The sequence below is a fragment of the Mustela lutreola genome, chromosome 10 (assembly GCF_030435805.1).
Source record: "Mustela lutreola isolate mMusLut2 chromosome 10, mMusLut2.pri, whole genome shotgun sequence".
In the NCBI taxonomy this organism is placed as follows: Eukaryota; Metazoa; Chordata; class Mammalia; order Carnivora; family Mustelidae; genus Mustela; species Mustela lutreola.
In genome coordinates, this window is record NC_081299.1 from 76707857 (window position 1) to 76779945 (window position 72089).

Genomic DNA, 72089 nt, shown 5'->3' on the forward strand with positions numbered 1-72089 from the left:
GCCTCCAACCTTCCCTATCAAGTCAGAGCTTCGCATGTTCCCCCTCTCCCTGACATTGTAGTTCCATTCTGTATTCGAGACCCTCCATCTGACAGCTACAGCAGACAGAGGTCTGGGCTTTGAGGAACATATGTGGATGCTTGCTAGACAGCAGAGGTGGGATGAATTTGCCTTCCTCCCTGCCGGGATTTTCTCTGTTCCTCATTTCCCTTATCCCATTCTGGTTCCGTTACTGACAATGTTGCACAGAACCTTGCTACTCAGTGTCATCCAAAGAGCAGCCACTTTGGCCTGTTAGAAATAGAGCCTCTCTAGCTTAAAACTTACTTGAATCATAACTTGCATTGTACAAGAGCCCCAGCTGAGCTACTTGTACACAGAAGTGTGAAAAGCATGATTATAACAGTGGTTTTAAAATCTGGGAGAGTTGAGAGAGATTCTACCTGAGGGAGTTGACCTAGGTCGCTCCTCAGGCAGAATGAATCACAATCTCTAGAAATGGGTTCTTGGTACCCACAATTTTTAAATGTGTGGTTTTAAAAATGAGGACCAATATGATAATCAGGCTTGGAAACTACCACTTTAGGAGAAAATCTAGATGTAGTCCAGACATCTAGGACTCAGAATCACCAACTAGCACCAAATTGTACCAACTGAGGGGAAAAAAAAATTCTGTTGAGCCCCAAATGATTATGGAGGCCTTCAGAAGACACCCAAACTCCTTGGGGCCCTGGGAATGCTCTTTGCAAAACTTGGCAAAATATTTTTCTCTATAAAGTAGGGATATTAAAATATCTAAAGAAGTTACTGAACACACACAACCTCTCTCTTCCAATGAAACAAAGTTCTTTAAACTCTTGCTAATGTTGATGAACTAGATACAGTTATTGACCTTTACCTGGAATGTTCTCCCCCTAGATACCGACATGGCTCACTGTGGCACTCCTCTAGTTGTCCGCACAAACGTCATCTCATCCCGATTAGGCTTTCCAACTTCCTCATGTAAAATAGCACAGCTTGCCACCATCATCATCACCACTTTTTATCCTTTTACTCCTCTTCTTATTCTTCCTCATAGCATTTATCCTTGTCTTGACATTTCAGATATTTAATAACTGTCTGTCTCCTCCAACTAAATTTTCAGATCCACAAGAAAGAGACTTTGTGTCTTTCCCTTCACCATTATATCCCCATTGCTAGAACAGGGCCAAGCAAGCATACAGTTGGCATCAGTAAATATGAGGTGATTGAGTTAATAAATGCACTTTGATGCTAATATCCCTTTACTCTTCAAGTATTCCTGATTAAAAGCTAATGAGTCTTTTCAATACCCTACCTATAGTCTTCTAGTATGAAGCCTTTCTGACAGACTTCTGCCCTAGAGAGAACTAATGATCCTCTCCTTTGTCTTGTATAATCTTTCCTCTTATTATGAGTCAGTGTTATCTTTCTCAACTTCTCAAGAGACTATAAGCTCTTCAAGAGTGGCAACCACTTTCTTTTTAACATTTTAAGTAATTCCTACCCCCAACACAGGGCTCGAACTCAGGACCCTGAGATCAAAATCACATGCTCTACCAACCGAACCAGACAGGCCCCCCGCACAGGAGCCATTTCTAACTCGTCTTTGTGCCACTGGTCCTACTGTTTGTTGAGTGAAAAATGAGTGAATTTTTCCACCATGAAATAGGAGCTCATACACATATTCAACAAAATGGTCTGATTCCAGAGTTGTCTTTGAGGAAGAAGGGAGGGAAAAACCCATACAGAACAAAACAGATCTTCAAAAGCTGCTGGCTTCCATTCCTGCATTCACAAGCCTATATCACATCTCTCTATCAAGATCAAAATGAAAGCCCATTGCCTTAATCGTGAAGATTGATGTAAGTAAGCTTAGAGCAGGACAGAGACCTGACACTGCCGAGGGGACAGCCAAGTCCAGAATCATAGAGAAGCCAGTGGAATGGTTTACAAAGCATTAGTACAGCCTCTGAGTCTCCAGTATAAGGGGCCAACTGCATCAATCTTTCAGCAGATCTACTGCTCCATCTGCTAGGAGACGCAGGCAAAGTCCATTTATTTCCAAGTGCCCGAGCTGCTGTACTAAATAACAAAGAAAAGAAAAAGAAAGGGGAACAAAGAGCAGACCCTCTTTGCCTGCCGTGCTCCTCACCCCGACAGCCGTCGCGTTCTTACCTGGGACTCTGTCAGGCCCAGGAAGGCTGCTCTCTGCAGGGCGGCAAGTTGGGGCAAGACGGAACACTATACCCTCACCTTGAACATGCCTGACTATCAATTCGAAACCTTCTATGTCAACACTTGGAAGGACTGATGAAAATCTACTTTAAATTTGACTTTATCAAATCTTCTCATTTAAAAAAAAAAAAACTAGAATTCTCTTTCCTTTTTAAGAACACGGTGCTTTTAGAATCTTGAAAAAAAAAGTCCTTTACCTTCTTAATAAAAGGTTTCTACTTGAACTGTTTCTGTCTCACAGAAGATGAAACCAGTTTCATTTTTTTTCATGGAGCCAATATTTCCTGAACTCTGGTGCTGGATACCACTTTAAGCACAACATGGGGTTCCTTTTAGGTGGGGGAGGTACAGTCTAAAGCAGGGAAGTAAAGGTCTGCCAATGCCACTGTCATGGATAACTTACTGCCGACAAAAATTAAAGAAAGAAATGCACATTGTTTCATCATTAATTCCAAGATGCACCCAATTAGTGGGCTTCTGCTATTTATACCCTTGCCATATATAAACCTTTTCCATCTGGTCATCACTAAACGTGTCCCAAGTGCAAGTCACAAACCAGCCTTGAGTCAGAGCAGGGAGATACACCCTCTGCCCGGACTGCTTGCGAACGAGCTGATGAACATTCAGTGGCTGCTCCCCATTTAATTAGTTCTGATGGGCTATTGATGTACCACAACTGTTTGTCCTAATAATGAGCTCCAAAATTAGAACGGCTGCAACCCATTTAGACAGCTGCCACAGAAAATAAGCATTTGAAAATGCTCTTGGTCAAGGCAGTGGGGTAGAAATGGCTGTGGTTCAACAGCAAATGCACATGATTATGTCACAGGAGTTTTATTTTTCCATTTCAAGCGTAGTTAGCATACCAGCAGTGATGACCGCAAGAACCGTTACTAGCTGTAGACTTAAGACTGCTGCTTCCTATCAGTAGAGCAAGGATAAGCATGCAGCCTGAAGTGTGCTAACCGTGGAATCGATATAGCAACAGGCACTGAACAATTTAGGTCAGTTCCTTGCAATGTTTAATTAGACTAATATATCTGTTTGCAATTAATAGCAGATGTGACAAGCTAATGTGTCCATGTACAGACAAATTAACCTCTGCCCATCAGCTGCTAGGATCTGTGAGAAAGCTGCCATGTTTTGCTTCTATCCATCCAAGTCTAAATAAAACTGCAAGATAATTATAAACATGGATGTTATTAGAATATATACTTCCCATTAAGCACTGTCCACAAGAAATCCTTTTTTTTTCAGGCAGGCTTTTAACTACAACAGGAATGAACATCTGTGTTCCCCTTTATTTTATAAAATAGGAGTATGTTTTTATTTACCTGCTAACAGAAATGATTCTGTAATGTTTCAAATGTGTGAAAGAGGCCTGTCTGCTCCTAATGCAGTTAAGGCTTATGTCACTGAAACTGGCTCCTCAAAACAGAGATTTCTACACTGTAGCTGGAAGTAATGCCTACGTCCCTATTTTGAGTACTTGCAGTGATTCTGAAGGGGGATTCTTTAGGGAACAAGACAAATTTTAACAGGGTAAGGCTTTGAAAGACAGGAATTCTGGGTGCTGATTTTGTTCGGTGGGGAAGAAGGTCGGGGATAGCACTCAACGGCCTGTCATGGCGACTTCTCCCAGTCTGCCTACCCTTAACCCATGGGGGAAATCCCAGATTGTCCCAGAGCAGAGGCATCTAGCTTTCCGGACAAAGAGAAGGATGAGGTCCTGATTCTTGGTTCCTGAATGGCTGGCAAGGGGCTCAAAGCAGCTGAAGGACTTGCAAATTACCATCACTCATGGGCTTCTAGGCTGGAACGGTAGAAGCTCTTAAAAAGACGCAACTTCAAGAAGTCCAACTTCCCCTCCCAGCCAGTGAGCTGCAGCTGGCTTCCAAAATCTTCCTGGCCTCTCTCCTGCTCCTGCTGGCTCTCACTGAGCCAGCCACCCTCAAATCTAGTAGGAAACTGGGGATGCGTGGGAAATGCCCTGTTACGTGTCCACAGAATCCAACAACATACTCTTACACTCCACCATACAGAGTTCATGTGGGCAAGTCTTGAAAAGCAACCACACAGAGGCACTTACTTACAAGGTGATTTTGGTGTGAGGAAGCGCCACAAGTCACAACTCCTGACAAGGAAAAAAGCCCAGCTTTGAAACATCAAAAACTTCAGAGGGATATGGGAAATGAGTAAATGCAAAAAGGATAAAGCCCCTGGGATGATTTAGTCTCAAGAAGTGAAAGAAATGGGTTACTTAATGTCTCTTTAAATATAGACAGGATTATTATTCAGCAGCTGTATCCAGATGTATGAACACTTGTCTACTGAGGATAGGACAGGAAACAATGGGCTTTAGGTAGGGAAAGAAAGGATAGATATATATATATAAAGAGGGGGGCTTCCTGACATTATGGTTATAAAGCATTGTAATGGGATAGTAGAGGGACTGTCAGATCCACTCCCGCACAGAATTTTAAGAACACGACAGACACCTCTTGGTAAAAATGGTTTAGATAAAACCTCCCTGGAGGCTGGAGGATGGATCAGATAACTTCTCTGGGGCCCTTTCAGCCCTGTGTGTTTATCATTTTAAAACTGGACAGCAACACTTTTTCAGATAAGCCTTACCTGGTAAACTAGAAGCTGTTTCACTACACGACCCCCCTCGAATCTGATCTTCTCTGTTTCTACCTTGCTTTGCCCATGCCTACTTGACACTTGCTCTGGATATTGTGCTGGCTGTTGCAGTATGCTATCAGGCTGACAGACTCTATCACAGATGGATGGCATGTTTGCAAGGACAGAGGAAAGATGGTTTCTTAAGCACAACGTACAAAGGCAGTGTAAGCTCCCTGCACCTGGAAAAAGAATCGCTAACAAAGCAGACCCTATTTTAACAATTTTTTTTTTTTTTACTGTGACTTAAATCTCATTTGAGACCAAAATATTTTGCTTGCATGGGGGAAACCTTCCATTCTATCACACGTGGTTGGATTTTCCTCAGACCTGGTGTTCCTTTGAAGTCACACAGCCATTCACTTATAGCATCACTCTGAGTGGCTTGTGCTGGAGACCGGGTGGCCAGCCTAGTCCTCTATAGCACATGGCGAACTTGAGAGCATGTGAATGATGCTTCACAATGTGAAGGGCTCTTCTGAAACCCTGCACTTTTCCAGTTCCAGATGGTTGCCTGTCTTCTATGACTCAGAGTTTAACAAAAGCATGTTGGCTTCCCACGACATATCCTAACAGGAGAAGGTTGAAAATTAAAAGTCTGAGATTTATGAGGTCAAGGAATTAGTTTAGGTCACCTGAGAATTACCCAGTTAAAGTCATTTGAAAAATAATTCCATATCTAAACTGACTGCCATCAGGAGAAACTCCACTGTTTTTTGTTGTTGTTGTTGTTTTTGTTTTTTTGTTTTAAGATTTTATTTATTTGTTTGACAGACAGAGATCGCAGGCAGGCAGAGAGAGAGAGGAGGGGACACAGGCTCCCTGCTGAGCAGAAAGCCCGATGCGGGGCTTGACCATAGGACTCTGAGACCATGACCTGGGCCAAAGGCAGAGGCTTAGGCCACTGAGCCACCAAGGTGCCCCAAAACTCCACTATTTTAAGTAGAACAAAACCACCAGCTTTAACTAAAGTCACCCGCATGTAAGATGCAGAGTATCTCCAGGGAGAGCAATGTCTGCACAATAAACCAGTTCATTAAGAAGTCACACTTCGGGACACCTGGGTGGCTCAGTGGGTTAAGCCGCTGCCTTCGGCTCGGGTCATGATCTCAGGGTCCTGGGATCGAGTCCCACATCGGGCTCTCCGCTCAGCAGGGAGCCTGCTTCCCTCTCTCTCTCTCTCTGCCTGTCTCTCCACCTACTTGTGATCTCTCTCTGTCAAATAAATAAATAAAATCTAAAAAAAAAAAAAGAAGTCACACTTCGACTTCTGCAGTTGGTCAAAATCTTAGCTCTATACATTCATGCATGCAAGAAATGTCACTATGTGTATTATTTTGACTAAATTTATTTGGAGGCCCTATTTGGCATGGTGTGAGAAACAAAATCTCAGGTTTTTTCGAGTCTTCCCCGTATCTCCCCGGGAGGTGAGAATTTCCAAGATACTGGTGGGATATCAAAGCATTAGTTGAAAGCCTCTGGTCCACGGTAGCATTGGTATGTATGCTATCGTGCACCAACATGCCTATTGTCCCATCTGGTCTCTGGTCACCCATCTTTGCATGTCACCAGTGCATTCTGCTTTTCCCCACTGCAAAACTTCAGGTGTCTGCTGTCTCCTAACTACTTCTCTCCTCCACAGAGTGAGTGAGGGTCATCACTATACTGCTCTCGTTTAGGCCAGGCACTCAGAATTGTTTCTGGTCCCTTTGGGTAGCTGGGACCATCTACCTAATTTCTGGGGCCCAGTGCAAAATGAAAATGCTGGGCACCTTGTTCAAAAATTAAGAATTTTAGTAGGAGAGCATTAAACCAAGGGCAAGGCGCTAGCTATGTGACTACACAGGTCACTCAAGAAGCCAGCCCTGTGTGCAGACATCCTATTCCTTTTGCTACACACCAGGCTGGGTGTTAGGGCCATCTGTTCTAAATAATTCCAGCATCCCTGGAGATTCTGCCTTCACCAGCACTTGCTACAGGGTGGAAGTGGCTGGTGCACACGACACACAGCTCCTCTCCTCAGCCGCCTTCCTTCTCTTCCCCATCTTTCCCTCCACACAAACCACCCTGCAGATGTCCTGAAGCCTTGGCTCTTCTCTATCTTTCTGAACCTATTTTTTAGGGTGGGTAAGGGACCAGATCTACTCATGGACTGAAATCTTCAGAGCTTGGACTTTTGAAACTAAATCCAATGAGCAGGCTATTTTTTTTTTTAAAGATTTTATTTATTTACTTGACAGACAGAGATCACAAGTAGGCAGAAAGGCAGGCAGAGAGAGAGAGGGGGAAGCAGGCTCCCTGCTGAGCGGAGAGCCCAATGCGGGGCTCGATCCCAGAACCCTGGGATCATGACCTGAGCCGAAGGCAGAGGCTTTAACCCACTGAGCCACCCAGGCGCCCCAATGAGCAGGCAATCTTAACTCCAAGGCCTTTCCTTCAATATTACAACTACCTTTTGCTATAGAACCTGTTTTGAAACACAAAAGCTCTGTTTTTCATTCCCTTTGACTTCTACCACGCTAGCCTTTGCTGGGGTGAACAGCCCTCCAGATACTCCTGCCGCCGAAGGAATGAGGACAGAGCCGACAGGGAACAGGGAAGGGTGGAAAAGCAACTCTGGGGCCGCAGTTTACCGATAATGGAAGTTAGATACACTGAGCAAGGTCACACAACTAAACAGCAGAGCTGGGATGTCAGCTTTGTGGCTTGTCTCCCAGAGTCTGATACTTGATTATAATGCTATACTGCCTCTTATAGTAAGCATGAATGCATCGCAGCTCTGGTATTTATGATGATAAAGCAGCAACAATTGGGTTCCTTGCATTTCCCAGAAACAAAAGCATACACAGACCAACAAACATCTTTAAGGTACAAAAAAGGAAATTTCGTTTAGTTTGACACTTACTAGCTTGTCCCCAGTCTTTATGTTAGATGTTACAACCGTAACAGAAAGTAGTCAAAAAGAGGACCTAACATGATTGTCTCATTTCTTCTTTAACAGGGGTAGGCAGGCCACAGAGAAAAACAGAAAGCAGAGATAGGCCAACACATTCCAATAAGGTCCTGCACTTTCTTTTTTTTTTTTCCTTTTCCAGTTACTCAGCTACATTTATATATGTGTACCAGTCATCTTCAGGCTCTGTGGTCTTTCGAAGCCACCAAGCTTGTGGTATACTCTTCCAATAGGAAGGTGACATTCAAAGGGTGATTTCTGAATGTAAGCCTCTCCTCAGGTCACCTCGAGGTCATCGTGAAAGAACATAAGCTCTTCTGGCTTAATCATGTCCTACTGTGTGTATGAAAGAAACACACAGCTTCTTTGAGCCTCAGTGGCTAATAGCTCCCACATAAGACATCAAATACAAGCACCTGGGTCAACATCAGAACTTGTAGGTATTCAGAACCTACGATTTGCCTTTCTTCTTCCCATTTCTTAGATTCAGACATTAATCCAACCGATGCACATTTTAGCTAACACTCAGACGTTGCTTTTTAATGTGTCAAACACTATGCAAAGCACTTGACGTCTATTCACTCATTTAATCCTCATAACAATCCCTTGAAGTAGGGACTATTAGCCAACTCACTGTACAGATGGAGAGACTGAAACACAAGAGGTTAAGGAACCTGCGCAACCTCACACACTTACAGAAGAACCCATGCACCCTGGCTCCAGAATCTACTCACCTTGAATAAATCATTTTGTTTGACATGTAGCCTTTCATTCTTAGATGTTTTATTATTCTTATTCTTAAAGCAGGGCACACTACTAGATAAAAATACAGAGAATGTTTTAGTAATCTTAAAGTAGGTTGTCCTTCCTAAGCAAGACAAAGAAGCTGTAACACACAAAGTAAAAGATGAACTACATAAAAATTTCAAACTTTTAGGATTTCCTTAAGGATATAGGGCAAATGACCAACTGGGAGATAACACTTGCATCACATACAATGGACAAAGAGTTAAAATCTGTAACATGTAAATATTTCCATAAATTTATTAGAAAGTGAGGACAATTCAATGAAAAATTGGTGAATAATATAAAAAGGCAAGCCGCACACAAACAGAAATGACCAGTGTATATGAAAAATAGGCTCGAACAAACCCATAACCTATAAGGAAATCAAAGCAGTCATCAAAAAATCTCCCAATAATCAAGAGCCCAGGGCCAGACAGCTTCCCAGGGGAATTCTACCAAACATTTAAAGAGGAATCAATGCCTATTCTCCTGAAACTGTTCCAAAAAATAGAAATGGAAGGAAAACTTCCAAACTCATTTTATGAGGCCAGCATTACCTTAATCCCCAAACCAGACAAAGACCCCATCAAAAAAGAGAATTACAGACCAACATCCTTGATGAACACAGATGCGAAAATTCTCACCAAAAATACTAGCCAATAGGATCCAACAGTACATTAAAGGAATTATTCACCACGACCAAGTGGGATTTATTCCAGGGCTGCAAGATCAGTTCAACATCCGCAATTCAGTCAATGTGATACAACACATTAAGAAAGAACAAGAACAGGGGCGCCTGGGTGGCTCAGTGGGTTAAAGCCTCTGCCTTCGGCTCAGGTCATGGTCCCAGGGTCCTGGGATCGAGCCCCACATCGGGCTCTCTGCTCAGTGGGAAGCCTGCTTCCTCCTCTCTCTGCCTGCCTCTCTGCCTCCTTGGGATCTCTGTCTGTCAAATAAATAAATAAAATCTTAAAAAAAAAAAAAAAGAAAGAAAGAAGAACAAGAGCCATGTGATAGTCTTGACAGATGCTAAAAAAGCATTTGACAAAGTACAGCATCCATTCTTGATCAAAACTCTCCAAAGTGTAGGGACAGAGGGCACATACCTCAATATCATCAAAGCCATCCATGAAAAACCCACAGCGAATCATTCTCAATGGAGAAAAACTGAGAGCTTTTCCCCTAAGGACAGGAACACAGCAGGGATGTCCATTAACACTACTGCTATTCAACATAGTACTAGAAGTCCTAGCCTCAGCAATCAGACAATAAAAAGAAATTAAAGGCATCCAAATCAGCAAAGAAGAAGTCCAACTATCACTCTTTGGAGATGATATGATACTTTATGTGGAAAACCCAAAAGACTCCACTCCAAATCTGCTAGAACTTATACAGGAATTTAGTCAAGTGTCAGGATATAAAGTCAATGTACAGAAATCAGTTGCATTTCTATACACCAACAATAATACAGAAGAAAGAGTAATTAAGGAGTCAATCCCATTTACAACTGCACCCAAAACCATAAGATACCTAGAAATAAACCTAACCAAAGAGGCAAAGAATCTACACTCAGAAAACTATAAAGTACTCATGAAAGAAATTGAGGAAGACACAAAGAAATGGAAAATGTTCCATGTGCATAGATTAGAACAACAAATATTGTGAAAATGTTTATGCTACCTAAAGCAATCTACACATTTAATGCAATCCCTATCAAAATACCATCGATTTTTCCAAAGAAATGGAACAAATAATCCTAAAATTTATATGGAACAGAAAGGACCTCGAATAGCCAGAGGAATATTGAAAAAGAAAGCCAAAGTTGGTGGCATCACAATTCCAGACTTCAAGCTCTATTACAAAACTGTCATCATCAAGACAGTATGGTACTGGCACAAAAACAGACACGTAGATCAATGGAACAGAATACAGAGTCCAGAAATAGACCCTCAACTCTATGGTCAACTAAACTTCGACAAAGCAGGAAAGAATGTCCAATGGAAAAAAGACAGTCTCTTCAACAAATGGTGTTGGGAAAATTGGACAGCCACATGCAGAAAAATGAAACTGGACCATTTCCTTACACCACACACAAAACAGACTAAAAATGGATGAAAGACCTCAATGTGAGAAAGGAATCCATCAAAATCCTTGAGGAGAACACAAGTAGCAACCTCTTTGACCTCAGCCACAGCAACTTCTTCCTAAAAACATTGCCAAAGACGAGAGAAGCAAGGGCAAAAATGAACTACTGGGACTTCATCAAGATCAAAAGCTTTTGCACAGCAAAGGAAACAATCAACAAAACCAAAAGACAACTGACAGAATGGGAGAAGATATTTGCAAACAACATATCAGATAAACAGGTAGTATCCAAAATCTATAAAGAACTTATCAAACTCAACACACAAAGAACAAATAATCCAATCAAGAAATGGGCAGGAGGACATGAACAGACATTTCTGCAAAGAAGACATCCAGATGGCCAACAGACACATGAAAAAGTGCTCACATCACCCGGCATCAGGGAAATATAAATCAAAACCACAGTGAAATGCCACTTCACACCAGTCAAAATGGCAAAGATTAACAAGTCAGGAAATGACAGATGCTGGCAAGGATGCGGAGAAAGGGGAACCCTCCTACACTGTTGGCGGGAATGCAAGCTGGTGTAGCCACTCTGGAAAACAGCATGGGGGTTCCTCAAAAAGTTGAAAATAGAGCTACCTACAACCCAGCATTCGCACCACTGGGTATTCACCCTAAAGATACAAATGTAGTGATTCGAAGGGGCACTGCATCCGAATGTTTCTAGCAGCAATGTCCACAATAGCCAAACTATGGGAAGAACCATCAACAGATGAATGGATAAAGAAGAGGTGATTTTATATAATATATTAATATATATATATATATATATATATATATATATATATATATTAGTGGAATACTATGCAGCCATCAAAAGAAATGAAACCTTGCCATTTGCAATGACGTGGATAGAAGTAAAGGGTATTATGCTGAGCAAAATAAGTCAATCAGAGAAAGATAATTATCATATAATCTCCCTGATATGAAGAATTTGAGAGGCAAAGTCGGGGGCTTGGGGGGTAGGGAAGGAAAAAATGAAACAAGATGGGATTGGGAGAGAGACAAACCATAAGAGACTCTTAATCTTACAAAACAGAGGGTTGCTGGGGCTAGGGGGTTAGGGAGAGGGTGTTTGGGTGGGCTAGGGGGTTAGGGAGAGGGTGGTTGGGTTATGGACATTGGGGAGGGTATGTGTTATGGTGAGTGTTGTGATGTGTGTAAGCCTGACAATTCACAGACCTGTACCCCTGGGGCTAAAAATACATTATATGTTAATAAAAATATTTTTAAAAAAAGAAAATATGCTTGATCTCATTAATCAAGAAATAATAATTAAAACAATAACGAGATACCTCTTTTTGTCTATTGGACCGCCAAAAAGAGAGAAAAAATAATATGTGGAGTAGCAAATATGTGGGCAAAACAGAATTTTCATGATATTATATAAGTATAAATTTAAATAGCATTTTTGGAAATGTGGCAGTACCTACCAAAATTTAAAATACGTACACTCTTTCTCTGACTTATTTCACTTAGCATGATCCTCTAGCTCCATCCACATTGTTGCACATGGCAAGATTTCATTCTTTTTATGGCTGAGTAATATTCCACTGTGTGTATAGACCACCTTTTCTATATTCACTAATCTGTAGATGGACATCTGGGGTCATTCCATAATTTGGCTATTGTCGATAATGCTGCTATAAACATCAGTGTACATGTATCCCTTGAGTTAGCATCTTTTGTATCCTTTGGGTAAATATCTAAAAGTTCAAGAGAAAAACAAATAGCATATGACTTCATTCATATGTGGAACTGAAGAAACTCAACATGAACATAGGGGGAAAAGAAAAAAAAAGAGAGAGAGGCAAACCAGAAAACAGACTCTTAACTATAGAGAATGAATGGATGGCTTCCAGAGGGGAGGTGCGCAGGGTTAAAGTGGTTGATGAAAATTAAGGAGGGCAATGTGGCCATTGCTGCTATGAACATTGGGGTACATCACCCAGTTGTATATAAGTGATGAATCATGAAATTCTATACCTGAAACTAATATTACACTGTATGTTAACTAGAATTCAAATAAAAACTTGAAAAAAAAAATTATATACCTTTCAACTTAGCTATCGACCCCTAGAAGTCTAACCTATGGAGTACAGAGCATGTATACAAAGTTATATGTTTAGGATATTCACTGTAATGTTATTGATTACAGTAAAAAAAAATGTAAACTGAAATTGAACAAAAGGGATTGACAAAGATACATCTCTGCAATTAAATAATACAAAGGAAATGGAACCTTAGGCACTGACATGGAAATATCTCCAAGAACGTTGTTAAGGAAAAAGAGCTTTCTGTGGAGTGAAATGAATAATGTAATTCCCATTTATAAAAACCAAAACTGAGCATACACACACACACACACACACACAGTATATGAAATTACAGTATCTGTATTATTTCAAATATGCCTTGGGTCCTTTTGGGTCCAAAAGGATGCACACTAGTAATTATTACAAAATAAATTATGCTCATGTCTGTCTCACAGGAAGAGCACATGGATGTGAATTTACTGAATTCTTCCTCCGTAAAGGAACTCCCTCTCAGCACAGTGCTGGCTAGTACCACAACAGACTTTGATTTTCACACTGTAACATTTTATATTGTCTGAATTTATAATAAATAAATATACATTCATTATTTATACAATTTCAATATTTTAGGGAATCAAATACAAAACAAAAATTAAAAAATTAAAATAAAATAAAAAAACAAAAATATTGGGGAAAAATGTGCTATGGTGGCTAAAAATGCCTGCCAAAAATATTGGGTCTTAATCCCTGGAACCTGTACATTTTACTTTATTGTAAAAGGGGTCTTTGTCAATGGGATTAAGGGTTTGGGCAAGAGGAGATTATCAAGAAATCACACACATCCTTTTAAGAAGGAAACAGATTTAACTGCACAGAAGGAGGAAGGTGAGAGAGAGGAGAGATTTGAAGATGCTGGTGTTGAAGGATGGAGTGGCAAAGCCACAAACCAAGGAATGCTGGCAGCCACCAGAAGCTGGAAGAATAAACACACTCACCCTATAGGTCCCCAGGGAGCCCAGTCCTGCCAACACCTTGATATTTGGCCCAGTGGTACTAATTTCACACTTCTGGCCTCCAGAACTATGACATAATTTCTGCCGTTTTAATCCACCCAACTTGTGTTTAATCCACCCAACTATTTTGTAAAAGTATCCACAGGAAACTAATACATGTACATTCTAGAAAATTTAGAAAAAATGCATAAACACGCACAGAAAAAAAACAAAAAACAAGAACAAAAAACCAACCACTTGTAATCCCACTGCCAGGGAGTAACTTAACATGTTTTGAGCTTCTTTCTAATCTTTCACTTTTAAAATGTGAATATATACATAATCGCTTTTGTATAACCTATTAGTGGAGTTTCTGGGTCATATGGTCAGTGTGTGCTTAATTTTTAAACAAAGTACCAAAGAGATTTCCAAAGCACTTGTACCATTTTACATTCCCACAGACAGTTCCAGTCCATGAAGAGGTGTACAATCAATCTTTTTAATATTAACTCAGTTTAATAAGTGTGAATTGGTATCTCATCACAGTTTCAATTTGGATTTCTTTTTATGTGTTTTTTGGCCATTTTTATATTTTCTCTGAAATGTCTACTTAAATATCTTGCTCAGTTTTGATTGTAGTATTTGTCTTATTATCGAGCTGGAAGATTTTTTTATATACTCTAGATGTACTATTTGCCTGATGTATGTGCTACATACACATATACAGATATTTCTCCCACTCTCTGGCTCACTTTGTTTTCTGAAAGATATCTTCTGAAAAGGAGAGGTTTTAAATTTTGATGTATCAATTTGTTGTCTTCCTCAGTTTGTTTTATGTGTTAATAAAACTTCCCTGCCCTAAGTTTGCAAAGATGTTCTCTTCAGTTTTTTTTTTCCTGGAAATATTACAGTTTTAGATTTTAGATTCAGTTCTACAATCTATTGTAAGATCATTTTTGTGTATGGTATGAGGTAAGGGTCAATGTTCATTTTTCCCCCCGATGGGTATCCATTTGATCCACTAATTTTTAAAAAAATATTTATTAATTTAGGATGGCTGGGTGGCTCAGTCAGCTGTCTGCCTTCAGCTCAGGTCATGATCCTAAGGTCCCAGGATCCAGTCCCGCATGGGGCTCCCCACTTAGCAGGAACCCTGCTTCTCCCTCTCTCACTCACCCTGTTTGTGTTCCTTCTAAAGCTATCTCTCTTTCTGTCAAAAAAATAAAAAAAAATCTTAAAAAAAAAAAAAAAAAAAGTCATGCAGGCAGGACTCCGACCACCGACTGTGTAAGTTAAGTGACCCTTTTCTGAAGATCAGCAGTGAGTTTCTTATAAAAATGTATGCAAAAAATTTTTGAGACACCAGTTACTGAACTGAAATGTCCAAGGTACTCAGCAAAGGCCAGTGCCCTGAGATGGCAGGAATCTTAGGCATGACTGGCAAATGCCAGGGCTTTCCACCAAATAATATACACTGCCATTTACCTCCTTAAAATCTGTTTACAAACAGAACTGGAAAATGAAAATGAGTTACATGTGATCCACTAATTTTTGCCTAAAAGCTTTCCTTTCCCCCATTAAATTGTTTTGTCAATTAAAAAAAAAAAATCAATTCACCATTTATGTGTGGGCTTATTTCTACAACCTACTCTGTTCCAATGATCTATGTATCTTTTTGCCAGTATCAATTTTATCTTAATAAATAAAGCTTTGTATAGCAAGTCTTAGAAAAGTCAGTTCTCTTTGTTCTTTTTGAAAATTATTTTGGTTTCTCTAGGTCCTTTCTGTTTCCACATACATTTTAGAATCAGCTTCCCAATTTCTACCAAAAAAATCTGCTGAATTTTTAAAGACTTATTTGAGAGAGAGAGAGAGAGAGAGAGAGGGTGCACATCCAGTGTGTGGGGGAGGGGTAGAGGGAGAGACAGAATCTCAAGCAGACTCCCTATTGAGCACAGAGCCTGAATCAGGGCTCCACCTCATGACTTTGAGCCCAAGTCAAGAGTATAATGCATAACCGAGTGAGCCACCCAAGCAACCCGCTCTTGAAATTTTAATTTGAGTTGTACTGTATGTGTAGATCAATCTGGGGAGAACTGCCATCCCAACAGCAAGTCTTCCAATCCACTTACCACAAAATCTTTTACATACCATTTATTACATATGTAACTCAAATTTTCCCATATACTGTACAATGTGTATATGCAAATTTATTCTCTTATTCATCCATTTACTCATTCAACAAAAGTCTTAAGTACTTACGAGCCTCCCCCTCTTGTAGGTGCCTGAGATACAGTACTAAACAGAGACATAAATTCTTTGCTTTTGGGGTGCCTGGGTGGCTCAGTCGGTTAAGCATCTGCCTTCAGCTCAGGTCATGATCCCAGGGCCCTGGGATTGAGTCCTGCATCGGGCTCCCTGCTCAGTGGGGAGTCTGCTTCTCCCTTGGTTTCTGCCTGTCGCTCCTCCTGCTTGCATTTGCTTTTTTTTGTTTGTTTTTTTGTTTTTTTGTTCTTGCTTTCTCTCTCCCTCTCTCTGACAAACAAATAAAATCTTTAAAAAATAATAAAATAAATTATTTGCTCTCTTGGAGCTTAAAGGATTGCCTTAAAACTTATCACCCTAATTCCTTTCCTTCTACCCACTGAGGAAGAACTCTGGCCTTCAGGTAGCTCTGGGAGCCCTCAGGGAGTATCCTACGTGAGGTCAGAAACAAGGTGTCTTGACCCCATAAGAACAGCCGCAAAGTACCACTGGCTGGTACTACTTCCCTCCACAGTTCACTCCTTGCTCCACCGCTAGTGAACCTGCCAGCCCAAACAACTCCAGCCCAGGAGCTAGTCAAGATTTCCTTTTGCTCAAGCAGAGAGCAGGACAGAGCTAAGTGTTTCTACATCTTTGTCTGAAATAGATGTTAACTTCATCCCTAGGCCCAGAGATGGTCAGTGGCTTGGTTACGGACACACAGCCAGTAACTGGCAGAACCTAGATTCAAATTCAGATCCAACCGGTGGGAGCTCAGTTGGTCCTTCCACTATGTATTGTTGCCTCTCAACCTCGTGGATACAAATAAATGTTCAGATATGAGGGCACAACCCAGAGCCACGGCACATCATCAGTTAAGCAGGCTGTCTCCTGCCTGCGGTGAAAGAGACTAGTAGGTGCCTTGACCTTGCTCCCTAGAATCCTGGAAGGACTGTCAAACACAACTGGTCCTTTAACATCGAGATTCTTAAGAATCTTTAGATGGCCTTCAGAGGGAATCAGGGAAGCCTCTGAAAGAGTATGCCAAGGTTTCTGTGCCTGTTTATGCAACATTTCTTGGTAGAAAAATTTGCAATTTCCTAAAGTGGTCCTGTCCTCTTCCAAACTGTTACAAACCGCCACACTACAAAGCCTATCTACCCTTCGGCCCTCTGCCTGGGACATGCAATCTGATTACTCACCAATGTTTACTTACTGAGCACAAACAGGGAAAGCCAGGGCCAGCACTTAGCACTAACTAAGGAAGCAACAGAAAATACTAAGTGGTAAATGCCTGCTGGAGGGAGGAAGGTAGCGGGGGAAGAGAGGGAGAGAGATACATAGAGAGGGGGGAGAGAAAGAGAGAATGCACTACAGTTGTTGACAGGAGAGGGGGAACATCGTGGGGTCCTTGGGGAAGACTTGAAAGAAAAGGCAAGCCAGGAACTGAAGGTTGAAGGATGAGTGTTTCCAGGATTTGCTCTCGGGTGTAAACAAGAATGAAACTCTTTGCTCCTGGGGCCAGGTTCAGTATCAGTGGGTAACCAGGCAGCTGTGGCCACTAGATTACCATTAAATGCAACTTGGTTGTTATTGTCCTATAGGGTCATCAGCATTCTGCTAGTAGCAGAGCATAAAGGGGGAAAGGAAAGCTACATTGAAGAGAAGATAAAAAGAACACAGCAAGCAGAAAATAAAATGCCTTCAGTCTATTTTGCAGACTCAAACCCACTAATCGATCTTTCTGACTCCAAGTTGAGCTACCACAGGACATAATATACACACAGATCAGCAGTAGCACACACATTTTGACATCATCTGGCCATGGAAAAGAAAGGCATTTAAAAGAAGTCATTAAATCATTTGGCCAAAGGAACTGCCCACCAGTCTCCATCTCTGCGGAGCAATCTGAGTCAGCCTCTGGTCTCTCCTATCTGAATTCCATTCTGTACACATGCGAGACACATTGTTTCACTCCAGCATCATGCAGACACACTTGATATTTAAAGCAGGTTATCTATTTTTAGTTGGCTGCTGAACATCTGTCGGCCTCTCTTCTTAATAGACTGCTCAGTAGACAAGAAGGAGAAGAGCAGTGTAAAATCATTTTGTTGTGCAATACCATGATTAGTTTTCTCAAGTTGACAGCCAGCCTTAACAAGATTCTCCTCTTCAGCAAAGGTTCTTTTGATGGATGGTGTCCCTGTGGCTCTAAACTGAATAGCAGAAGCAAGAAGGAGGTGAATTCTATGGTTGGAGAGAGTCTTTTTCCTGCTAACTCAGGTGTAATTGATAAAACCCTATCCCTCACATAGCCCCAAAGTGCAAGTCCAAGAAAAAGGACAAGGTTTTGTTTTTGTTTTCTTGCTTTGCTTTAACAAACTTATCCCCGGTTCTGTCTCTTCTGAATCTGAACTTGATTACAAATAGTAACCTGGGGCTGGCAGCCAAGTTTAATATTTCACTGTACATTTTGGGGAAAAAAATTCTCCAAATCTCAATTAAAAAAGAAAAACAAAATGGCACACTGCCTATAAAATCAAAGGAATGCAGCACTGGGAGAGAAACCCAGGGATTCAGGAAGGTAGATGTTTGATGAATTCTAAAAATCTTCATACCTAACAGTCTCAGTCACAGGAAAGGTCTTGATTTTTCTCATTCATCAATATGGAAAGAACTGAGCCAGGATAAAAACTCAAATTTCTGTATAAAATACACCCTTCCCTTTGTAAATACACACTTTCCCTTTGTAAACAGGCCCTTTAGGCTTTGAGTAATCTGGGTAGGATCAGTAACAACATAACTTTTTTGGGCTGTTACAGGAGAACTCAGTAGAGTAGGAGAGAGGGAAAACCCACCTAAGATGTCAGCCTGACAGGATTTGATTTAGGATTTTAAAGACATGACTGACCCACAGGGAGGAAGCAGAGCTTTGAAAGGAGGAGAAGGAAAAAACCCTCTTCATTTCCATCCATGTATTTACATTATATATTTAAATGTATTCACATATTTCCATATCTTATATGGAAGCTTTATATTTATTTATATCCACTGTACCTACATTGTGGGATCTACAATTGCACATGTGAACAGTCCAGAATCAGTCCTGAGAGGTCTCATGGGGACTGGGACATAGCAGCTTTTGGAGACAAATGTTTCCTGTAATCTTCTATTTACAAATCAGCACAAGGGGCAGCTGGGTGGCTCAGTTGGTTGAGTATCCAACTCTTGATTCTGGTTCAGGCCATGATCTCAGCGCCATGAGATCGAGCCCCATGTTGGGCTCTGCACTGGGTGTGAGGCCTGCTTGAGATTCTCTCTTACCCTCTCTTGCTGATCCCCCTCCCTTTCCAAGGGGGCGGGGGAAGAGCATGAAAAACATAGCTTCACAAAACCAACCATAACAAGATTTTAAAGTCCTAAAATTTTTAACGAAAATAAACCCCTTTTACATTTCTTAACAATGGCAGCATATTTAGTTATAAGGCATAACTGAGCATAAGGAATAAATAGCTACTAAAAGACATTTGTGATGAGGTGATCTCACATACATCTATCATGTGATAGATGTCTCATACCATGCTTTCAGGGAGGGGAGAAGTTAATGAGACGGTTGTCATATCTGATAATACCATCCCATTACTTATCATTTCATGGAACCTTTACGGAATCCCTACTATGTGCCAAGGAGTATTCGTTGGAATGTAAAGATGGGGATGTGGGCAGCTCTTGCTTTGTCATTATAGGTCATCCTCAGTTCATGGAGTATGGAGTATCTTGTTCCAGAGGGTGAAGCAAGCCCTTCCCTGTCTAACCTCCCAAACTCATCAGGGCACGTCTACAGCTGAGATGTGGAACACTAAAAGCAAGCACACCGTATCTTCACCAAAAATTATTTTAAATGGGTTGTAAGTTTAGAGTAGCAAGTGTTGTCACTAATACACAATGGAATACTGTTAGTATCAATCACGCCTACTCTGACATCCTATTTTTTTATTTTAATCTGCTTGTACTTTGGTTTTACATCTTGACACACACCTTAATGATAAGTACCATTTTTTTTTTTTGACACCAAAGGGCTCTCAACTGAACACATAAATATCGTCTCATTTAATCTCACAAGAACCACTTACAGTAAGTACAATCACAGGCATCTACATAAAAAAATAAAAAGGACATTCAGGCGGCAAAGGTCACATGACCAGTCAGTGGCAGAGCTGGGACTCAAACACCGTTCTAAATGACTCCAAAACTCTGGCCCTTTCTATGCTGTACTTGTGTGTTGCCCCTTAACTCTGTCTTTCCAAAAGATCTGGATAGTTGAGGTGCTGGTACCCACTTCTGCCAATTCCTGTCTTTACTTCTCCCTTGGTCATTTTAGATGGTTTTTCCCTGCCATTGGCCATTCACGACCATGATGCTATTTTTAGGATAATCCAGAGTCTACGAAAATAGACACACAACTCGAGTAGTTACTGGGGTTAATGAGGGAAAGATGCTTAATGTGTTGAAAATGCAGATTTTTTATAAAGTTCATTTACATCTGTAGTGAGAAAAAAGCAAATTTTAAATGGCGTGTGACTTTTTCACCGGCTCTTAGTCTGAAATTCCAAGAGAGCTTCATAATTACAAATGTTACAGCCTAACAAAAACATAATAAACAGAATCTCCACTTAATAAATTATTTATGTGCTAGCTGACATAAAGCCTCTATCAGTAAGTTAGATAACTGAAAAGAGAAAAAGCAAATTGGGAAACATACTGCATATGTCCTGATTAGAAAGGATTTCTTTTTTTAAGTGACTAATTTTGAATTCTGTAACAGCTCATTGTGGTGCACATTTAGTTATTACTAATACAACTGGTTATCAATTTTAACTTTTAAAAATATAACTGCATACCTCTGTGACATAACCATTTTAGTGCATTCAGCTATTAACCCAAAGACTGATGGTAATAGCCCAAGGTAAGGTGTAATTTCAGCCATTCAAGGGCATAAGGTTTTCCCACTGTTTTATCATCTATAGATTCCCTGATGGAAATTGAGCCTCCAGTGTTCTGGCTCCTATCCTCCTCATCTCTGATACTTATCAAGGGCCTCCCCCTTTCCTTAATCCTCTGATGCCTGCCAAGGGGCCACCCCACCTCCCCAATCCAATTCTCACAGAATATCTGCTAGGATATTAGATTTATAACAGGAATTCCTAAAACAGAGACGTAAGAACCCAGGTTCTGGGGGGATGAAATGTTTAATGATGCGATACCACTATCCATCCACCTACGAAAACGTGGACCAAAAGGAACTGCCATACTTTGCTGGTAGGAATGCATAATAGTCCAGCCAACTGTAGAAGAGAGGTTCGCTTTTTTTTTTTTTTTTTTTTTTTTTTAATGAAACTAAACATACTCTTACCATGCAACTCCAGCAATGATGCTCTTTGGTACTTATCTAAAGGCATTAAAAACTTGCGTCCACATAAAAAACCTGCACACAGATGTTTACAGCTTTACTTATCATTGCCAAAATTTGGATGCAACCAAGATGTTTTTCAGAGGTTAATGGAAAGGCTGCAGTATGTCCAAATAATGTATTATTATTCAGTACTAAAAAGAAACAAGCTATCAAGCCTTGAAAAGACCTGGAGAAATTTTAAGTGCATATTACTAAGTGAAGGAAGCCAATCTGAAAAGGTTACATATTACATAATTTCAGCTGTATGACATTCTGGAAAAGGTAAAACTATGGAGACAGTAAAAAGATCAGTGGCTGGATGGGGTGGATGAATTGGTGGAGCACAGAGGATTTTTAGGGCAGTTGAAATACTCTATATGATACTACAATGGTGGTGTATGTCATTATCCATTTGTCAAAACCCATAGACTGTACAGCACCAAGAGTGAGCCCTAACATATACTGTGGACTCTGGGTGATAATGACGTGTCAGTGTAGGCTCCTCTACTATAATGAATGCACCACATTGGCAGCGGATGCTGACAGTGAGGGGGAGAGGTCTATGCGTGGGGACAGGGAGTGTACGGACAATCTCTACCCTCCTCTCAAATTTGCTATGAATCTAAAGCTGCTCTCAAAACAAAATCCTTTAAAATAGAAAATCACATACATATATATATATATATCTATATCTATGTGTGTGTGTGTGTATTTTATAGACAACTACTGAGAAAAATGTCTTACATAGATGAAAAGCAACAAAGTTAAGTGCCTCAAATGTGACCAGTTCTCTCAATGGGCGTAAATAACAGACCAAGTTAAAGAGAGTTAAGTTTTCATAAATCCATATTTTTTTCTTATAATAAAAAGATAGTTGTTTTAAGTTGAAATGTCATCATCATTTTTATGTATTCAACCCACAGTGCTACTGGAGGGCAGGGGCCAGAGACTGAAGTTCTTTAAGGAGAAAGAACAGTTATGTTCAGTACTGGGTACACATGAAGAGTTCAAAGTATCCGAACTGTGTTACCTCCATGGTTATAGAACCGCTGAGCATCAACTTCTGTTTGGTTCAATTTCCTATACAAAGGCTGAATTACAAAACAAAGAGACTAATGAAAGGAAATCCACTGATATTCACTTGAAATCAAATACATATAAAGGATAGAATAAAATGCCATCCTGTTAATGCTTGCTATTTTACTTCAGTAAAAAAAGAAAAAAAAAGGCTTTAAATTTTTCCTTTTTATGCCCCTCAACTTTCACATCTTGCACTAAAAGAGTTTTTTCATTTTCTCTATGATGATATAATCAAAGGAGAAATGTATGAGAAGCCCGATAATTTCAGAGTCTTCATTTCAAACCATTACAGCTGAATTGCATCATTTCCTTTCTAAAGATTGAAGCTCTCCAAAAATGAATAGATGAAAGGTCGCAGCTTTCTAGAATACTTGCTCACCCACTTATACAAATAACATATAATAACATGCATTCTAAGACTAGTTATTTTTCCTTTAGTATCTCAAAACAGTATGAATTGATCCAGCCTAGATCAGCTCTTAAGCCCCTCCACGGCTTGCCCATCAAAATAGCAGGTCAGCAACAGGGGTTTACAGAGCTGCCTTACTGAGCCACGGCCTTACCAAACAATGATCATCATATGAAATTAGATTCTCCATCCAAAACAAAATTTTTTTGTGGCTGAAATTATGATTCTGGGTGCAGGCCTCCAGCTCGAGCATCAACATTGATGCAAAATTGATGAAACTTCCAAGTGAAATTGCATTGTTTGATCTTCACAGCCCTGGAATAACATAGCCTAAAGCTACAGTTTCTATAAACTTACTTTGCACAAACGACTTAGCCAGTATGGATGTATTGACATAGAGTGCCCATGAATGACATTAGGGCTACTTAGAAAAGAGACAAAATAACAGCAAAAAGAAGGCAGCAATTGGTTCTGAAAATTACCTTTTTCCAGTGAACCTCTCTGAAAAATTACCTTTTTCTGCTGAATCTCACTCAAAAATTACCTTTTCCAACTGATGCTCTCTCAAAGTGCCTTGATGTTAAGCAATATTATAGTTTTAAGTTGAAAATGTCACAAGGCCATGGAAAGAAATTGATAGAAAATTTCAGGGTTCCTTGTTGATATTTGAAGCAGCCTGTGGATTTTTGTTCTTTAACACAGATCTGCTCTGCTGTGCTACCACTTTGATTTCTGTATTGCCAAAAAACAGCATGTTTCTAGGCTTAATGGCTTCACAGACAAGAGTATGAAGGTGATTTCGTTATTGCTGCTGAGGTTCTGCTACCAGTAGGAAATTGGTAAACAGATGTTTTCAAAATCCTCTCCATTCGCTGTGGAACTTTTTAAAAAGTGCAGTAAATAAAATTTTGAATTTCTTTTATCCTTCAAAAGAAACCATAATTCTAGTTACTGCAGTATCTTTTTAGAAATCAGGCACTTTAGCTGAGTTTTTTCATTTTCCTGACAGAAGGAATTTTTATTTCTCCAGTCAGAAGATGCAGGAGAGGCAACACACATTCTGAAAGAAGGATGATTGGAGTGGACATCTAAGGACCTGGAAGTCTACCTCTCGCAGCAGCGTGACCTTGGGCAAGTCCTTGTGGAATAAGGGAATGGACAGGATAATGTCAGAGGTCCTTCCTGCTCTAACATCTTTCCTCTTAGTCCAGATTTAAAGACAAGCCATATAACAGTGGTTACTCTCTGTTATTATGGGTGTTGCTAAAAACAAGTTGTAGAAATTGTTTTCCTTGCCAATTATGGGTGTGACTGTGCATAAGCCCTTAAAAACCAAAGACATGCTGCCCAGTTGGGGCTGCTCTGGGTGTGATCTCTCCTAAAAACAAATGGGAGAGGTTGAGCCAGTTACAATATGTGGGAACTGAGTCATTGAGCCTTCCCTGTCACTTAGATGAATTTTCTCTTCTTGCTTACTTTTTCTTCTCTCTCCTCTTCCTTTACCAATCACTCTGCCCCTCTGCTTCTTCCTCACCATCAGTTCTTCTCTGTCCTACCCTCTACCTTCTCTTTCCCTCTCTTCACTCACCAGCCTTTTAACTTCTTCTTAGTACCAGCCAGAAGGGCCTTGCTGGCAGAATTCAAGATTATACATGATAAATACTGCTATAGTAGACCAATCTTTAATTAAAAAAAAAAAAAAAGCAGGGGCACATGGGTAGTTCAGAAGGTTAAGCCTCTGCCTTCGGCTCAGGTCATGGTCCCAGGGTCCTGGGATCGGGCCCCACATCAGGCTCTCTGCTCAGCAGGGAGCCTGCTTCCCCCCTCTCTCTCTGCCTGCTGCTCTGCCTACTTGTGATCTCTGTCAAACAAATAAATAAAAATATTTTTTAAAAAATTCATGGAAAACAAGAGGCAAGACTCTTAACTATAGAGGACAAATGGAGTTACCAGAATGGAGGTGGCCGGTAGGGGTGGGAGGATGGGTTAAATAGGTGATAAGGGATTGAGGAGGGCACTTGTGATGAGCACTGAGTGTTGTATGGAACTGTTGAATCACTACATTGTACACCTGAAACTAATACTACACTGTATACTAACTGGAATTTAAATAAAACTTGAAAAGAATCATGAAATAATTAGAATTAGAGGTATACCAAATGACCACTTTGGCTAAAAGTGCTTAAGAATCGATATGAGCTAAAATTAATATTCTGCCCAAGCTAAGGCTAAATCAATTTTGGAATGCAATAATAAGTCTGAGTATTTCTACTTAAAATTAATTAGAATCAGTATTTTACTAACATTTTCCCATTTTTATTTTATTTTCAGTGTTCTAAAATTCATTGTTTATCCACAACATCCATTAACATTTTTAATAGTCAAATCTTAAAGGTTTTGACACTATAAAGTAGGAATAATAAATTCTTCCTTTACTCATTCCTAAATTACCTTTATAGTCTTTATCCTGCATATTGTGGTACTAAGTAGAGTCTGCTTTCAAGTGGCATATTTAATACTTGATTAACTGTTCTGCACAAAACAAAATATTTTTAGAAACCCTTTCAAGTAGCATTTTCTAAAAGAAACTGTACCTATGTTTCATAACGGGAAAATCTTTAAAAATATTCCAATTATAGAATATGGTTGGCAGTCAGAAGTAATGATTAAAGATTTTTATTTAAATTTTTAGACTTCATAGATTTAAAATTATAATTGTCCTACTAATGCAGTTTACAAAGTCTATTGTTTTGAAGTTTAAGGAGAATAAAATAATTTTGTGATTTTTTTTCTCTAATGTTTTCCCCTTTTCTTCACATACTTTATATTCTTGATTCTATCATAGATGTTTTTGTATGTAATTTTGGAATTTGCCCTCATAAAACTTTAAGTTTGAAAGTTTGAGATTGAAAATTCTGCTTTTAAATTCAATCCCCCAAGAGGTGGTGAGTTTCAAAACATTACTTTAAAAAAAAAAAATCACAGACTAAATAAAAGTAAATATCTATATTTAAATACAGTTCTTAAGTAAATATCTATATTTAAATACAGTTCTTGCTGGAATGTGAGAGAACTACAGCTCTTGGTGTGATGTGGGAATACAACTTCTATGGAGGGAATTTGGAATATATAACAGTCCTACAAATACATTTACCCTTTGTTCCAACAAGCCCACTTAAGGGAATTTACCCTTAAAATATACCTCCAGGGACGCAAGGGTGGCTCAGTGGTTAAGTGGCTGCCTTCGGCTCAGTTCATGATCCCAGCGTTCTCGGATCAAGTCCCACATCAGGCTCCTTGCTTGGCAGGGAGCCTGCTTCTCCCTCTGACTCTGCTGCCACTCTGCCTGCCTGTGCTCACTCACTCTCTCTCTCTGGCAAATAAATAAATAAAATCTTAAAAAAAAAAAAAAGATATACCTCCAACAAAATGAAAATAAAGAGTCACGAGTTTATTCGTTACAGCATTATTTGCAATGGCAGAATACTGGAAATTTCTAAATGTCCAAACATAAGATATTGGGTGAGGAAACTATACTACATATAAATGGTAAAGGACTATGATGCTATAAAAAGGAATGAGGAAGAGCTCTAGGCACTGATAAGGAGTGATTTGCAAAAGACTTTTCTAAATGAAGAAAGCTTCTATATACACACTACCTTTTGCATAAAAAAGAAAGATGGGCAAAACGCATTCTCTGCTTATCTTGGGGGGGGGGGTGGAGAAGGGTGAACCAGAAAGCAATTAAATTATTTACCTATAAGAAGGGGTAAGGAATGAAATGGGGTGAAAGTATACAGGAGGGAGTAACACTTCTCTGAGTAGACTTTTTTGCAGTCTGCCTTTTGGAACCATGTTTATATTCTACATGTTCCACAAAGTCAGGTGGACTCAATAAGAATGGGAGCAAAGGAGACGCTGAGAATAAATACCAGCTGAAACAAATGAATTCAATTATGTTTCAAAGGAATGCCATAATTATACTGAAGGTGAAAGGAGGAGGGAAGAAAGGTGGGAAAGAAGGAAAGAACTCATCTAAGTAACTTCTGGACACAGATTTCACTATATCCCCTTAGTGCTGGAGAAGTAGGTACATCATTGGCTGGGTGGTGAGGGGGTAGAGAACTCCAAATACATCATGAACTCTGTTTAATAGGTTTATTATAATAGTAAAGGTGAAGGAATTCTTTTTTTTTTTTTTTTAAGATTTTATATATTTGTTTAGAGAGAAAGAGAACATATATTTGTTTAGGAGGAGAGGCAGAGGGACAGAGAAAGAGAATCTCAAGCAGGCTAAAAGGTGAGCACAGAGCCCTACATGGGGTTCATCTCACAACCCTGAGATCAAGACCTGAGCTAAAGTCAAGAGTCAGATAATGAATGAGCCACCCAGGTGCCCCTAGATGAAGCAATTTGGAAACTATTATAGGTATATTACAGGATTGAGAAAGAGAACAGATGTGCTGTTGGTGACCAGTATTCTCACTGTGGAAAAAGGAACACACAAACATAGAACGAGGGAAGGCAAGAATGAACCTTGTGGAAAGGTTTGAAATCAGTGTCATGTTTTCTAAAATATATGTGCATATAAATGTATGACATATATGCACCTATATGTTTGTATGTATATTTTATGTATGTATATGTATATTATTTGCAACCTTTGCCCATTGAATCAAGAGCCAAGAATCAAATTTCAGGAGCCACAAATATACCTAGTGTCCAGATCTTGGAATTAGAGCACACCAGATAAATAGCTGATTCCAGGGTTAGGCAGGATACATACAAAAGGAGTCTGGAAAAGCTTGTAATGCCAAAGAGTAAGGAAGTGTTCAAGGGAGGAAGGGGAGTAAACATGTCACAAGAACATACAAGTCAGCTTGAAGGGGTACCAAATGGGATAAAATGATGTCCAAATAATTAAATACAGCAATGAACAATATATAAAATATGAGGAAACAGGAATTCTTAAGTCAATTTAAGTAGTAAATAAACACATAAATTGAAGGGATGAATGGCTCTTACTTACCCTCAAAGGCTAACCGCCAACTAGCAAATGTGGAGATAATGCTGGAGTTCAAGGAACCAACATTCTGCAACTATCACAGTAAAGATTTTTTCAGGAAATAATCTTTGATACTAAATCTAAAGGGGAAATTGTGATGAAAAGCAGGGTATTTTCATTCTCTTAAAATATCTCCCTACAAACTGCTTATTATTTGCAAGAGGGAAAGCCAGTAACAATACAGTGGCAAAATCAGAAATACCTCAACTAGACAATCGGAATTCACATCACCAGTGAGGAACTGATTGGCACTGTGTGCTTCCAGACGGGGTACCCACAGAAGGAAAACACATCACCTCCACAGTATTCTGGGAGAGAACACAGAGGACAAATCTGTTCATGACAAAGTATTAGACAAATCCAAATTTAAAGTATTGTATATAAAGGAAGGAGGGGGAAATACATTCTTTGAAAAGTCAACGTCCATTCTTTTTGGTTACCAGGACCCCCCCCCCCCACTTTCAATCCTACAGCTCTTTTGGTTAGGCCACTAGGCCACACACATCTGGGATTGTGCCAGTATCTGGGGCCGAATGGTAGGGGGACAGGCAGAGAAAAGCACCCATGTTTCCCCCGGTGATTCACTGGGATCACAGCTATACTTCTCAGAGAGAAAGTTCTTCCCCTCATGGAGTTTTGGCCCATGTGGGCTCTCTTTGCCATCTCTGCTACCATTGCCATGAGACTGAGGGCTGGAGAGTGCCAGAATGAACAGAAAGAAATAAAAGAAAGTATCTGTACTCTTTCTCATCATCAGGGGTGGTTTTTTGCCTGCTCTTTGAGCCAAAACTAGAGGACTTCTCCTGAAGTTCTCTTTTGTTCTGCTGATAACCACCTTTTAGAATTCAGGCTGTGCTGAGTTCAGGCAGGGTGATAACAAAGGGGGGAAAAGAAATCACAAGTTGGATGGAATTTCAAATTCTGATCTTCTTCCCCAATCTACCTGCCACTATTTACTTTTCAAAGTCCTGAAACAGCCACTCCAGGCATTCTGTCCAGCTGTATAGTTGCCCACAGAGGGACAGACGCAGTGGAAGGTGTTTATCTCATTCTACCCAGAACCAGAAGGGCTTTAAATAGCTTTTAATATTGATTTTTAATTTAATTCAATTGTAGGAGGAGAACATACTCTGTAGTATTTCAGTGTCTTAAATTTTGTTGATCACTTTTTCATGGCCCAACATATGGTCTTCCTTGGTAAACATTTAATATGTACTTGTAAAGAAAATGTATTCCGATGTTCTTGGGTATAATGTCCTATAAATGCCAATCAGGTCAAGTTGATTCATGAAATGGCTCATACTTTTCTCTATCTTTACTGATTTTCTGTTGTTCACTTCTCCTATCAGTTATGGAAGACAGATGGTAAATCTTCAACTGGGATAGAAGATTTGTCTATTCTTTTTAATTCTTTCATTTTTGGCTTCATGTGTTGTGAAGCCATGTTATTAGCATATTTATAATTTTTCTGACTTCTCACTGTGGTCTTTTATTCCATAAAATATTCATCTTTATCTTTAATGACAGTCCTTTTCTTGAAATCTATTTTTCTTCTTTTTAAGATTTATTTGAGAGAGAGAGGGCACAAGTGAGGGAGGGGAAGAATCTCAAGAAGCAGACTCCCTGCTGAGCACTGAGCTCAGTGTGGGGCTCAATACGATGACCCTGAGACCACGACCTGAGCAGAATCAAGTTGGATGCTCAACCAACAGAGCCACCCAGATGCCCCTTGAAATCTATTTTTCTATTTTTATTATTTGCTTGATATATCTTTTCTGTCCTTTACATAAAAAGAAACAAAGTTTGTGTCTCCTGTAGACAGTATATATTTTGAGTTTTTTTAAATTTTTTTTCCATGTTCCAAAATTCATTGTTTATGCACCACACCCAGTGCTCCATGCAATATGTGCCCTCCTTAATATCCACCACCAGGCTCACCTAAGCCCCCATCCCCATCCCCTCCAAAACCCTCAGTTTGTTTCTCAGAGTCCAAAGTCTCTCATGGTTTGTCTCCCTCTCCGACTTCCCCCAACTCACTTCTCTCCATCTCCCAATGTCCTCCGTGTTATTTCTTATGTTCCACAAATAAGTGAAACCATATCAAAATTGACTCTCTCCGCTTGACTTATTTCACTCAGCATAATCTCCTCTAGTCCTGTCCGTGTTGATACAAAAGTTGGGGATTCATCCTTTCTGATGGAGACATAATTCTCCATTGTATCTACGGACCACATCTTCTTTATCCATTCGTCCACTGAAGGGCATCTTAGCTCTTTTCACAGTTTGGCGTCTGTGGCCATTGCTGCTATGAACATTGAGGTACAGATGGCCCTTCTTTTCACTCTATCTGTATCTTTGGGGTAAATACCCAGTAATTCAATTGCAGGGTCATAGTGTAGCTCTATTTTTAATTTCTTAAGGAATCTCCATGCTGTTTTCCAAACTTGCACCCCCACCAACAGTGTAAGAGGTTCTCCTTTCTCCACATCCTCTCCAACACTTGTTGTTTACTGTCTTACTGATTTTGGCCATTCTAACTGGTGTAAGTTGGTGTAAGTTGGTAAGTTGGTTTAAGTAAGCCTCAATGTGGTTTTGATTTGAATCTCCCTGATGGCTAATGATGATGAACATTTTTTCATATGTCTGTTAGCCATTTGTATGTCTTCTTTGGAGAAATGTCTGTTCATGTCTTCTGCCCATTTTTTGACATGATTATCTGTTTTTTTGAGTGTTGAGTTTGAGGAGTTCTTTACAGGTCTTAGATATCAGCCCTTTGTCTGTAGTATCATTTACGAATTTTTTAATCTAATTTGACAAGGTTCTTCCATTTGGAGTGTTTAGATCATTTACATTTAAAATAGTTAGTGACATATTTGGATTTAATTCAACCATTATATCATTTTCTATATATTTCTTTGTTCCTCTCCTACTTTATTTGATTAACTGAATATATTTTAATATTCCATTTTAAGATACTGATTTGCATTTTTTCCAAGATTTTATTTGACAGACAGAGATCACAAGTAGGTAGGCAGGCAGAGAGAGAGGAGGAGGCAGGCTCCCTGCTGAGCAGAGAGGCCAATGTGGGGCTCGATCCCAGGACTCTGGGATCATGACCTAAGCCAAAGGCAGAGACTTTAAACCACTGAGCCACCCAGGCGCCCCAATTTGCATTTTTGTAGTATACACTGACTGACACAAGATTTAGGACCCTTTAATAATCTTTTTTTTTTTTTTTAATTTTATTTATTTATTTGACAGAGAGAAATCACAAGTAGATGGAGAGGCAGGCAGAGAGAGAGAGAGAGAGAAGCAGGCTCCCCGCTGAGCAGAGAGCCCGATGCGGGACTCGATCCCAGGACCCTGAGATCATGACCTGAGCCGAAGGCAGCGGCTTAACCCACTGAGCCACCCAGGCGCCCCGAGGACCCTTTAATAATCTGTCATGAACTGTATTCCTAGCCTCATGTTCTATCATTCTCCTCAGTCCTCTCTTTGCCCTATATTCTGTCCACTTTAAACTTATTCTGTCATCTTATAACCTTCTCTTGCTATTCATGCCCTCTACATACCACAATATACTCATAAAACCAAATGAAATTATTAAAAGTAAAATTCTAGTCACTGTAGCTGGCAGAGTACATCTAATAACATAACAAAGGAAGCAAATATGGGGTAATGATTTTGAAACATTTTACCTTCTTTTTGCCTCACCTTACTAATTTCCAAGTATTAGTGGGGCGGTATTCTTGGGCTACTGCAGCACAATTTTTTGCAACATATCTGTAAAGGAAAAACTATCTGGCATTGCAGGGATTGGTTTAATAATAAATAAAAGCAGAAACAGCTAGTTAAGGCTTTTGAAATTGAGCTGATAAAGGCTTTGTATCTTTAAGTGATCATAAAGAGTATCTGAATTTCTCTGTGGTTAATATACTAGCCATAATAAAAGGAAATGGCCAGTCTAAGGTGCATTCATGTAGATCAACAGAGGACACAGAAGAGGATTGCCCAAGATGAAGCTAAAGAAAAGATCGTGTAGACATGACCAAGACTGAGCCATTTGTCACAGCTACTTCTGACTAAAATCACCAGTAACTTCCTAGTAAAAATGTTAGGAGAAGAAGCAAACTGTGGTTACAGCATTTCCCTAATTGTAGATGAGTGTCTCTTTCTATATTTATATCCATATATATTAACCACAAACTAAATTGTGTATAATTTTTTCCATAGTGTGGATTGTAGTATATCTTTAAACTTTTCTCTAAAGTCTCAAGTTAAAACAATCTTCTCAGATAGGTTAAAATGAAATGCTTGAATCAAATGGTCTCAATAATTAACACATTCAAGATTTCATTACTCAGTTTGGATAGACCAGTTTGCTGCACCCATTAAAGAATAATAAATAAGACATACTCCTAACTTCCTAACTTAGTACATCACACTTTATATTTCCTTATGTTGTTTTCCCCATCTAGTCAGCCTCTTCTGTGATTAGATAGCCACTATGCATTTTTAAGACCCACCTTTGTGTTGTTGTCTGTGTTAGATCATCTGTAGATAGTAATTTGTTATTCCTTCTTCCACGCTCCTATAGTACTGTGTTCTTACCTCTATCAAAACTCTCATTAATATTTATCTGTTTCTGTTCTATTTTCCCCCAATCTATGAACACCGTCCTAGCATTTACTGCAGCACAGGAAAAGAACAGAGAAAGAAAAGGGCAGTTGAAGGGCAGAAAGGAAGAATACCATATTTTGTTCAATTAAAAATGAGCCCTTTTCTTCACATTTTAACATCTCTGAAATAAGGCTATTCTTACATTCCTCTGTCTCTTACAGTCAAAATCTAAGTAACAACCATGATATAGCTGGTATTGCCTGCATGTGCCTGAACTTGGTCATTCTGAATAAAAACCATGTCTAAACACCTGCAAACCCACCTGCAGATCATTTTATGACGGAATACAAGTCAGGGTTGTCTTAAAACTTCTGTTGTCACTTTCTGGTAAGTTTTTTAAAGGTTTGGCATCAGGGATGCCTGGGTTGCTCAGTTGGTTGGGCGTCTGCCTTTGGCTCAGGTCATGATCCCAGGGTCGGAGGATTGAGTTCCGCTTTGGGCTCTCTGCTTTTCCCCCTCCAACTGCCCATTTCTCCCCCTGCTGGTGCTTGCCCTCTCTCTCTCTCCCTCTCTGTCAAATAAAAAAGTAAAATCTTAAAAAAAAAAAAAAAAGGTTCAGCATCAAAACTGTATCAGTAGCTTGGAAGAAGTTCCCAGAAACTACATAGAAAATTCTTTTAAGGAATGCTATAGCACCAATGATCTTGATAAAATATTATGTGGATAAACACTTATTTTTTAAAAGTCAAAAAGGGACTTAGATGAGTCTAATGAACATATAAGAATATGTGGAGCACTTTAAGAATACCCTAGTCAATTTATTTCACTTTTCTTTTTGGGGGCACTCATAAGAGTAATGTGTGATTTTTAAAAAACATATATGTGTGTGTGTGTGTGTGTGTGTGTGTGTGTATGCATATACATATATACACACACATACATACATATATAACACACACTGTATATCCAAATAAACTTTTAAACGTTCCTTCAGGAACGTTTATATTCTATAAAGAAGACACTTGTTTAGTTGACAATATTTTTGTTTATATCTTACCATCAATGGCAAGATAGATTAAATGGAATTTATAAATTTTATCAACTTATTAATATTGGTTAACAGAATTTATACTAAGAGAGATTTTGCAAAATTATCCATAAGTGTTTGGGACCCCTACATGCTTCATAATCAATACAGACAAGTTTTGTTAACTAGGGAACAGCCTCCTAAATAACATGGTTTCTATTATTTTTTTTAAATTTTTATTTATTTATTTGACAGACAGAGATCACAAGTAGGCAGAGAGGCAGGCAGAGAGACAGGAGGAAGCAGGCTCCCCGCTTGAGCAGAGAGCCCGATGTGGGGCTCGATCCCAGGACCCTAAGATCATGACCTGAGCCGAAGGCAGAGGCTTTAACCCACTGAGCCACCCAGGTGCCCCTCTATTATTATTTTCAATACCAAATTGTGTTGAACTAAGTGGAGAGTCAGAAAATAACTTAATTTCCAGAGAAAGGATAAATGCTCTGAAGAGTTCCTGTGAATGGAAAACATCTCCACATCAGCTAACATTGTGGGATTCTCAAGAGGGCAACATGACAGCTGGGAAAATAATACTTTTTTATTTCAACTATTAGATACTCTGAGCTGTTCTTATTTAATGTTAAAAGTCATATCATCATCATAGCACCTATTTTGCTGAATGCTTCCCATCTTAATTTAGTGAGAAAAACACATGACAAACACCTTTCCACAGAAAAACTCTCAAATTAGTAGAATGGACAAATGCTCTGGTTGCATCAGTTACATTTATGAATATAGTAGCTCTGAGTGATAATAGTAAAAAACATATTGAGATGATAAAGAGTCTTTCCAACAAGGACAAAAATCCAGATACTTCTTATATTCAACATGAGTACTTAGGCACTATTTTAAGGAAAAACATATGGACCCAGGTGCTCAACAAGACCATTCTTAGAGTTATTAGTTCCATTTTCCAAAGATGCTTTTTCTTTGCAACTTTAAGTAGCCACAAGCCTCTTTTCCCCCTTCTCTCCAAAACATACCTGTCAGTATTAAAAGTCCAAATGTAGGCTTTTACTTCTTTCGATGATAGAATAAGAAAATGCCTAACTTAACTTCATACTAAAAACAATTAGAAAGCTGTATTAAACTGTTGCCAGACACCAGATAACAGTTCAAGAGGGTAATCCCCAAAAGAGAAGCAAACAAGGCAAGCTACATAAGAACTCCGGCAGACTGCTTAGAGCCATCTTTCAAACTATTTGGGTAAATTGGTTGTGGTACCAATTTCAACATGAGAAGAGTGGATGGCCTTCCCACTCAATACCAAACAATTCTCACACATCAGCAGGATGTCCAAGAATTCAACTCAGTTCAGACATTATCTACACAAATATAGCACCAGATTCCATAGGTTAAGGATTTAGTCCTGTAACACTGCCCCATCCCCCAATTTAGATGCTAGTCACAAACTGGTTATTGCCTGTGCTTCTGTCCAACTAGCTATAAATCTGAGGTTCCCATGACCTTCCCCCTTGGGTTTGATTAATTCACTAGAGCAGCTCACAGAACTCAGAGAAACATTCTACTTACTAGATTACCAGTTTATTCTAAAAGGATATAAGTCAGGAACAGCCAGATAGAGCTAAATAGGGCAAGGTATAGGGAAACAGAACTTCCATGCTCTCTCCTGGTGCACCATCCTCCTTGAATCTCTGTGTGTCCATCAACCTAGAAGCTCTCCCAGAAGGCTTGTCCTCTTGGGTTTTTATGGATATTCCATAAATTGGAGTTGATTAAATCATTAGCCACTGATTTAACCTCCAGGCTCTCACCCCTTGTCGGAGGTCAGAGGTGGAACTCAAAAACTTCCAACTCTCTAGTCACCTGGTTGGTTCTCCTGGCAACCAACCCCCATCTTCAGGTAAGGTCCAGAAGTCACTTCATTGACAAAACAAGAGACAACTTTGCCACTCTCAACACTTAGGAAATTCCAAGTGTTTGTGGAGCTGTGAGTCAAGAACCCTAGAGGAAGACCAAATATATTCTGGTCATATCACAATATCACAATGGGATGAGGGAAGGAACTCAAGTAGAGCCAAATGGCTCCACTAAATTGAGGAAACTGGAATTCAGAGAGGCATTTTAGGGCATGGCATGATCAAGTATAATGAAAATCCTAAATAGTCCAAAATAAATAAACAGTGAAACCTGCAAAATACAAAGATAAAGGGAGAATTCTGAAAGCAGAGAGGGACAAAAGGTCCTTAACTTACAAGTGTAGACACATAAGGTATGCAGCAGACCCGTCCCCAGGAACTCGGCAGGCCAGAGGCTTCATATATTCAATGGCATCATATTGTGGCATCATATATTCAATGAGCTAAAGGGGAAAAATATTCAGCCAAGAATACTTTATCCAGCAAGGATGCCATTCAGAATATAAGGAAAGATAAAGAGTTTCCAAGATAAGCAAAAACTAAGAGTTCATGATCACAAAACCAGCTCTGCAAGAAATATTAACAGGGACTCTTTGATTGGGAAAGAGAGACCAAAAGCAATAAAAACTAGAAAAGAACAGAGACAATCTATAGGAAGAGCAACTTTACAGGTAATATAATGGCACAATACCTATCAATAATTACTCTCAGTGTAAACAGACTAAATACTTCACCCAAAAGACACAGGGTATCAGAATGGATTAAAAAACAAACAAACAAACAAACCAAAAAACCCTAAGACCCAGCAGGGCACCTGAATGGCTCAGTCAGTTAAGTGTCTGACTTGTCTGACTTTTGGTTTTGGCTCATGTTGTGATCTCATGGTCATGAGATGGAGCCTCATGGCAGGCCCCAAGCTCAATATGGAGTCTGCTTGAGATTCTCTATTCCTCTCCCTCTGCCCTTCCCATTTGTGCTTGCTGGCCCGCTTTCCCTCTCAAATAAATAAATAGATAATTTTTAAAAAGACTCATCAATATGTTGTTTACCAGATACTCATTTTAGACCCAAAGACACCTATAGATTAAAAGTGAGGAGCTTTCCCTTTATCATGCTAATGGACATCAAAAAAAAGTTGGTGTAGCCATACTTACATCAGATAATCTAGATTTTAAACCAAGGACTATAATAAGAGATGGAGAAGGGGACTACATCATAATAAAGGTGTATATCCAACAAGAAGATCTAACACTGGAAATATTTATGCCCCCAACTTGGAAGCATACAAACATATAAATCAATTAATAACAAACGTAAAGAAACTCATTTATAATAATACAATAATGGTAAGGGAATTTAACACCCTACTCACAGCAATGGACAGGTCATCTAAACAGAAGACCAACAAGGAAACAAGGGTTTTGAAGGATACATAAGTCTCTCTGGTCTTAACACATATATTCAAAACATTTCATCTGAAAAGAATAAACATTCTTTTTGAGTGCACATGGAACGTTCCAGAACAGATCACATAACTGGGTCACAAATCAGGCCTCAACCAGTACAAAAAGACTGAGATCATACTATGAATATTTTCAGACCGCAATGCTATGAAATTTGAAGTCAACCACAAGAAAAAATTTAGAAAGCACAAATATATGAAGGTTAAACGACATCCTACTAAAGAATGAATAGGTTAATCAGGATATTAAAGAAGAAATTTTAAAAATACATGGAAGCAAATGAAAATGAAAACATGACAGTCCAAAACATTTGGGACGCAGCAAAGGTGGTCCTAAGAGGGAAGTATATAGCAATAAAGGTCTTCCTCAAGAAGTAAGAAAAATCCCAAATATACAACCTAAACTTACACCTAAAGAAATGGAAAAAATTGGCAAATAAAGCCTAAAACCAGAAGAAGGGAAATAATAAATAGAGCAGAAATAAATGATATAGAAATAAAAAAGAAAAAAAAAATCATAACAGGTCAATGAAACTAGGAGCTGGTGCTTTGAAAGAATTAACAAAATAAAAAGGAAAAAAAAACCCTAGCCAGACTTAACAAAAAGAAAAGAGAAAAGATCCAAATAAATAAAATCATGAATGAAAGAGGACAGGCCACAACCAACACCAAAGAAATACAATTTTAAGAGAATATTATGAGCAATTATATGCTAACAAGTTAGGCAATCAGGAAGAAATGGATATATTCCTAGAAACATAAAAACTACCAACACTGAAATAGGAGGAAAGAAAATTTCAACAGACCCATAACCAGCAAAGAAATTGAATCAGTAACCAAAAATCTCCCAAAAAATAAGAGTCCAGAGCTGGATGGCTTCCCAGGGGAATTCTATTAAACATTTAAAGAAGAATGAATACCTACACTTCTGAAGCTGTTCCAAAAAATAGAAAGGGAAGGGAAACTTCCAAATTCTTTCTATTAAGCCAGCATTACCTTGATTCCAAAATCAGACAATGACCCCACTAAAAAGAGTTACAGACCTGATGAACATGAATGCAAAAATTCTCAACAAAATACTAATCAAATCCAAAAGCACATTAAAAGGATTATTCACCACAGTCAAGTGGGATTTATTCCTGGACTGCAGGAGTGGTTCAATATCCGCAAATCAACATTATACACCACATTAATAAAAGGAATGATAAGAACCATATGATCCTCTCAATAAATGCAGAAAAAGCATGTGATAAAAATGCTTTTTGGTAGCATCCTTTCTTGAAAAAAATCCTAAACAATGTAGGGCTAGAAGAACCTCAATATCATAAAGGCCATATATGAAAGACCCACAGCTAATAGCATCCTCAGTGGGGAAAGACTAAGAGCTTCTCCTCTATAGTTAGGAACATGACAGGGATGCCCACTCTCACCACTGTTGTTCAAATCGGTACTGGAAGTTCTCACCACAGCAATCAGAGAACAAAAAGAAATGAAAGGCATCTGAGTTAGCAAGAAAGAAGTCAAACTTTCACTCCACAGACAACATGATACTCTATGTAGAAAACTCACAAGACTCTACCAAAAAATTGTTTAGAACTCATACATGACTTTAGCAAAGTTGCAGGCTATTAAAAAAAAAAGTGTACAGAAACCTGTTCCATTTCTATACACCAATAATGAAGCAGAAGAAAGAAAAAACAAAGACTGGTCTCACTTAAAATTGCACCAAATAAACCTAACCAAAGAGGTAAAAGAACTATAGTCTAAAAACTATAGAACACTTGTGAAAGAAACTAAGGAAGACACAAAGACATGGAAAAACATTTCATGCTCATGGATTGGAATGTCTTTGCTACCCAAGTAATATACATATTCAATGCAATTTCTACAAAAATAACATCTCTAGAAGCAAGGCAAGCAAAAGCAGAAATCAATTATTGGGACTTCATTAAGATAAAACGCTCCTGCACAGTGAAGGAAAAAGTTGACAAAATTAAAAGGAAACCTATGGAATGGGAGAAGATATTTGCAAATGACATACTGGATAAAGGGTTAGTTTCTAAAATCTATAAAGAACTTATCAAACTCAATACCCAAAAAATAAATAATTCAGTTAAGAAATGGGCAGAAGACATGAATAGACATTTCTTCGAACAAGACATACAAATGGCTAATGGACACATGAAATAATGCTCAACATCACTCATCATCAGGGCGATACAAATCAAAACCACAATGAGATACGACCTCACACCTGCCAGGATGGCTAAAACGAATAACTTAGGATGAACAATGGATGTGAGCAAGGATGAGGAGAAACAGAAACACTCCTCCACTGTAGGTGGGAATACAAACTGGTGCGATCTTTCTGGAAAACAGTATGAAGATTCCTCAGAAAGTTAAAAACAGAATGCCTGGGTGGCTCAGTGGGTTAAGCCGCTGCCTTTGGCTCAGGTCATGATCTCAGGGTCCTGGGACCAAGTCCCTCATCGGGCTCCCTTGCTTCCCTCTCTCTCTCTGCCTGCTTCTCTGTCTACTTGTGATCTCTCTCTGTCAAATAAATAAATAAAATCTTTAAAAAAAAAAAAAAAGTTAAAAATAGAACTACCCTACGACCCAGCAATTTCACTACTACATATTTATCTGAAGGATACAAAAATACGGATTCAAAGGGGCACCTGCACCTCAATGTTTATAGCAGCACTATCAACAACAGCCAAATTATGGAAAGAGCCCACCTGTCCAACAACTGATGAAGGGATGAAGAAGATGCGGTATTTATATACAATAGGCTATTAGTTGGCCATTGAAAGAATCAAATCTTGCCATCTGCAATGACACGGATGGAACTAAAGTGTATTATGCCAAGTGAAATAAGTCAGAGAAAGACAACATATGATTTCACTCACGTGGAATTTAAGAAAAAAAGAAGATGAACACAGGGATAGGGAAGGAAAAAATAAGATAAAAACAAAGATGGAGGCAAATCATAAGAGACTCCTGATTGTAGAGAATAAACTGAGGGCTGCTTGAGGGGAGGTGAGTAGGGGAGATGGGGTAACTGCGTGATGGGCATTAAGGAGGGCACTTGATGGAATAAGCACTGGGTGTTATAAGCAATTGATGAATCACTAAATTCTACTCCTGATACTAATAATACACTATTATGGTAACTAAATGGAATTTAATTTCTTTTTAAAAAGGAGTTTAACAAGGTCACAGGATAAGAATTCAATTTACAAAACTCAGTTTTTTATTTAACCCCCAAATTATCTTTATATATAAACAATAAGACAATGAAATTTTTTTAAATTACCTCTTATCATAGCATCAAAACTACACAGGGATAAACATAACTAAAAATATATAGGGATAAATTTAAATATGTATCAGCTGTATAGTGAAAACCACAACACATTATTGAGAGTTATTAAAGAATAGGTAAGTAAATGGAGAGATATTCATGGTTTGGAAGAGTCAATATTCTTAAAATATAAATTCTTCCTAAACTTATCTATAAATTCAATACATTCTCAATCAGCAAGCTTTTATAGGAACTAATAAGCATGTATTAAGAATTTATACAGAGGAGCGCCTGGGTGGCTCAAAAAGTTAAAGCCTCTGCCTTCAGCTCAGGTCATGATCCCAGGGTCCTGGGATTAAGCCCCCAGTCAGGCTTTCTGCTCAGCAGGGAGCCTGCTTCCCCCTCTCTCTGCCTGCCTACTTGTGATCTCTGTCAAATAAATAAATAAAATCTTTAAAAAATAATAATAATAACCCATACCCTGTAACTGCTGATCCTTCCAGAATCCAGCTATATAAAATTCAAGATATAACATGTTATCTCTTGACTCAGGAACTAAAAGATGCAAAATTCGTACAGGTGAAAATACAACTAGCAAATAACTAGTAGAAAATGTTCACTGTTGATGGTAGTCAGAAAAGCATTGATGAAAACACCGAGGTGCACTGAGGAGGCTTTTTTCTCCTGAAAATGTTAACAAAAAATAAAAGATAATTCCAGAGGCACCTGGGTGGTGCAGTCTGTTGATCATCTGTCTTGGTTTGCCTCAGGTTGGTTTGCCTCAGGTTGTGAGATCCGGGTGGTGGAATGGAGTCCCTGGTTGGGGTCCATGCTTAGTGCGGAGTCTGCTAAAGTTTTTCTCCCTTTCCCTCCCCAACCCTCCCACCATGAGCTCTCTCTCTTTCTGTGGAATACATAAATGAATCTTGAAAATAATAATTCCAAATGCAAGCAAGGGCACAGGGAATGATATGCTCTAAACTTGCTAGTTGCAGTAAAAACTGCCAAATTTCTTTCTAAAAAATGTTAGGTAAATATGAAGCAAGACCCAAACATTTTTTTTTTAACAAGGAGATTATTTCTAGATGTTTATCCTAAGGATATATTTAGATGAAAGAATAGCTTAATGATGAAAGGTTTCACTATAACATATTTTGTAATAGTGAAAAATTGGAAGCCACTTAAAGTCCAACAATGTGGAAATGATTAAACTGTGGTATGGAATATGCTATGAACATACAGTACAAAAAGCTGTTACGTTATCAAAGTGATATGTAGAATAAATTAAATTACACTGTGATTGCAATTGTGGTTAAAAACTTGTGCTTATGCTACTGGGTAAATACCCTAAAGCTACAAATGTAGTGATCCAAAGGGGCATGTGCACCCGAATGTTTATAGCAGCAATGTCCACAATAGCCAAACTATGGAAAGAACCTACATGTCCATCAACAGATGAAGGGATAAAGAAGATGTGGTATATACATACAATGGAATACTATGCAACCATCAAAAGAAACAAAATTTTGCCATTTGCAATGATGTGGATGGAATTAGAGGGAACAATGCTAAGTGAAGTAAGTCAATCAGAGAAATACAAATATCATATCAGATCTCCCTGATATGAGGAAGTTGAGAGGCAACGTGAAGGGTTTGGGAGGAAGGAAAGGAATCAATGAAACAAGATGGGATCGGGAGGGAGACAAACCATAGAGACTCTTAATCTCACTAAACAAACTGAGGGTTGGGGGTGGGTAGGGAGAGGGCGGTTGGGTTATGGACATTGGGGAAAGTATGTGCTATGGCGAGTGCTGTGTAGTATAAATCTGGCGATTCACAGACCTGCACCCCTGGGGCTAATAATACATTATATTTTAAATTATTAAAAAAAAACTTGTGTTTATGAACAAAGGCTGGAAGGGGCTAAAGAAAATGCTACATTAGGTTAGGTCAAAGACTTACAAATAGTTTTTCTATTTCCTATGCTTTTTGTAATATTTTAATATTTTATAGTGAACTAAATAGAAGTATTTAATCTACTGGGTTATCAAAGTAGTTAAAAAGCTCCTTTAAAATAAAGGAGTAAAAAAAAAAATAAAATAAAATAAAGGAGTAAACAAATCACAGAGAGTTAAAAACTACAGAATCAATCATCCATCTCACTGTGAGGAAAGTATAACTTGACCCTCGGAACATCAAAAGTGATTAATTTGGTAGAAATTTTATAATACATTGTACATTTCTGGACATCAGATTCAACCCTAAGAAGGAGAAAGAGCTTGTAAGTTCCATTCAAAAGTCCTGGATTAGAGTTCTGGCTTTACCATTTAATAGATGCGCAGTATCAGGCAAATTACTTAAAAATATGTTTGCCTACTTGTGCAAGAAGGATAGTGGTAATGCTCCCCTGACTAACACTTAGTATAGTTGTAAGAACTGTATGAGATAACACAGATGAAAGCCTTTTGTAAACCAAGTGTTGGTTATGGGCATTTGTCACCACTGTAGCTTGAACTAAGTTTCTACCACACCAGCCTCCTCAGGAGATGGAGTCTGAGACAGAATCGCCATTGATACTCTGTGGCCACCATCTGCCTAACTTCAAAGTGGTCCAATCATGTCTAAGAATTAGCACTTCCATAAATGATAATTAAGAATGAGGAAAAAGAAGGCCTGAACAGAACCTTCTCAATTTTCTTTGAGGAAAAAGATGAAGAAAGAAGACAACAGAGAGATCTTCTTTAGAACAGACCAGAGCCAGGGGTGCCTGGTGGGCTGAGTTGGTATAGCATGTGACTCTTGATCTCCTGGTCCATGAGTTTGAGCCCCATGTTGGATGTAGTAGAGGGAGGGAAGAGGAGGGTGGGGGAGAGGAAAAGGGAAAGGATAGGAAAAAGAGAGAGAGTATAACCTACAATACGGATAATGAAACCTCCCTCTGAGGTGGATCCCTATCTGACAGTGATCAGGAAGTAGAATCTACCACAGCTTCCCATGGGCAAGGGCAGTCTTTCTTGGTGACGCCATAGAGAGTGATCTCCTTTAATCTCCAGGGTGATGATGCAGATGGCACACAGGGGTTTACTAGCAGCTGAGCAGAGGCAAAGCCACCAAAGGTTTGTGCTCAACGTAAATTCTTAACAAATCTTTAGACAAAGTTTAACAGAGATGGGAGGGGCTAAGTATCTTTCAGAACAGAAATATTACAAAACCGTGTATAGCTTTCTTCCTCAGACTTTTTGTGCTGCAGGCTCCTGAAAGGAGGGGCTTCTACAAACTGACCTCCCTTTTCAGTACTATTGGTAAGTCACAGCACGGCAACCACACTGCTTCCCTAAGAATTTTCTCGGCTTTATTTTATAATTGATTGCATTCTCAGTTGGCCAGTGGATCTGCTCACCCCTGAAGGAAGACTAATGATTTCTGATTCGGTTGCCAAACAGTTTCAGAAATTCTAAACACTTATTTAACAAACATATCACGATTAGTGCCAAGCACTGCTCTAAACGCTAGGTAAAAATTAACTCTTAAACTGACAGGCCCTTCTCTCTGTGGAGTCAGGGGGCGCATCCCCACACAGACAGTAACTATGGTGCCACACTGTCAACATCGCCTTGTCTGGTCCCCCCGCCCCGTAGGCCCCCCCCCACACACAATGCTGACAATTCCCCACAGTGTGTTCTCCAGGGCTCTGTCCTGACGAGATGTAAATGGCTTCTCTCTCATCCCCAGGGAGCCTGGCCATTAGAAATGCTTTCCTTTATTTGAATTGATCCCACTATAGGCAGAGAGCACATTTGCCCACCACTCTTTTATCTCACCTTCCTTCCTGAAGTTTCTGCCTTTCCCATCTGCAAGCCTGATGAGCATATTGTAAGACAGATCTGTGACTTCGTGATATGGATGTCTCGTTTTCAAAAATCTTCAATCAAATTTTACTCCCTCAAGCCCTCTTTTTCTGCTTTCCATGCTTTCTTATTGGTTAACACCTTTTTAATCATCAGGTGTCCAGAACTGTATCATCTTAACACTTTGCAGGTTCAGCTTCCAGGTGCTGTTTACTGTGACTCTAGGGCTTTCGAGGTATTTCTGCCTTTCACTGGATAGCTCTGTTTCCCCTCATTTATCTCCAGGCACTTAGCTCCTTCCTATTTTCAACTTTGGTTATTTTCTGCGCCACATTTTTTAGTCTCACTGGGTTTCATCTATTATTGCTTGTCAATCTGTAATGCAGATAACACAGCAACGTTTATAATTACCCGGTAATACAACTCCTAGGTTACTTAATTCTTCGAAATCACTTTAAGAAGTTAATAAATGCCAACAAGAGAGCTAACAGTTTTATATTATTCATGATAAAAGAGCTAGCATTTATTGAACACTTCTATATGCCAGGCACCATGCTAAGCGCTTTCATGAATACTCACACAGTAAATCATAATCTGTAGATGCTATTGTCATCCTCCTTTTGCAGATAAAGGGAACTGAGGTTTAGGAAAATTCAATACCTTGCTCGAAAAATCGCAAAGCTAGTAACTGAAAAGACTGGGATTTGAACCCAGGCTGTGGACTTAATCGTCAACCTACATTGTTTTCACCTGGATTTAATAAGGAACGTAAGTCAAGAGGCTTTCCTTAGTTTTGTTTACTATTTTGAATAATAAAAAAAAAATAGCTAATCCCATTGTTTTTAACAATGGAAAAGGCTTGATCGTCGGCTTACTCTTTAGGAATACACCAGGTTCATACGGTAGAGGGTTACCGTATGGTCGCTAAACAGACACATGAAGCATCAAGACTGGAGAAGAATTTCCAGAGATCACCTCGCCCAAACAGTTCATTTGAAAAGGGAGGACCCTGAGGCACCGTTAGTTCCCAGCCAAGCACGGATGCCGGCTCTGCTTCTACCCCAAGGTCCTGCCTCTACGTTGAAGGGAAGCGGCTCCGGGGAGGCACCACAGGGACCATGCAGCTCTGGGCCAGAGGACCAGAGCCTGCTACCATTTATCTCATTTGCAGATGAAATCTTGCATTTCTGCCCTGCCCGTGTTGCTTCTGCTACCTCCCACATGCCTGCTTTCCATAAAGGCCCAGGCTGGCTCTGGGCCCTATGCCTGGCCTGACACAGATGCCAGCTTAGTAAGGCTGCTTACATGCTTCCCTGCTCAGACCACAAACATGCAGATCGCGCCATGTTCTGTCTCCTCTGCAGGCCGCACTCTCCCCTTCTCCACCCGCTGTCATCTACCATCAGTCCACAGAGACCCCGGCCATTTCCCACACAACCCCTGAAGCCTCTCCGACCACCTCAGGCCAAAATGATCTCTCCCACCTCTTAAACACAGAAACTTCTATTTCCCAAGCCACTCATTTAGCACTTATCATATGCTGCTCTGTATTGTCTGTTTGGTATCTTTTATCTAAGAGCCTGGCTTGCCTTGAGGGCAGAGATCATCTCTTATTCATCATTGTATCCACCACATTGCTTAGCCTAAGGCCCAGAACAAAATAGGTGTTCTATAAATGTTGATTGATTTATTGTACGTGGAAATGAAAATGACTTCCTTGCTTCTGTGGTGACCCCAGAAAATAAAGTCGGTTTTCTGAGACCCATGAGGTCAATGAGAAAATGCTTTCAGAGCCTTCAAAAGGAAAATAATTTGAAGTACTTATGACTGTATGAACAAGTCTGTGTCTAGGACCTGTTAAAATAGTTAAAAATGTTTGACTTGTTAGTAGGTTTTAGGTCAAGAAAAAACAAAAACAAATGTTTGTTCTACAGATTTGGATACTTGGATAGTTTTCATTTAATTTTTCAAACCAGGGATATATACAGACATGGCTTGAAAATTACACTGGTTGCTTGCCATCAGAGTACTAAAGCTAGGGAAAACCCAAAATCACAATCCTGAAATTCTCAATATGTAGTGCATTTATTTTATTGGTTTTGAAGATTATGTTGAGATGAGTCAATGTATTTTCTTGACCTTCCCCCATTATAGTAACAACTTAATCACTGAGAATCCAAAACTCTTAATTGTACCTGAAGAACTAATCTAACTTTTACATGTAAGACCTTGATTCAGAAAGAATCTTTCACTTATTTTTTTTTCCCAATGTGGCTCATTGTTGTTCTAAGATTGGGGAAAAGCTTTTGACTATATTTTTCTGATAACTCCCTATCTTTTATCAACAGACTGGTCATTTGGGCTGAGGTTGATTTGGTCGATATGCTGCACTATGTTTTGGTTGGAAACTACTGGATAAATGGCACCCTGTCACTGTCTAACATGTCTTTCACACCTATCATAGAAGGATAGGAATCTAGGATTAGAAGGATTAGAAATCAACTCATCCAGTTCTTTTGGAGGGAGAGATGGAAACCAAAATTAGATAACTTGCCCAAAGCCACACATTCTTCCTGACAACAATCAATAAAGTACTTATTTTTGTTATAGAATAAGCTCTTTGTCACCTAATAATTAGCCCAATTAGCAATAAACTTTAAATATGTTTTAAAGATTATTTTCTGGTAGAATGGTACTCTGGGTAGAATATAGAAATAATAATAGAAGTCATCTCAATTCACAGATAAGGAAACTCTCTAATAACAAAGACAGGCTTCCAAAGTGTGCCGAGCAGGCATCGAAGAGCCATGTGATGGCTTCAGGGGTTCCCACCCTGCTGAGAAAAGACCAACCTTGAAATCAGGTTTAGTTTGTCTTCAGCATCCCCTATCTTCCTTTCTGTAGACCTTCCCCTCTCACTGCTGGCTTCTCTTCTCTTTACTCCCCATTTCAGATGTTCTATGTACAACCTTCCCTCCATCAAAGAAGAAATTAAGCATTCACTTATTTAGTGTAGATGAATTTCAATTCTTAAGTGAGTCTTGATGATTCTTACATCATCAAGCAAATAGAAGAATGTTTTGGGACTTCCTAAAATTATACTTATGGCCAGTGAGGAATCCAAAGTTGATTTAGCTATATGTAGGCAATAAGTAAGGACCCATCAGACGAATAATCTATCCTTTCCCTACTCCTGGTCCTTTAGATGGCAACTTCCTCCCTTGGAAGGATAAAACAGGGTCTGGTGACCATTCCTAAGAGTAAATTGAGGTAGAAGAATTTATGTCCCATTGTCATAAGCATCTCCTAGATATGAATTCAGTCTTCCCTTGACTCAGGTCTTATTGGCAGGCAGATTTTCTCCTATTGCCTCCCCATCAACTAAGCTAATTATAAGTCAGCTTTCCACCAATCCCCATTAACTTCTCATCTATTTTCCAAATCACATTTTGCACTCTCTAGCTTATATTATACTGATTATAGTAATAGTTTTAGGACATGATCACCATACCTTTTCCATCATTCTGGAATGAAATACATGCTACATCTATTACTTCCACCATGGTAACAACTTTGGAACATTGGAGAATATGTCTTCACTCACAGGTTATTATTTTGTTATATCTTGTAATTAAGGTCATGAAATTAACATGACTACTATATAATGTGCATTTGTAATCCTAGTAACTCACACTTTTTAGTACTTCACAGTTCACACTGATAACAATTATTTTACAACTTATAATAATTCTTTGAGATAGAGGAGGGAAAGCAATTATTATTATCATACCTATTTAACAGTTAAAAAGACTGAGATTCTGTCATTTGCTTGGCAGTACTGGCCTCTCTACTTTTTCTAGTTCTCCTGGAAGGGAAAAGAGAAGAAACTAGCAATTGGTGATCAACCATAATGTGTTAGGCACCAGGTCAGAAGGATTTTACCAATAGTATCTTAAGCAACTTGCCCAGTTTCCAATGGCTAGTCAATATGGAAATGGACTCTCTTCTTTCTTCCCCCAATCTGAACCTCATGACTAATCATCTGAACAATGGTCTCACCTACACCTTTGGTTCCTCTTACACTTCAGTATTTCCACCTTATCACTTAGCGAAGCCCAATTCCTTTCACCGTTGAAATTTACTTTCTCTGCTTTCATACCCAAGCTTCAGTTTGTTACTTGAGAAAAACCATAAAACCACACATGCATGTTCTCTAAATGTGCCTCTGCCCTGCCTCTTTATTTATTCTTGGGCAGCTCCCCCTTAGTTCTTCCCACAGTTATTTTCCTCTTTGTGACTCACACTGCTTTCACTCAACACATCACCAGAGTCCCTCTGTAGCACAAAAATGAAGCCATCATTCATTGTCTCCCTCAGCTTCCAGAATACCTAACGACAAATTTAAACAGTGCTTCTCCCCTTCTTTCTTCCTTCCAGTTTCAGAGGGTATGACCCTCCTCTTACTCTAGAATAAATCCATTTGTTCTTTTGCCCCATTTTATTCTCAGAATTCTTGGGATTCTTAGTTTTATCCCACCAAGGACCCTTACCCCTTGGTCCCCAAACAAATTCAGATTTCTTACATTTTGAGAAAAACATTAGCCTCTTAGCCTCAAGATTTTCTTGTTACCATAAAACCTCTTTTTCCCTCTTGCCAACTAAACCCATAAAAAAATACAAAACAAAAATCTACTTTACAGTTATCATATCTTGAATTTATACTCAGTTCATTGCCATTTCATTGCTTTCCCCCAACCTCACTGATGAAAACTTTCCTTACAGCAACCAAATGTATCAAGTGGGGCTATTCTCACTCAACTCACTACTTTCCTGATTCTACACAACTCTTTGCTGAAGAGAAGAGGTCCAGTTAGAACTACACGGGGTTCCCATGTAAGCGGGAAGGCTTATGCAGCTATCTCTTTCTCTTATTCCCTGGCATCAGACAACTTCACAGCTTTCTCTAACACTAAGATTAATTTATCTATTAAACATGGCCATCCATTCATTCTCTCCCTCTCTCCACATCCCAGAGATTTATCCCACCTTTACCATAGTTGATATGTAAGACTTATAAATTTTAATACTTACCAAATCCACTAATGCTGAATATAAGGAAGGACACCAGTGACATCCTTGTTGCCAAAATATTCAAAGAGGTCATGTTCACTTGGATGCCCATACTCTTTTAGCATGACTCGTGACCGGAGATATAACCATCCACCCAGTCAACAAAGCCTAAAATTCCAAGTCATTCTTGACTCCTCTTCTTTCCTTCAGCTCCAACAAGTCAATCATTGAGAACTGTCAATATTACCTCCAAAATTCTTGTGAAGTCTGTCACTTACTCTCTAATTCATTTACCAATTACCAAAGTGCTAGAATAACTCTGTACAACTTTTCCTAGTGGTTCTCCACCAAGGCAACTGTACCCCCCAGGGGACCCTTGGAAACCCTGAAGACATTTTTGGTTATCACACCTGGGAATGGGGAGGGGTACTTCTAGTATCCAGTGTAAGATATTACAGACCTCCTACAATGCAGGGGACCCCCCAAACACACACACACACATTCACACACACACACACACACACACACACACACTACAGAACTGTCGGTCCCAAATGTTAATGGTACCAAGGCCAAGAAATCTTTACCCAGCCCATGCCAATAGCCTCTTACAGGTCTTTGTTCATTCAAGTTTTCCTTCTTATATCTATCACACAAAGCCCTAACATGATTTATCTAAGATGGAAATCTGTCCACACAACTATCCTGCTTGCAACTCTTCAATATTCCTCCTGGATAAGCCTCACCCCGTGCAGCTCTTTACTTAAATCTCCCCACCTTCTAACTCTCCTTACCCTCTTTACTATGCAACAATAATAAAATGCTTTTAGATTTCCCACCTAGTTCGTGTCTTTCTTAACAGTATTCATGATGTTTCTCTCTTTAAAATGCTTTATTCCTGCTCTCCCTTATCCTTCTAACTCCTTTCCCTCTTGAAGACTAAGCCCACACAACATTTCCCTCAAGAAACCCTCCAGGGGCTTTCCTTACCCCCACACACTGGGCTGTAGGCCACATCTCCATATTTCCAAAATAGCTTGTACCAACATGAGTTTAATCACCAGGCTTATCATACTGCATATCAGTTTCTGGGTTTTGATCCACCTCCATTTAGACTAAGTTGCCTACAGGAGAGTCTATAAGGGCTGTATCTTATACATGTTTTTAAATGGCACACAGTAGCTTAAAGAAAATTAATCAATGTTAACTTACATTGACATAAGAGTTTCACACTTTTCAAAATTCTTTCTCATGTAAAATCTCATTTGATTCTTATAATTCTGTAAGAGGATGTAGCTGGGACAGACATAACAATACCAGTTTTATGTATCACTAAACCAGGGCTCAGAACTTGAAGTCATTTACCCAGAGTGACTTGGTTTCTAAGTGGCAGAAGTGACAATGGGATCCAGATGTTTTGTGTCATGTCCCATGCCATTTCCAGCATTTTGGACTAGTTGGCCTCAGACACACACCTCTCCACCACTACCACTACCAGCACAGGAAACACATACACTTATATATTTGTGCATGCCTATTTATACTTGTGAAGTTATATGTATTTGTATATGTGTATACATAAATGTGGCTTATATAGGCCTTTACTGTCTGAACATATAATACATGCATATGTATGTATATACATATACATCAATATAAAATCTTTGTGATTATATATACATATCTCAACTCTTCCTTTGTAATTCTTACAATTCTTTTTTTTTTTCCAAAGATTTATTGTGTTTTTATTGAAAGGAGTGAGCACACATGTGAGTGGGGTGGGGGCAGAAGGAGAGAGAGAGAATCCCAAGCAGACTCCCACTGAGTGCAGAGCTCAGGACGGGTCTGGATATCACAACTCAGAGATCACAACCTGAGCCGAAAACAAGAGTCAGAAGCTTAATCAACTGAGCCACCCAGGTACCCCTGTAATTCTTACAATTCTGGATCATAGCATTGATGATCAATGCTATGATCATTTCCTTCATAACTCATCCTAAGTTACTCTGGAAAATAGTTAACGAGGCACATCTTTAGAAAAAAAAAGAGATGTAGAGAGTACCAGATGATGAAAATCGGCAAGTCATCTGTGTTTGGTCTGGCTTATGTAGAGACACATTCTCACGTTCATTCCATTTACCCTTCTGAGAACATGTAACCACATGACCCAAGATGCAAATAGACAGGAGGCGACCATGGACCTCACGGACACTGTCTAAGCCTCGCAGAGATAACTACACACAGCTAAATGAATGTCTCACCCCTTTAAGAAAGTGCAATTTTTGTGAATGTCTGATAAAAAATCCAACTTCTGTTGGACTAATATCTAGTCCCTAAATGAAACAGGCCCATTCCTCCATGATGACGGGTATTAAACAGATTGTTTTCCCTTATGTGAACTCCCCACTAGTACTCCTTAGGTTCAAAAGTGCAACTGCATACAGGCAAGATGGCTGGAGAGGAACTGTCAGATGTTTTTAGTTGAGGAGACAGACCCATGTATGATATTGGAAGAGGATGCTTTGTGGGTTTTTTTGTTTTTTGTTTGTTTGTTTGTTTTTCTAAAAGCCTGATTAGGTCAGTAAACTGCAAGGAAGCTTTACAAAATAACTTTAATAAATGTATCAGACATGATCATCTGCTGGAAGTCTTAACTATGTAACAGTATTAACTAAACACAGGTATTTTTTAAAATGTGGGGGACAAAATGTCAACAGTGCAATACATATATGGTAACAAAAAATCAATGTACTTAAAGCAACTGCTAGGCAAGTAGTGGAAAATATTTTCAGATAAATTTAATTACTATACATATTCCTGAGGTGCTGAGAATGGTTTAGTATCTTGCATATTATACTCTGGTTTCTCTTCAGATCGCATAAATCTTTCGCCTTTAGTATCTTGCACATTGTGTATGTTTTTATCTGTTCATAGAGACTAAGGAATGAAGCAGCCATTAATTCCAAAGGAAAATGGCTTACTTAATCAATAACACAATGTTTTCCTATGGGTAGAGAATGTGGGTTCTGGATTTTAAGGATGAGTCTTAGACCCCAAACTATCTCCAGTGAAGCATCCCTGTCAACACATGTCATTTCCTGACTTGTTCATTTTAGCCCTTCTGACTGGTGGGAGGTGGTATCTGTCTGTGGTTTTGATTTGTATTTCCCTGATGCCAAATGATGTTAAGCACTTTCTCATGTGTCTGTTGGCCATTTGGATGTATTTACATTTACGTTACATTTCTTCAAAGAAATGTAAAGAACTTATCAAACTCAACAGCCAAAGAACAAATAATCCAATCAAGTAATGGGCAGAAGACATGAATAGGTAAGCTGATTTTAAGAAAACCTGTAATATAAGTCTCACATATAAAACTCAAATACATTAAAGAATATTTTAATTAGTAGAACATTTTCAGTTGACAAAATAACACCCCTTAGAGTTGACTCTAAAAGCATTTAAATCTACAATTACAAAACTGTCAGACATAACTTAGGCTACACTTAGGTTAGACATTTACAGGATAAAAGTGTTTTTACAAAATAAAGTGCACTTATCTATTGACTTACTTCTTCCCAGACTCAGAGGTCTTAGTATTAAATATACCAGCAGATTTGATACAATCCAGAATGGCTTGAAAGGGGGAAGTGATGCATTTTTGGCCTTCTCACGAAGCTGAAAGCCTGTGTGCTCTATTAATTCTTTTAAGGAAGAAGTGCTGGCTAACTGGATATTCAATTCAACCACTTCCAGAACTAACACTCATAAGCAGGAACAAATGGTTTCAATGATATGACTAGATGGCCCAAGATGAAGGCCTAAGATATCTCACACCAGTAAGGTAATGTATAATACTGGCATTTCATGAAGTATGCTGTTTGGTCTTAGAAAGTATGTCTATAGAATGTTTTATTATTCAACTCTGGGTTGAGTCCTTCATTCAACAAGCATTTACCAAGCACCTGCTCTAACCCACGCACTGTTCCAACCAGAAATTGAGGTCTAATACTGCATAAGACAGAGCCACTTCCTCAATGAGGTCTCAGTGCACCAGAGAAGACAGACTGGCAGAGACAGGTAACTTGTAACTTCATGGTACAGTCTACAACAGGTATGTGAATAAGAACCATGGAAGCCCTGGGACAAGAAACAAGTGTGATCTCAAGGAGCACCAGTGCCCCAATGTCTAGAGCAGCAACATCGACAATAGCCAAACTATGGAAAGGTCCAGATGTTCGCTGACAGATGAATAAAGAAGATGTGATATATATATATATACACACATGTATATATATGTATACATATATATATATGTATACATATATATACATATATATATATGTATATACCTGTGTGTGTATATATATATATACACATATATATGTAAATGTGGTATATATACCACATCTTCTTTATTCATCTGTCAGTGAACATGTGTGTGTGTGTATATACACACACACATATATATCGAATAGAAAAGAATACTACTCAGTCATCAAAAAAAATTAAATCTTGCCATTTGCAACAACATGGATGGAACTAGAAGGTGTTATGTAAATGAAATAAGTCAGAGAAGGGCAATTATCATATGATTTAACTCATATGTGGAATTTAAGTAACAAGAGAGAGGAACATAGAAAAAAGAGATTAAAAAAATAAACTAAGATGAAATCAGAGAGGGAGACCAATTGTAAGAGACCCTTAATCACAGGAAACAAACTGAGGGTTGCTGGATAGGAGAGGAGAGGGGGATGGGGTCACTGGGTAATGGGTAGCAAGGAGGGCACATGATATAATGAACACTGGCTGCTATTATACAACTGATCAATCGCCAAACTCTACCTCTGAAACTAAGAACACACTATATGTTAATCGAATTTAAATTTTAAAAAATGAGTATGCATTAAGTAGTTAACAATTTTTTCTGAGAGGTGGTGATATTTGAGATAGGTTTTACAAGGTAAGAATAAATTTTCTAAGGACATATTGAAAGGCATTCCAGATTGTGGGAACAGCATGTACACAGGCACGAAAACATGTTAAGTCAGGGAAATTAAGTTGCACATGCCTGGAAAAAGAGGAGTTTGTACATTTTAAGGAAGAAAAGTAGGGCCAAAAGGTAGCTCAAGTCAGACTATGAGATTTTATACATCAAGTTAATGTATTAACTTGTTAATACCTTAGTATTAAGAAGTGAAAGTTAATATAACTTCATTATATTTTCATGCATCCGTTAATGTTCAACATTCACCTGTGAGGAAAATGGTGAGAGGGGAGATGGTGTAGGAAGGTGCATATATAGGTATGTTTTTGTATTTTATATATAAACACACACACACACATATGCACATTATTTTTTTTCCAGAAAATATGATCTTTGCTTTACAATTTCTTCGAGGTCAGAGCAGCATGAAATGAGTCTATGCATCAAAGGCCATTCATGGTCAGCTGTAACATTTACTACCCTATTTAGCAATCAAACTGTTTCTTGTGGTTTTCTATTATTTCCCTGAGCAGTTATATAAAACATAAGATCACCGAATCTTTTGGATTGTCTTTCTATCTCCCCAATTAATATACTATACCCTTGAGGGCACAGACTGCCTTGTACAATTTTAATATTTTTTATAGTTAATACACTTACAACATTAATGTATCAGCCTCATCATTTCCAGTCTACATCTGATATTAATTAGATCTAGAAGAGTGACTTTACTGACTTGTAAAATGTGTATATTTAAAATCATCTGATGCCTTTGAAATGGGCTCTTGCAACAAAATAAATAGTACTGAATTACAGCAAATAGAGTAAAAGAAATATCCATGAACCTGTATTTATATCCATGATAGGAAGGAAGGAAGGAAGGAGGAAGGAGAAATAAAGGAGAAGGGTCAGCTCATTCTTACTATAGAATTCCAATTCTTGGGGCTCCTGGGTGGCTCAGGGGGTTAAGCCTCTGCCTTCAGCTCAGGTCATGATCTCAGGGCCCTGGGATTGAGCCCTGCATCGGGCTCTCTGCTCAACAGGGAGCCTGCTTCCCCCTCTCTTTCTGTCTGCCTCTCTGTCTACTTGTGATCTCTCTGTCAAATAAATAAAATCTTTAAAAATAAAAAAAAAAAAGAATTTCAATTCTTAAGTTAAAACATATGATGGAAGCAGAAAATTACCACTAGGCAAACATCATAGAATTGCTTGTTGCAGGCAAGAATCCCCAATGGATGCTAAAATTAGTAGGCAAAAGTATGATGAGTTGTGAAATAGTTGCACAGTCTCAGACTATTGCCCCACTTATTAATTAAAAAGAAAACAAGGCTAACTTCACAATGGATAAAGCTGGCACATAACACCTTTCCTAAGTGATCCAAGTTATAATCATCAGTAATCAGTTACATCAAGATCACACACCCTAATAAGATGCACTGAGACAGTCACATTACTAGTGGTATTCTAGCCCAAAACATATAACCTCCATCTAGTCATGAGAAAACCTCAAACAGAAATTGAGGAATATTGTACAAAATGATTAACCAGTTCTGTTCGAAAGCATCAAAGTCCACTATTATGACTGGGGAGATTAAAAACAGCTAAGTGCATTTTGACACTTGTCTGGAAGGACACTAGTAGGACAACTGGCAAAATTCTAACAGATCTATAGATTCATTAACAGGTTATATCAATATTAACCTTATTTCTATAATTGCACTACGGCTATATGATATGTTAACATTAGAAGAATCTAGGTGAGGACAATGTGGCAATTGTACTGTTTTTGTAACTTTTTGATCTAAAAATACTACAAATTAGAATTATTTAAAACTATAAATGGGCTCTTGTGATAGACTAAACTTCTCAAACAACTGTATTTTTGTTAACAACCGCAAGAAGATTAACTTTCGCTTTCCAAATCTCTCTCTTTTTTTTAAAGATTTTTATTTATTTATTTGACAGAGAGAGATCGCAAGTAGGCAGAGAGAGAGGAGGAAGCAGGCTCCCTGCCGAGCAGAGAGCCCCCGACACAGGGCTTGATCTCAGGACCCTGAGATCATAACCTGAACCAAAGGCAGAGGCTTAACCCACTGAGCCACCTAGGCAACCTGCTTTCCAAGTCTTCAGCTGAAACTTTTATATACATTGAAGTGACATGATACACATACACAGTAAGTAATATCCTCAAGTAGAAGCAGAGCTTTCCAGCTGGAGATTTGGCTCTCTTGTGCTGCTAATGAAGATGGTCACAGTTAGGGTAATACACTGAATTTAGGGCAAAGGAGAAAATAATCAATCTTAAAAAGCAAAGAAGTCTATAAATGCAAAAGCTTCTTAATTTACAGGTATTTATTATCTATGTGCTAATTACTTGGCCAAGATGAATAAGTAGAATACACAATCTTTGGACCTGAGACCTTTATAATCTGGTTCAGGGGACAGGGCGAATATGTACAATACAGCTCATCTTTCTCATTTCCTACTCCTGGTATTTCCACCAGCAGGCACCTTCACCACAGTGATACTCTGGGTCACCATATTAGTCCTTTCCGGCAGCCACAACACAATACCACACGTGGACTGGCTTGGACAAGGGAAATGTATTTTCTCAGTTCTGGAAGCTAGAAGTCCAAGATCAAGATGTCAACTGGGTCGGTTTTCCCCAAGGCCTCTTTCCTTGCATTGCAGAAAGCTGACTTTTTACTGTGGTCTCACATGACCTTTTTTTTAGTGTATCTGCATCCTTGGTGTCTCTCTTAAGGAAACCAGTCCTATTGGATTGACCTCGTTTAACCTTAATTATCTCCTAAAAGGTCTTCTCTCCAAATACAGTCACAATGGGAGGCTAGTTAGGGCTTCAGCATGTGAACTGGAACAGAGAGGGGACACAATTCAGTCCAGAAAAGCCATGCTGAAACAGGACTGGCTGGGATCAATTACCAAGATCTCATCTCAGCCCTCGCCTCGGCTCTTCTCTTCTGCCTGTCTGCAAGCAAGATGCATTCTCATCAGCTCTGTTGCCCCAGTGGTAAACTCAGCAGGACCGTCTCTGCTCCTCTACACAGAGGTGTATGTGTGGGGAAGGAGGATATCTGTGACACAGTAGATAAGCCTGATTCATTCAGGATATAGTATTAGCAAACCTGCTGTCCAAAACTTTTCCTCGATAAAGTTTTATCAGCCAATTTAAAAAAGAGGTAAGATTTTGAGCTCCATCTGCCTAATTCTTGTATTTGTCTTTTTTTTTTTTTTTTTTTTTTTTTAATATGACACAGAGAGAGAGAGATCACAAGTAGGCAGAGAGGCAGACAGAGAGAGAGGAGAAAACAGGCTTCCTGCTGCAGAGAGCCTGATGTGGGGCTCGATCCCTGGATCCTGAGATCATGACCTGAGCCAAAGGCAGAGGCTTTAACCCACTGAGCCACCCAGGCGCCCTCTGTATTTGTCTCTTAACTGGTTCTGAACTGAGTAGAGAAAACAGGTGCTGTTTGTTGGGCCTCCTTATACCACAATAACATATTTACATCTCTTACCTTTTACATAATATAAAAATATACAAGATAGTATAATTGAATAGTTCTTAGAAACCTTTCTGCTACAGACATTTAAATACCATTTCATAGAAAATGATTTTGTGAACAAGACAAGGATGCCCACTCTTGTCAATTTTATTCAACATAGTCCTGAAGGCCTACCCAGATCAATTACGCAGGGAAAAAAATTAAAGGCTTTCTAAATCAGAACAGAAGTGTAACTGTCTCTATTTGCAGATGACATATTATATATAGAAAACTCTAAAAACTCCATCAAAAACTTTTGGAAGTAATAAACACAATTCAGTAAAGCTGGACACACAAAAAATCAATGTACAAAAAATCGCCTGCATTTTAGGACACTAATATAAACCATCAGAAAGAGAAGTAAAAAAACAGGAAATAAAAGACAATAACAAGTGTTGGCAAGATGTAGAGAAAAGGATGTGGGTTTTTGTAAGTTGGTGTAGCCACTGTGGAAGACAGTATGGAGATTCCTCAAAAATTTAAAATAAAACTACTGTATGATCTAGCTTCCCCTTCTGAGTATTTATCCAAAGTAAACAAAATCATTAACTCCAAAAGACATCTGCACCCCGTGTTGAATCCAGCATTATTTATAATAGTCAAGACATGGAAACAACCTAATGGTCCAATGAATGAATAAAGAAAATAGCAATGGAAGAACATACAATAGAATATTATTCAACCATAAAAATAAGGAGATCCTGCCACTGACAAGATGGAGGGGGCTTGAGGGTATTATGCTGAGGGAAGTAAGTCAGAAAAAAAAGAGAAAGACAAACACTAAATGATATGACTTATATGTGGAATTAAAAAAAAAAATAACTCATACAGCGAACTGATGGGTGATTGCCAGAGGCAACTATGGCAAAATGGGAGACAATGGTCAGTAGCTACACACTTCTTGTTATAAGGTAAGTCCTGGGGATGTCATGTACAGGATTGTGACCACAGTTAACAATACTGTATTGTACATTTGAAGGTGCTAAGAGAATAGATCTCAAAAGCTCTCATTACAAAACTGACAGTATGTGCGGTGATGGACATTAACTAGACATCCTGTGGTGATCATTTCATAGTATGTATATCGATCAAATCAGTATGTGTACACCCAATACAACTTTGTAGGTCAGTTGTAACCCAATGAAAGAAGATTAAAATTTAAAAAAAAAAAAAAAGACTGCGAAATTGTGGTTTATTTTTTTTTTTTTTTTTTAAGATTTTATTTATTTATTTGACAGACAGAGATCACAAGCAGGCAGAGAGACTGGCAGAGAGGGGGAACCAAGCTCCCCGCTGTGCAGAGAGCCCGATGCGGGGCTCGATCCCAGGACTCTGAGATCATGACCTGAGCCGAAGGCAGGGGCTTAACCCACTGAGCCACCCAGGCGTCCCTGTGGTTTATTTTCACAAAACAGATGATGAAGTCATCCTTTAGTCTCCACTAAGCCAACTTGTTTCACATTTGGCTAATAATTTCAAATTAGAGTCACAAATTAAGAAGTGGATCAACTCATATTTACTATAATTTTTGTTTTATAGGTATGGATGACACCAAAAGGTCATTTAGACACTACTTCAGTAATTTTACTTGAACATCTAATAGTTCATATGTACAGCACTATTTCTGAAAAACATCACTAGTTTCATCAGAACTACGTATGAAAAGCAAATGAGTCTTCCCTCCAATGAGGATTAAACAGAAATGGAGAAGGCGACAATGGTTAAGAGGTGTATATTTTTACACGCAGTAAACAGACCTACTTTTATATGTGGATACAAATGCTATTGCCTTAAATGAAGTTTAAAAACTGAAAATAATCTTAGTTTATTTCAGACAGTGGGGTCCCGTGCTACAATGTTTACAACTGGCCTGTTATACATATGGGAAGTATTCCTACCAACATGCTACATAATTTTCACATGTCTTGAGACTCTGTCAAACCAATCTGTATGGACAAAACAATCTATTTCTGAATTACCCATTTGTTAGTGTTCAGAAGTAGAAGCAATCTTTTGGCAATAATTAACAAGGTATGCTCATGCATATTAGCACATAAAGATTAAATTTTTAACACTCAACTCATTTCATGCTGAAACAAATCCTATTGTGGTAACTCTAGGCTAACCTATGGCATCGCATTCATTATTACCTAATTAACCTACTAATGGCCACATCATAGGAGTTTGTGTCTATAATTATTTTCAATATTGGTTTTAAAAGCTATTAAAGGAATGCAATCCTATGGATTTCCAAAAACTATCTGGGAAACCTGACTGCTACAATTGATACAGAGGAAAATGCCCTGCCCGCTGGAGGTTGTTTGTTGCAACACCTGGGTGATTTCTTAAGAGTCCACATTTTTATCTCTGTATTAAGTACTGAAAGTGTATAGTGGGAAACAAAATAGCGAGGCAATATTCCCAGAAATTTGGGGGCAAAAGCTAAATAACTGGCACTAATTACATCAAGTATATTAATTATTTTATAATATGAGGAAGTGGTGATACAACATGGAGGCTTAAGTGGGTAGAAGAAGAATAAATGAAACAAGATGGGATTGGGAGGGAGACAAACCATAAGTGACTCTTAATCTCATGAAACAAACTGAGGGTTGCCGGGGGGAGGGGTTTGGGAGAAGGCGGTGGAATTATGGACATTGGGGAGGGTATGTGATTTGGTGAGTGCTGTGAAGTGTGTAAACCTGGTGATTCACAGACCTGTACCCCTGGGGATAAAAATATATGTTTATTAAAAAAAAAAATAAATAAAAATAAAAATAAAAATAAAAATCCAGCCCAAGTAGGAAGAGGAAGTTTTGAAAACAAAATGCTGAGACTATTAAAAAAAAAAAAAAAGACATCACTTATACAATCCATTAAAATGTCCTGAGAGAGAAGCTATCCATGAGAGCCATACAACGTTATCAAAATTCAAAACTTGTTGCTGTAACAATCATCTGTAGATTATGAATACATTTGCTCTGAAATCCCCTTTCCACTCAAATTACAGAGCTGCCATGGGATTGTTAGAATCTGACTGATGAACGGTCCTTGTTTTCCATACAAAACTGCAGTAGGGGCAGGTGGCAAGAGTTCTGGTTCCTCACAAGCACAGTAAAGAAAAGAGAAGCATCCCTCAAGAAAGGTACCAATGATGGAAAATGCTGGCAGGGGCTTCAGTGAGCTGCTGCTACTGCACGGTTTACCACTAGATGTCCTGTGGACTAAGCAAGAAGAACACTGGTGCATATATTTGCATTCTTATCCCAGCTATGGATGTTTCTGATTTTAATCAGGTAGCCCTGGATTTCCAAAATAGCCTGGTCAACCATGTTCTGCTACATTTTCTATTGACAGAGGCAAAATAAAATAGAGGTAGGTTAGGTAATGAACTGCAGTGTGCCATTTGTCCTGTTCGTGAAGAATCATACAAGTATGATTGAAATATTGATCTTGGGATCTTTCATAATGAGGAAAGCGGGCGTGCACACACAAATATAACTCTCTTTTTGCAAAGATAGAGCTTTTAATTAAGCTTCATTTTCCACATTTAGTAGGCTCAACAGGCTGTCTCGTGATAGATTTCCTCCCTTTTTTGTGAAGGGTAATAATACACAGGTATAGCAAAACAAACATAGTTTATTCAGGGCAATCATTCACACCATGTTAACTTCCAGGACTGGAAATTAAAAGTTGAAAATTAAAGTTGAAATGTTACTGTCTGTCGATTTGGGTGATTATTATGGTGAATCTGTGAAGGACAGAAGGTATGTAAAAGCAATGTGAGGTCTTTCTCCAATTTCACCTCCTAACAAGGTATTAAAGCACCTGCAGATACCAAGAACGTGGGCCACAACGTGATGGGAAAGGAGGTCTCTAGCCCCAGAAGTTTGAGTATGGCCTACGGTATGGAGAAAGCCAGCAATGCATCCATGGAAACCCCCAGGGCTGTCAGAAAAGGGAAGGGAGGGATAAGTTTGTCCGTGGCACCTAGAGGGAAACCCGCAGACATAAAGGCCAACAGCAAATGCCTTCCCTGGCAGCCCTGGGACATGCTGGCAGGACAGAAGCCCTGACAGGGATGCCAGAACTGGGGACAGGACAGTCAGCACCAAGTTCTGTCATTCCCCAATGGACTCTTTTGGGGGGTTTGATTAAATACACTGAAAATCATTTCTGAGGGGAAAAATAATAGCAAATGAAATTATTTTGAAATTTTTGAAACTGTGTAGCCTATCACTAAAAAAAAAAAAAAAAAAAAAAAATCTGTTTTTGAAGTGTCCTTGGCCTCTGTGGGCATACAGGTGTGCTGTATTACAACAGGGCACAAGTGCCCCATCAGACACAGGGAGGACATGAAACCAAGCTGATGAATGAAACTCCAGGTACAAGCTACCCCGAAACCCCACTAGGCGTTCTCTCTCAAATGACTGGGTTATGACTTTCCCAGGACATCTGCTTTTGTTGTCCCCCTTGAGGGGCTTTCTAGCTTGCTTTCGCCACCTCTGCAGCCCCCTTAACCATCTCCCCAGCAGCCACAGGCCGAAACAAAGGAAAAAGATGTGATGAACTGCAAACTTTGCCAGCTTCACTGAGAAGCACCTCAGGAACAAGGGGGCAAACCTTCTTTAGCTACCATAAATTAGGTACCTTCCACTGGGGCTGCCAGCTAAGAGGCCTTATAGAGGACTTTTCTGCATCGCTTTCCTGTTTCTAAGACCTTTGAGCTGATTTCTTAGGGCCAAAAAGAGACTGGAAGGCAGTGGAGGAGGCAGGAGGGACAGAGATTCATTCTTTTATACATTTATTGGACAAAATATTTATTGAGCACCTGTGTGTGGCATGTTTTACCCAAGTCGATTCTATACTCCCTTGCATTCCCACAGGCCAGTGAGACTCAGAGAAAAACCCAAAAAGCAATTTTTAAAATTGATCACCCAAGGAGGAAAAGGGAATGCTGAGGACTCAATAAGAGAGGATAGAAAGGTGGTGTACGCCAGGGTGTGTAATTCCAAGTCACTGAAGCTGACGGTCACTTTCCTGCCTCTGTTCACGGTGAGCTCCCTCCCTGGAACCCTCTACTTATTCATCTTTGCTTATATCTTTCACCAACTTACAAGGCCCATTTTGCATGACAGTTCCACGTAAAGCTTTCCTCAGAGAGAAATTTACCCAACTCTCTATGATTTATGTATCATTGGAACAACAGTAATTCACAGTTGACACTTCTATAGGACTCTGACTTTACTCCAGTACACATTACTAATGAAATTGCTTTTCCTCACAAACAGTGATGTCCTTAAGGATAGGTCCATTTGTGTGAAGATTTCAATGGAGTATACGAAATAAACTCTCATTGAGTATGTTACATTGAGTTTACTTCCTTATGGTTTTCAGACCTGCAGCAAAGTCAATGCTAGAAATCAGGCCTATAAACACGCTGCTGTGTTGAGGGCTGGCCCACGCGACCGATCTGCTCCTAGGCTGATAGGTAAATTAACTCCAACGCAATGACCAAACGTGATGATCACACTTACAAATGTAAAGTTTATGTATATGTAAATACACTGGATCAAATCCAAACTGCCCATAGACAGTAAGGAGTTCTGTCTTTGGGAAAGAATGAAAGAGAAAAATGCCCATTAATTATTACCCATAAGTGATTTCCAAGATTCAGTTTCTAAACGGCAAATAATTATAGTTCTAATTGCTAAGTAACAATACTTTTAGTTAAAAGCAAATTGTTCAAAATGACGAAATTTAAAAACATCAAGAAATAGTGATTCCAGCAAATAAACAGGCACATTTCTTTAAAAAGATCAATAATTTTTAGGTCAGTAAGTGATGTACTGATCATCTTGCCCCATGGTTAGTTTTGATGCGGCAAGATAACAGAAAAAATCAGACTCATAAAAATTATTTGAGTACTGTGTGATGATTTACTTTGTTCAATTATCAGCCTTTATGAGTCACCCCATTTTAATTGATCTGAAGGAATTCCAAGTTTTTATAATAAAAGCAGTTGTTTCCTCCATAGAACTTACTGCAGGTTTTTTTGGTTTTGTCTTGTTGTTTCCTTAACTGGACTGTAAATTCCATGAAGTCAGGGAACATGACTTTTTCTCATTGCTCTTTTCCCAGGGCTTTCTATAGGACACGTAGAGTAGGTATTCAGGTAATGTTTCTGTGAATGAATATGAACGAATGCATGAGTGAATGAAACACAACTTTAGAAGCTAAAACTGTATCACATCACTGTATAGTCTATGTCTATAAAATGTGGGAGAGAACAGTTAAAAAGTGAAAAATTCAGTCAATCAACCAATTGTTAGGTCATCCCTCACTCGAATCAATCACTTAAATTATTTTATTGCATGATATATCCTTTGTGTTCATATCAACCAAATCCATGGAAAAATGACCCTCTAGTAAGCCAGGCTATATCTGATAACATACATGTCAAGACCTTTTAGAAATTTTAATGCAAACAAGATGTTCATATAGTCATATTGGAATCTTATGCTTATAACAAAATCAATATTTCTGCATTTTCAAAATTCCATCTTCATTTAGTCTATAAATCTCCATTGCAAGGATTAAGTAAATCAGAATCAATAAACATAAGGAATCACTTGATGCAAAGCCATTAAATAGTTTAGAGCAGACAGAGGGAGGGAGAGAGAGAGGGCGGGAGGGAGTAAAATATGTGAGAGGATAATGATAAACAATACAATAAATAGCAAATGCCCCATGTATACATACATATGTGCACACATGTGCATAGGTCCACCCATGTGTGCACATGCACGCATGCACACACATCCCCACACACACACATATGCTGGATGTTACCTTGAGACTTACAGGCAGATAGACGATCATTATAAAAACACCCTTGTTTCTATTAAAATGGCATTCTAGATTCTAGGGTAGAGGGAAAGCCAATCTATTTTAAAAAGACAAATTTCAGATATGCCTGCAACTGTTTATCGACTTAGTATTTAGCATTTATGAAATGGAAAAAGTTCATTAGAGCAATATTTAAGTAGAATCCCATAGAAGAGATGCAGCATATTTAATTTTGTCATCTAGTTCTACGTGGATGATGAAGTTATTCTGTATATTATTAATAGAAAATCTCATAAAGGAACTATTAGTAAGCAAGCTTTGCATATTCTTTTGTTTTTTCTAGAAGAGTTTTTTTTTTCTTTCTTTCTTTCTCTCTTATGGAGAACAGAAAGAAGGCAAAGCATAAAATTAAAGCATATCCTTTGTTCACATGAGTAGGTGCTTCTCTGTATTCCTTTTATGCTGTCTGGATTTCCAAATGTGCCCTTATCATTTTTAGCTAGTGAAAATTGAGAAGAAAAATAGAAATGTAATATGTATTATTATATTTTAATGTGATGTTCTACTTTTCTGTTTGTAGATATTGAAGTTTTTGTCGGACTTCATTAAACATTTAATAAATCACCACCAGTTTTGTGACAGATTTTAGCCATAACACAAACAGCAGGAGGTATAAACCCAGCTAAGTTCATATAGGCATATAATATCAGCGTCTACATCATCAAGCCCCGCAGGCATATTGGCAGAATGACCAATGGAAGGTAAGCTTTTTCCGACAAAGCTTCGAAAATAAAGTTTTCTTCTTTTATCTTACTACAAATCAATTGGAGCCCTTACAGCAAAATCCTATAAAATAACTTCAAACACCACTTCTTAGTCTAAAAATTTGTATTATGGCTATGACTCTTTGAAGTATTATGACTGAAGTTTGGAGAAAAATGATTTAAGTGCTATCTGCTAGACATCAGAGCTTCAAAAATTCTCTCAGTTTTTCTTGACACATAAACTACTACCCACTGTATGTTTTAGAATTTTTTTTCTTGCTTTTAACCACATAACCCAGTTTGCTTGATAAAAGTTATTTAACTGCAGTTTATCCAATTGAATTAATACTCTTTAAAGGTTCACCAACTTGCAATTGATCATTTTACTTTGCCCAGTTTTTTTTTTTTTTTTTCTCCATTCTGCTAAAGTTTGGGGATTAAAAAAAAAATTTTTTTCTAGAATCTCACTTTCATTCCAGAATCTGACTTTAAAGTTTAAAAAAAAAGATCACTGAAAAATGTGTGAAACATGGGGTTAAAGGCACTGTGATTCCTGCTCCTAAGTTAAATGTCAGAAAAACTCGTAAGTTTCTTGATGACAAAATCTCCCTTAGACTGGCAGGGCAGTGAGACGGCAGCGGCCTTCAGCACAGCACACAGAACTGCTCAAGCCTCTGCCTGCGGCAACACGTGGAAAGTGTTCAGGATTCAAGTAACTGCATGTTCAACCACCATTCTTCACAAACTGGAGCAGAGACTTTGGTAGTTTACACTTTTTAAAACAAGACACACAAAAACTTTAGTTTGAAAAAGAGGATTCCATTCAACAAGCTCTTAGTGAGTATCTGCTTACTCATGTACCTCTCTGAGATGCTGCGATGGGTGAGGTGTGTAAAAATGGAAGGAAAAGAAAGAGTCCCTGACCTCAATGGACTGCCTCTGACTCAATACATTAAGAATTCTTGGGATTTTTATCCTATTTTCCTCAAGAATATTTTGGGTTGAGTCTCTTTTAAGAGAAAAAGATTTTTCAGAGTCCAAAATAATACAGTTAATAGAAGTTCTATATCCCTATGTTCATATATAACATAGATTCATATATTCAAAGCAACATTATTTTTAATAGGCAAAAGCTGGAAGCAAACCAAATATCCACTGAGAGGTGAATGGATAAACTGTATTGGTATATGCCTAAAATCGATTATTATTCAGCTTTGAAAAAAAAAAGAAATCTTGCCATTTTTGATATTTTGATATTAGGGAGTAAATTGTGTTATGAAATAAGCCAGTCACAGGGAGCCAAATGCTGTATGATTTCATTTATATAAGTTACTTAAGTAGTAAAACCATAGAGATAGAAAGGAGAATGGTGGTAGTAAAGGGTTGGGAGAAATGGGAAGCTGTTTCATGGATAGAGATTCAATTCTGCTAAATGAAAAGAATCCTGGAGATTGCACAACAGTGTGAATGTGCTTAACACTATTAAAATGTACATGTAAAAATGCTTAGGATTTTACTGCAATTTTATTGCAGTATCTTACCACAATTTAAAAATTTTAATGTAAGGGGCGCCTGGGTGGCCCAGTGGGTTAAGCCACTGCCTTCAGCTCAGGTCATGATCTCAGGGTCCTGGGATCGAGTCCCACATCGGGTTCTCTGCTCAGCAGGGAGCCTGCTTCCCTTCCTCTATCTCTCTGCCTGCCTCTCTGACCTACTTGTGATCTCTCTCTCTCTCTCTCTGTCAAATAAATAAATCTTTAAAAAAAATTTTAATATAAAACCTATTCTTGGTTCATGGTGGTATAAAAACAGGCAGTGGGCCAAATTAGTTTGCCAAATCCTGGTCTCATGTGTACACAGGTAGCAACTGAGTCTCTGATATCTCGACCGCCACTCCTACAACTCAATACAAATTCTTTCTCTGACTACCCATGAATGACCTGTGAAGTGCTATAAAATAGACACAGATAAAGTATTATGGGACGGCAATAACCTCTTCAACATCAGCCACAGCAACTCCTTTCAAGACATGTCTCCAAGGCAAAGGAAACAAAAGCAAAAATGAACCCTGAGACTTCATCAACATAAAAAGCTTCTGCATAGCAAAGGAAACAGTCAACAAAACAAAGAGGCAGCTCTCGCAGAATGGGAGAAATTACTTGCAAATGACACTGCAGACCAAGGACTGATATCCAAGATCTATAAAGAACTCTTGAAACTCAACACTCAAAAGACAGATAATCATGTCAAAAAATGGGCAGAAGACATGAACAGACACTTCTCAAAAGAAGACATACAAATGGCTAACAGACACATGAAAAAATGTTCATCATCATTAGCCATCAGGGAGATTCAAATCAAAACTACATTGAGATACCAGCTTACACCAGTTAGAAAGGCCAAAAGACACAAGACAGTAAAAAACAAGTGTTTACAAGACAGTAAACAAGTGTTGGAGAGGATGTGGAGAAAGGGAAATCCTCTTACACTGTTGGTGGGAATGCAAGTCAGCCACTTTGGAAAACAGTGTGGAGATTCCTTATCAAATTGAAAACACAGCTACCCTATGACCCTGCAATTGGAGTATTTACCCCAAAGATACAGATGTAGTGGGGAAAAAAGGGCCATCTGTACCCCAATGTTCATAGCAACAATGGCCACAATCATCAAACTGTGAAAAGAGCCAAGATGCCTCTCAGTGGACAAATGGATAAAGAAGATGTGGTCCATATATGCAATGGAGTATTATGCCTCCATCAGAAAGGATGAATACCCAACTTTTGTATCAACATGGACAGGACAGGAGGAGATTATGCTGAGTGAAATAAGTCAAGCAGAAAGAGTCAATTATCATATGGTTTCACTTCCTTGTGTAGCATAAGGAACAACATGGAGGACATTAGGAGAAGGAAAGGAAAAGTGGGTGGTGGGGGGAGAGATGAACCATGAGAGACTGTGCACTCTGAGAAACAAACTGAGGGTTTGGGAGGGGAGGAGGGGAGGGGTAGGTGAGCCTGATGGTGGGTATTAAGGAGGGCACATATTGCATGGAGCACTGGGTGTGTATAAACAACGAATCTTGGAACACTGAAAAAAAAATTTTATGGGAGTTTAGAGGAAGAAAAGATGCATCTAGTTGTAAAGATCAGTAAAGCCACTGTTGACTTCAGTGATTTTTCTCAAGTAGAAGGTCCACCTGAGTTAAGCTTCTGCACAAGTAGTGTTTAGATATATAGATATGGAGAGGGAAAGGCACCACAGACCAAAGAGAGCCCAAAGAGAAAAAACACATGGGGGAAATAAAGAGTTCAATTTAAATGGAGCAACATAAAAAATTGGGACTAAGACTGGAAATTTGATTTGGGGTTATGCCAAGAAAGTCATTAAATTAAAGAACTTGGACTGCTTAGGCAATGAAAAACAAGGAAAGGTTTTTGTACAGAGCAATGGACGGCAAGACCTGTAACATATACGAATACAATTTGTTTCTGTTTGATGCTGGAGTATAGAAAATAGGGCAAGGAGGGAGACTAGCTATGTGCCTACTGCAACAGCAATGATAATGAAGGCCTATAACAGGATAAGGAAAGATGGATTAGAAAGAAGTTAGGAAGTTTGAGAGACGTCATAGAGCTGAAATCTATGGAATTTGATCACTGACTGGAGAGACAAAAGAGGGGGACAATTCAAGACAATACCAAGACTGTTATCCTAGGGGTTGGGGACATGATAGTGTCACCAACAAAAGTAAGAGACATGGGAGAAAGGCAAGTTTAGGAGAAAATATGTGAGTTCAATTAGATACACTAACTGTGAAGTAACAGTGGGATATCCACAAGAAGGTGTGTCATGAGTAGCAAGGAGAGAAGAGTATACACATGTGAGGTGAGTGGAGGGGAGGGTCAGTCAGAAAGCTAATGCTTAGAGTAATGAATACTGGTGATATTTCCAAGGAACACAGAGAAGGCCAGGAACTGAACCTTGAAAATAACTACTTTAAGAAGCAGGAAGAATAGGATTCAGAGCATGAGTCAGAGAGATAGTTTAGAAGGATGCGAGGAATAAGAGACTAATATTTGTTGAGTGCCTCACTACTGTGCTAGAGATAACACATATGTAGGTCACCTACTTTTAATCTTTAAGTCAACTCTCTCAGGTAGGTCTTAGCCTTCCCTCTTTTCAGAAGTGACAAAACAGAGGCTCAGAAAAGTTAAATGATGTGTCTCAAGTAACACAGCCAGTGGCAGACCTGGATTCCCACCCTAGTCCTTAGAAGGAAAAACCAGGTGAGCTATACCATGAAATACAAAGCAGCAGAGTGTTTCAGGAAATCCGTAGTATCAGTAGCATTACATGTATGTAGAGATGAAGGAGAACAAACACGGAGAAAAAAAAATTATCTAAATGGCTACCAGATTTGCTTTAAGGAAGTTACCAAGTTGCTTCCTTCCAGAGCTAGAAACGCAAACTATACTGCCAACGTTTCAAGAACAAGTGGGTGGTTTCCAAGTGATGAGCAGTGAATGAAAACCTTTTCTAGCCAGGAGTGCAGTGATGTAAGAAAGAGAAGATTGTGTGGGAACTCAGTAGAGTTCCTAGGTTGGGGAAAGATAATCTTATTGTTTCTACTTAGTTTTTATTTTTCTTTTGTCTCCCATAAAAGGAGCCCTGGGTGCATTTTTACCCTGAAAAAAGAGATCAAATAGAGCATTTGGAGATGAGATAGAATGAGGATAACTCAGCTAATACACAACTAAAAAGGCCCAAGATGAAGGCAAGTAATAGATTTGGATATCGATAAGCACTAAGCATAAGGACTTTTACACATTGAATACCATAGCTTGGTTCAGTCCACAGAACAGTAATCTGTACTTTCTCAGTATGTTTTACTCAACAAAGACTCTCTTTTTAGCAGTTTAATATATGCTGCATAAACCGGTTATATAAAGCAAGGCACGAGGCTGGAGGGCTCCCACTCCAATTTGACAACACCATCTTGTCTTCACACCACCTGTCACATCTATCAACATTTTAACTAATGTCAGAGTTCTTCTTTTGCTAATGAGCTGCTAGAGAGAGGAGCGTTTCTCCTCTCAGTCCGCCAGCTACAGTATAATGAGGTGGAGTGAAAAGCGTGATCTTCCTCTCAGAAGCCCCTCTTTGCTCAGAAGACCATTACTGTTCTTTTTCTCTTTTGTCACAGACCCAAATTTAGTTGGTTGAGGCCCTTTTAGATGTGTTTTCCCTTTGATATGATTTTAAAAACAAAACAAAAACTAAAAAAACAAAAACAAAAACAAACCCTTCCTCCATCTAAACGTCAAACCACTGCCCAGGTTGACACTGATCATAGCCCAAGAGCTCTCAGTGTGGTTAAATGAAGTGGTTGTGCTATATCTAAGTACCTTCTCAGACCTCCCTTTTCACAGATAGTATAGTCTCTTCTTCCAAAGAGATACCTTTTTACATTCATCTTCTTCAATATCAAAACCCAAATGCTTGTACTTCCCCAGTTTCCCTGACCTATGCTTATGGTCACTATGTTCAACCGGAAGCTGTCTCTCCACACCACCCACATGGTGAACTTCGACTCTTTAAGAGTCAGGGCATCACCTCCTTCAGAAAGTCTTTCCTGAATGTCTAGGCTGACTGAAATGTCCGTACTCTGGGCTGGCATTCTATCTTATGCACACCTCAGTTCTGGCAATGACATCATTATATTGAAATGACAGATTTTTGTACTTTTCCCCAAATTAGCCCATGATCTCATGACACACAAAGTGTCTTATGTAGTCTTATCCCCAGTGCCTAGCCCAGTGACCTGGAGGCATCTCGGTGACAGCTCTATGTGAGAAATGCAATGCCACAACCATTTACTTGCAGTAACAGATGCCTGGCATTCCCCTCATTAGCTTGTATTTCCTTGCTTTAAGTCTACAACTAGAGTAAATTCAGATGAACTAGCAGTTAGCCTATATATAAGCAACTACTACATTAGTCTTTCCCAAAGTGTGCCCTTCAGAACACTGGCACTGACATGGTCCCAGGACCCCTTGTTCCCACACATGTGGGAAATACTTCATAATATCCAAATATTTGGAAATTCACAAAGCCTATTAGATTTAAATGGTTCTAAGAAGTCAAATCTGTTTTAAGGCAATGTTTCCAGAAGAATTTACTTGACAAAAATCCTTACTTTGGGGGGATGGGGGAGCATATCCCTTATTAATATCCCAGAGACTTAACATTCCTCAGAAAATACTTTGAGAAACACTGCCTTGTTCATCAAAGTCATCCTAACAGAGTCATCTATATATGTGCTATAAGCCAGAGACAGATTCTTCCTGAGAGATCATCTGAGCATCTTATTTCCTTAGCTGTTGTTCATAAAGACCATTTCTGAAATAGACTTGTGGATTTGGCTATGGACGTATGAAAGAATGGTTACTCTAAAAGATAATCCCATTTTCCGGAAAGAAAACATTTTTGTGGTTAATGTTTCCTATCACTACATCCCAGGCATTGTTCAAGTGCTCTGAGAGCCCAGGGAACATA